We start from the raw sequence: 72,089 nt of genomic DNA, 5'->3' as shown, positions 1-72,089 counted from the left end.
AGAGTTTCTAAAAGACCTTTCGGTAAATAAATTCTCATAAGTTACCTTAGCAAACACATTAATAGTCAAGCTTATGAATGTCAGCCAAAGGGAAAAGGAGTCTATAAGGGATTACATGACTAGCATCCAAATTCTCTACCAGAGAATCTCCTTGATCAAAAGACCAAGCCCAAAGATTATAACAATAGTCTTCATCAATGTGATAAAAAGTGAAAATATTTACTTATTTCCCAGACAAGAACAATCTACATGGAGTATTCAAAGAAGTGATCAAATAGATGACTTGCTAAGGAGAGAAAAAAAGAAAGAACACAAACAATAGGGATCACCACCTTGAGAGAAACAACATTGAGAGAAATGACAAGGGAAGAGAAGGTAAAAGAATTGGAGTTGAGATTATTAAGAGAGATAGCAAACCTTATGAACGTAATAGAAGGATTCAAGGCAAGACTAAATAGAAGCAATATCTATTGCATCCACTATGGCAAAAATCACCTACCATCAAGATAATTGAGCTAGGAAATACTCCTATTGTGAGAGATATAGTCACAAGACACTTATGTCTCAAGCTCCTAGACAACCCCCATCTTCTAACCCTTATAATCTAAAGGCTAATTAAATCCTAATGGATTATAGACCAGTTCCACTAATGAACCTTAGGTTATTAGAGGGCAAGGAATGGTACAACATAGGGATAAAATCTCTTATTGGCATTGCAATCAACCCAAATATTGCAGTCCATTGATGAATCTTGGGTTAGTAGAGGGCAAGGACCGGTACAACATAGGGATAAAATCTCTAATTGGCATCACAGTCAACGCAAACATGTAGCATCTAGATTCTAGAGAACTAGGAGCAAAATGAGGATAACAATATATAAACAAGGTGTTGTGATTGTAGAGTTACACACTAACTTCTACATTGCTCTAAATGTAAGGAATACCCTAATAAAGTTGTTGGATCTATAGGTCCAACTTTATTAGGTTCTAGAGATTAACGACACGTGTCAGTTATTAGAATGAAAGCTTTGTGTTGTTTGAATTATCTTCTATGTTTGAACTTCTTTGATCTTGGTTTTTATGAGCATTGTATTTTTGGTAAACAAACTAAATTGTCTCATAGAAGAGGTGGTGGTATTAGAAGATTAAATTGCTCGAATTTGATTCATAGTGGTTTGTATGGGCCTATGCCCATGGCTCATTGGGTGGAGCTTCATACTTTGTCACTTTAATTTAAGATGCTACAAAGAAGGTTTGGACTTACCCTTTTTGTAAAAAGAATGATGTGCAATATGTATTTCAAATGTTCTTGGCATTTTCAAAGAATTAGACAAGCAAAAGCTTAAGTGCTAAAGAACTAATAATGGTGGTGAATACACTTCTCGTGCCTTTATAAACTTTTGTGAAAGCCATGGTATCAAAAGAGAGTTGATAACTCCTCAAAATACCACACAAAATATTGTGGCTAAGAAGATGAATAAGACCATTCAAGAAAGGGTTCATAGTATGCTCTCTAACACTGGTCTCATTAGTTTTTGGCTAAAGCTATAAGGAAATCAATGCATTTGATCAATAAGTCTCCTAACATTACATTGAATAGCAAAATTCCAAAGAAGTTATGTATGGAAAGAGGCCTAGTTATGATCACTTACATATCTTTGGCTATAAGCATTTATGCATGTACATAGGAACATGAGGAGTAAGCTTGATCCTAAGTACAAGAAGTGTATCTTTCTTAGATATGGGGACTCAAGAGAAATGGGATATCACTTATGGGATCCTAAATCTAAGAAAGTAGCATGCATCCATGATATCATTCTTAAGGAGGATAAGATGCATAGGTAACCTGCTAATGGTAGTTGAGATCTGTAGGGTAGTGTTTCAATAGGATGGACAACCATCACATCATGTGCGACCTATTCCCCATTATGTAGAGCTTGGAAAACCACCTAATGTTGAAGTGGGACATCAAAGAAAGATGGAAAACTTCATGTTTTATATATGGTTCGGTGTGGGATATTCACCACAAGTTCCTACTAAACTAGTCTACGAGGATATCTAGACCAATAAATACATACACTCTGTCTCTAGAGACTATGTCATGGTTATGGATTGCGGTGATCCTTCTTGTTATGTTGATGCTAAGATAGAGTTCTTGAAATGTGATGTTTGCTAGAATAGGATTTGTGTTCCTTTCTATCCATACTTTGAAGGCTCTCAATATGAGTTTTATGCTCATTCTATGTAAATAGAACTTTGATAGACAGTGACATATGTGTGAAGGCCAACCATGTGACATTTATGGATCCATGATTTTGGACCTCTTTCATTCTTTATTTTGTAAGTTGTCCACCTTTCTTCATGAGAGGAAATCATAGGAAATATTTCCTCATTTATCTAGTTGGACTCAAATCTCTTAAAGATTTTAGGACCTAATGGGGTCAATTGTTGTATTGTGCTTATCATACCCTGAGCACTCAAGTCCCAACTCAACTTCCTTTTCTTGAAACTACTCTTGGTCTCCCTTGACATAATTATACTTTGTTAATCACTTTGAGTTGATGCTTTAGGTCAAGGTACTCTCCCACTTTTGCACTTTTAGGTTTCTTGATTTTGGGTCCTGTAGTGGCAATTCAAGCTTTAGCGACCACTCTACTAGGTGTTATTGTTATATCCCTTTCTCTTTTGAGAATTGCATTGGTAGTTTGTGTTCTTGAATTTTTATTATGCTTTTGCCTCCGTATTGATGATCCATCAAGAATTAAGGATCTAGGAGTCCAACTTCTTCCTTTTTTGTTTGAGCTACTCTGATCATTACATTTAGTGGAATCAAATTGTAGTTACTATACAAGGACTCAATACTAAATAAGCTCAAAAGTATAGAAGGAACAATCACCTTACTCATTGATGCTTGATGCTTCAAGAAATTAGGAACAAATGTGTGCTATCACATTCAAGGCATCTTGACTTTGGTTTATTATCTTTGCTAAACTCTTGCTTCTATAGGCATTGAGACAATATTGAACGATTGATTACAATACCAATAATAGATTTTTTCTCTCACAACTACATGGTTGCATGGCCTCTTTCATGCCTAAGAATCATCACCTGTAAGAAGCTAGGAAGAATAAGGATTTAGTGTAAAAATAATATTGATGTTATGCCATGTCACACTGACATTGGTATAAAAGGAGAGGACATGTAATTTTTCACATCTTTTGACACATTAATACAATTACTATCCTTCTCTCCCATCTTGCTCACAGCTTCTATGGCTTTTATCTCTTTTTTATCTTTCTCTCTCTAATTCTAGTATTTCTCTCTCCTCATCACTCTCTTTCTCTCTCTTCCTGCAATCTTTCTCTCTCTCTAGTTGTAATATTTCCACGCAATCAAAAGTTAGTTGGTTAGTTCGAAAGTTAGTTAGTCAATTAATAAGTTAGTAAGATTACTAACTAAAGACTAACTAAAGAAAAAAAAACTCACTAACATTAATAAGTAAGGATTTTTATTTAATTAAAATATATATTTAAAATTTTGAGAGTCGTAAATCTGATAATTTTCTTGGATTGACAAGGATGGTAGCCACCCTTCACGTAAGTTACAATGTGAACGAGACTTATGAGCTATATTAATCACTAGTATTAATGTGTATAGTTTGGATGGTCCAAAAATATTAGATTTTGGGCAAAACTAGTATATTTTAGATATTATCCTAAAAAGATATGGAGATTTTTTAGAACTAGATGTCATTTAAAAGAAAAGACAAGTGATATATTAGTTAGTTTTGGAGATTTTATCAAAAGAAAAAAATAAAGAGAGGGATTTGCGAAATCGCACGCGTCGCGATCGTAGTCTACAGACAAAAAACATCACTTCAAACAGAGAAAAGAAGAAGGAGTGAACTAAGAGCTTTCTAAACAAGTGTCTTCTCTTGCACTCTCCTATCTTGAATCTATTCAATCTTCTTAATCTCTTGATTCTACTTGCGGACGATGGCCCCCAAGCGAAGAATGTTATGTGCGGATGATGGCAATCCCATAACCAACAATGAAGCTTTCGATGAAGACATCACCATCAATCCAATTGCGGTTCTGGTCGTAAGTAATGTATTTCCAAATTGATAGATACTTGTTCTGATCCTCATATGAGATATGTTAGGCCCCATATTATGATGATGCACAAGTATAGGTCATTCCATCTCACGTATTCAAAAGAACGAGCTTGCAAAGTACATGTATTAAGAAAAGTTAATTGCACCTAGTTGCATTGGCTTGTTCGTCGATAGAGCAATTGCAAGGAGGAATCGGTCAAGGGTTATGAATGGCATAATCATGACATTAAAAATCATGCATACAAGTGTTAAGTAAATTTTACATAGAATCACTCTTTGATCCCAAGGGGAAGAGCATATATGTGATGGAAAATATTATCGCGACTATTCTTGCATTGTTTGGCAAGAATACAATTGGTTTTTTTTGTTGGTTGATCGAACAACATCCTAAATGCTTTTACATTCAACTGGTTGTTAGTTGTTGTTTGGATGATTATTCTAAGTGCTTGTGATTTATGGTAAATGCATGGCAAGGGTCTGTGATGACAAGTCGACATGGGAATAAAGGAATGTTTTCCTAGAAAATGATAAGAAGCTTGATCCAAAGGCAGAAAAATGTATCTTTATTGGATACTCTTTAGAGCAGAAAGGGTATGACTATTATAACCCTGTCACATGTAAGTTCAGAGTGAGCAGGGATGTCATCTTTGATGAAATGAGCAGTTGGTATGCATCTAGTGGTGATGCATTGGATGATGATCATGATCATGACACTCATGTGCAGGCTGAAAAGTAAGAATCACAGACTCTTAGTGGACCAGAGACATCATCTGGTAGTCCTTGGTCTGGGAGACTAAGGAGTAGCTCTACATCTTTAGGTGCATCTAGTAGCACTATAGGTAAAGACAAAGGAAAGAATAAAGTGTCAGATGGCATTGATGCAATTCTTGATGGAGACTCCAGTGGCTCAGAGAGCTTGGATGATGAGCTTGGTATTGATCCCTGCTGGTTATTATTGACATAGGATGCATTTTGTTGGCCTCCTCTACCAGAACCATAGCCTCTACCACAGCTGCCACGGCCCCGTTGATTGGAATAAAAGACTGCATCCTGGCTTTTTGTACTACTAGAGCCTATACCCAAGCCAAGTTTAACCTCCTCATGGATAAGCAATGCAACCAGCTCGTTGAAATCCGGCATTTCAGCCCACACAAACATAGAAGTATCAAAAGACTTATACTCTGGACCCAAGCCATTCAAAGTCACAGCAACCATATCTTCATCTTCAACCTGAGTACCAACAGATGCCAGCTGATCTGCAATGGTCTTTATCTTTGTCACATAGTCCTGTATGGACTTGCCCTTTCTCTCCATGTTGTTAAATTTCTTCTTTAACTGTATCTTCCTGGGACTTGTAGTGGTACCATAGTACTTGACCAAAATGTCCCACGCATCCTTAGGAGAGCTACAATTCATTATCTGCATTACCATGGCATCTGATATACATAGGGACGACCAATGCAAAACCCTACGTGCTCTCTCCGTCCATGCTCGATGAGCTTACAGTTGATCTTGTGTCGGATGCCTGTCACATGTATGCAGCTTGGGCTCAGCCTCTGCTCCAGTCATTAGCTCCCAGTAGCCTTTCCCTATCAAATGATGTATACTCTTAGTTGAGCATCAACACTTAAGCATTGTGATCATCATAGTAACACAAGCTTCTCGTATTCATGTTAAAAAAAACTTTCAGCAATCTAAAATTGCAAAAAATTGTAGTATTCAGCATAACCTTATTTCACACTTTGTGCTCTTAGTAACCCAAATAGTAAGGCATAATCATATAGTAGCATTCACACATGTATGAGCATCAAGGCATGTTGTAGTGAGCTATTTTTAGTAAAAAAACATGTCTAGACTTCCTTACAGCATATGACAAATAAGAGAGTTGCCACCAATATAAGTTGCCTAGTTATCTAGCTACACTCATGCCTCATGCAACGCCTTCTTTGCAATACCTGAACCCTTTAGCATACTGACTATTCAACCAAGTTGCAGATAGATGACTTTCTCCAGAGTGGCTAAAAGCTCTTCAAGTTCACTTGTAGTGATCTCCATATGAGACTTGGGAAAAACCCAAAGTTTTAATACCCGTTTCTGTCTTAGTTTAGTAGCTTGATTATTAGAATCACTGTCACTACTTGATGATGAGGAGTTGGATGTCAAGCTGTCTTTCAGCACCAACTGTAAAAACTGAACTGGAACCAACGGCTTCAACTTATGATGCAGACTTCCAGAAAGTGAACAAACTGGAGAGTGCCTGCAAGCACTTTTTAACCATACAAAAGAATCACAGGTCATGCAAAAAACTCTATTGGTCTTGTACCATCGAAAAGAATTTCTTTTTATCGTCTCCTGAAACAATCTCTTCCAGCTGCCTGATTTGTCCAAGGGTGACTTTCCTAGTATTGCACCATTTCTTCCTTTATGACGCTCAATTGCCTTTCCAATTTTCTCAAAGCCTGGGTTTTGATTTCCCAAAATGATATAGGTATTAGGCATGCCAAAGAGATTCATCTGATGTTGCTACATTCCATGACCTGTAAACCAAAGCAGCTCTGCCCAAGGAGCGAGCATCTAAAAACTAAAAGGTATGAACCAAAATGTCCCTTGAAGCATCAAAAAGAGCTACCTCAAATCCTCTACAATTGCTTTGTCTACGCTGCTGTACAACTGCATCATGCTTAAACTCACTTAAAAACAAGGCTTTTTTCTATCTAGGCAATACACTTTCTATAGTCTGCACCAATGCATTCATAGCAGACAGTCTCCAGCTCAAGCACGAAATGATTCTCTTCAAAAGACCTCAATATGCAATCAAGAATTATCACAATTCAATTGTTGCTGTCCACATTGGAAAACAGGCACCATCTCTGCATTCAAACCATGCTATGATTCAAACCACTCACTATATGCAGTCCACGCTGATGTCTCTCTACTCCAAACTAGTCACGCTGTAGTCCACGCTAATCCACGCTATTGTCCACGCTGGTTAGGAATGCCAAAAGTACACGTGTTTGCTCTGGTCTACTCAACACTCAACATTGTGGGCTCCCTTGAATACCTCACAGGCACTGATGAGAAGATATCTCAGCCACATACCACTTACTTGAGATTGCCATTGAATGCAGTCCATAAGCTCTCGGTTATGCTTGCTCTCTACCAGAACCATGCTCTGATACCATGATGAAAGTGTGAGCATAGTTTTTTGTTATCAATCGGCTTCAAGAGAAGAAAGCATTACTACAATAGGAGGTTTCTCAACTGAGGAATGCAATGGCTTTCTAAGTTTCTCAGTGTTTTGAAGTCATTAATGCTCTTGAGGAAGTTGTTTTACAAAAGGACAATGAAATTGCTTATTTGCATACACAATTGGTATTTTCTCATGCTTCAAGTCAAGATGTTATTCTTGAGGATTTCTATGCATTGAATGATCAAGTTGTTGATGTTTCGATTCAAACTGATATTTCTAAAGTATTTGAGGACTATAATGAGTCTATCATTGAAGTTGGAGCATTTGGAAGTATGCAAGTACCTACAATGGATATCTATACAATTCATGTTGCAACACGAATGGTTGATGTTATTCATGTTGATTGGTTTTTTACCATGAAAGTGCTAATGTTGTATGAAGTGGATGCTTGTAGCAAAATTTTGTTATAGTTTTCTTTATCAAGAAAGCTTTAAAATGATCTACAATAATCTAAATTTTAGCAATTCCTACTGTCGGACTCTGAATTCCTACAACAGTATCTTGACTTTCTGCACAGCAACAACCAAACTTCCTACAACAGTAGTTTGAATATTTCATGTACCTACAACGACAGCCAGCATTTCTATTATTCCTACAGTAGCAACCAATATTCCTCCTATTCTTTACAATAGCAATCTATTTTCTTGTAACTCTTACAAGAGCAAGAAGTGCTACAACAAGCTAAAAATAGCAATCACAAAAGAAGTTTTAAGATCAATAGTCTCAAGAGTCTAACAACTATCAGCAAATACATATTATATTAGACATTGTTAAACTTGCAACTAATGGATTTAGGCTCTGAATACTAATTCAAGTAGATTATGATGAGCCACATAAGGATTCACAGATTCAACAATTAGTTGGAATCAATTTTATGCAAGTCACTATTGTAGTATGCCTAAAGCAGTAGTAGTGATAATAGTGAGTCCCATGATGCTCATGAGATGTTTTGGTAGCCCACTTAGATTTTGTATCTCCATCATATTATGCAACTACGGCAGAGGGCTATAAGTATCCTACTAGAGAGGCTCTACTTATCGTTTCTTTTGTGGCTTCATGGTGCAAGGCTATGAATAAGGCCTAATTTTTCTCATTTGGTATGTCACTCTTGGATAAGGCATTTGACACTATGATATAACATGTGAGGGTTCAGCTCTGTACTAGCTATCCACCAAGCTATGCCACATATTAGCCATTGGCCTGACACACTATGTTTGCCCTTAGCATAGTTTAGAACCTTAGTCATAGTAGTTCTATGTGTAAAGCAGTCTTAAAATGCCTCGTGAAGTTGTATGCCTCATGAAGTGCAGTTTGTAGGTAGCTCAAAAATGTGATGATCTAAAGAGTTATTGTGTGTATTTCTCACATATGGATCATCATTCTTGATCACCACCAATTGTATGCTAGAGTTTCTTGCTTAGCAATACAATATGACAGTTAGTGCCATGATTCATAACTCTGTTTTTGTCTTATTTCCAGCATATACTCTAATTTCTATCTCTCTGATTTGCCATTATGAGTATTGTAAAATGTAATTTTATGTTCCTATGTGATTATTTGTTAGTTTCCTACTAGTTGCTTGATGAGGCATTAGGTATTTTTTGTATTGCTGCCTAATGCAGTTATTATGCATTCGGCATAGGTTTGGAACTAAAATGAGAATAATTCAAACAAGTTTGCAAATGTCTCAATTTTGCTTGGAGTCTTGATGAAAGGAAGGCTTGCCATATAGCAAGCATTCAAAAATTACATGGATAAAATTGATCTTGTGCTATCAATGTAAAACCCAAAATCAAACCTCTCAACTATACCAACTCTAGGGGCCTTAAGGATTAACACTTTTTGGAAATGAGTAAAATGTCACACCATTCTCCTAGCGGAAGCCCTCCAAGACTCTATCAAAAATGGAATCATCTATATGGGAGCTAGAATTACCAAATTAATTAAGATATATTCTATTAAAGTAAAAAAAATTGTCAATTTTATTGTTATGAAAGAGGTGATTTATGATTTGTTGCTTGGACATCATTGGATATGCAAGAACCACATCATTGAGGACTAGGGCAATGGCCTAGCCTTCTAAGGAACAGGAAGGATGCACTACAAAAGAAAATGGAGACTTTGAAAATCTCTCCTATCAAACTTGATGCAATTTTCAATATGATGTATAGAGATACTTATTACCCTCCTACCCAACAACCTCTTTCAAGGCACATCCCATGCCCTAAGGACAAGTAAGATCAGATGCACACACTCCCCACTCTTGAATTTCCATTCATGGAGAAACCAAACCATCAAGAAGCACAAAAATTCATAATCCAACATGGAGCATGAAAACCCATTGTTCAAACAACCAACCCTCAATTACTCAATTAGATTATGTCTCAATACCTCTCTTTATGGATGGCCCCTAATGCTACGAACAAGCTTGACTTGCACAAACTACTAAGCCAATGGTAGTCATGTTTCTGTGGAAAAACCAAAGCTAACCTCTTAATCTTTGAGGAATTGCTAAATAGCCCCAATCAGTAATGAATGGCTCTCCATCAAGACATATTTGATTAACGCGATGACCTCATTGTCTCCTTGATGTGAGAACAAGGTGTAGAATTTGAGGAGGAAAGTGAACTCAAGGAGGATGAACTTACAAATGATGAAAGAAGAGATGACACTGACATCAACTCTATTAACTAAGATATCGATGACCAAATGGCAAAGAAAATCTTAAAGCCCTCTCAAATGCAAGGTTTGCTTATCAATGTGGGCATAGTCAACCTTAAATTGGAGTGGGCATGGTTGGGTCACCTAAAGTGGATTGCGAGTGAAGAGGATATCATCTATTGATTTGATTTCCACTTTCGAAATACTAAATGGATGGGAGTGATGAATCAAATCCTAAAATTCCATCACCTACCAAGTCTCACAAGGCTAAGATAAAATTGTTATCTCAAGTACAAGTATCTCAAAAACATTGCACTGGATAACGAATTAAAATCCATGAGTCAAAAAACCACAAGATCTCCCCAAAAAGTTTACAAAGTATAAGAAAGGAGATTGAGTCATTGTTTTTCTTGGTGCAAAGAGGGATGACCAATCTAGTGAATCTAATAAGGGCTCGGCAAAGATAAAGGAGACAAACCTTGCTAAACTAGGGGAGCCTCCCTAAACTAGTTTACATCACTTAGACCTCAACAAGAGGATGAAAAATATCTTATTGATCTGCTAAAAAAATGCTGGAATGTATTTTCCTAGACTTACTCAAACATCAAGGGCATATCGCCAAGTGCTAACACATACAATCCCTTTGAAACGTGACACTAATCGCACACCCTATCCCATAAATTCTCACTATGTGCATCGCGTTTTAGAAGAGCTAGAAAAGTTGCAAAATGCAACATTCATTCATGAGATTGAGCATGCAATCTAGATATCACCCATTGTCATGGTACTCAAGAAAAATGATAAGATTTGAGTATACATTAACTACAAAAAGCTCAGCATTACAATGAAATGTACCATTACATATGCTATTGTATATAGATCACATGATCGAGCAAGTGGCAAACAATGATGCTTATAGCTTTTCAGATAGGTCTTTTGGCTATAATTAGGTGCAACTTCATCCTAGTGATCAACTGCCTTTGCTATCAAATGGAGAGTGTTCACCAAAATTGTCACCGCGAGCCTTGCCACCTCTAGCCTTCTACAAAAGGCTATGAATATTGTTATATGTGGTCTTGCTCCTTCTGTAATGCTCCTCTACTTTATCTTGTTGATGTGTTGCTTGGAAATGAGAGAAATGAGATATGCATCCCTTATTATAAACAAAAGATTTCCAACTTAGCAAGTCCTTTGACCCCTAAGGATCAATAGCAATAAGAAGAAGAAGAAGAAGAAGAAGCAGGGATTAGCTATGAATGCGCCATTTCCATTTTCATTAGGGGGCATAGCTGCACTACCAGCAACAACAACAGATGTAGCAACAACAAATAGCTCCATGATATGAAACATTGAAAAAGTAGAAGAAGATAATAGTCGTATCTTCTCATTTTGATTTGGGAATTCTTTCTTTTGATTGAGATATAACACATGCATAAGGACCACCCCAAGTGATCTAGTGGGCAAGAGCCTGGACTTGCACAAATAGACTATGTGATATCCAACCAAGTGATGCGTTGGACCCATAATTTGGACATTACCTTTGGAAATGTGAGGAAGTGTTTGTCAAATGATAAGGCAAGCATGGTGTTCCTTCACAGGTCCGAAAAAATTTGGATACCTACACAAGCAAGTAGTCCAACATAACATCACTGATCCCAACATATGTAAGGTCTTCCTTTACAGCTCCAGGAAATTTGAATACATACACAACAGAACAGTCAGGTTGGAATTCCCCCTCCATCCCAATATGCATTCCTCATTACTGGAATGCTGAAATGCTTCAAGACCCATCATGCTCTTTCTTTGGACAACACAATGGCATGGTCAACATGCCGGTGATCCTCCAATGAAGAGAAGGTGCACGGGGAAAGAAAGCCATCAAGAGGCCGCTATCAAGCGAAATTTCTTGTAGACAAGATTAAGCAATGAGAATTGTAGGCTGTGGGAGCTTTCGCTCAACCGCCAAGACCCACGGACTGCTTATTGCTTCAAGCATTCCAAGCGAGCTCTAATGGCTACCTCTCACATAGCCGACGCGCCATCGATCCTACGAGTGTAGTGAGCTTACCTTGATGCCGATATGAGTTGCCTTCTCTCTTCCGCACTCCGGTAGCTCCATGATCCTAGATGCTAGCTCAAGCATGCTCAAGCCCCCTCCATCTCCAAGCTCCAACCACCATAGCTGTGCGCGCAAGAGAAGGAAAGAGAAGAGAAGAGGAGAGGAGATGGTGAAGAGCTTCACCCTCTTGATCCCTCACTCCCACTCACTCACTCCCTCACACTCACAATCACCCCCTCTCTCAAGAGCACACACAAGCAATGAGAGGAGAAGAAGAGAAGAAGAGAAGAGCTCTTGTTGGGCACACACCAAAGAATGAGCTTCCATTCACTTTTTGAACTTTATATATACAAACCCTCCCCATGGGCACCCATCCTTTTTTACATGACCGGCCATTGTGGCAAGGTCCCTTTTTCTAATTCCCTCTTTTTGCTTCATGCCCTAGGCCTATATTTGACTATTCTTTTACAGGTGGCACAGGAGGGAGCCTGGTGCTCTTTTACAAGAGTTTTTGGAGTTTTTAAGGCATCTTTTATTTAAAACTACACTTTTGGCCCCGGCTTAGCTTTGGAGACCGCATGCGTGTCCTTGCTCCTTTTCCATCTTCTTTTTGCTTTTTCATTCATCCTTCCGCCTTCTTGGATTGGGGTTAACATTACCCCCCTCCGAGACAGTGCCAGTCCCATGGCACTCTTGTCGACTGTTGGTGTTTAAGAGGCAGTTGGGGAAGTAGTCATGTGAGGGCAGGGCAACGTGTAGACTCCGGTGCTCGTGGAAGCGTGGTAGTAAGGTTGGTTGGAGAAGTCAAAAGGATAGCGAGTGGTTGACAAGGGCCCCCAAAGTCGGTGATTGGGCGCATTGGTGATGCTTAGAAGGATAGGGTGTGGTGCTCCACCTAAGGAGGGGGCTTCTATCGGATTGTGTAGTGCATTGTGCTCATGCTGGTGGAATGGGGAGTTGGGTCTAACCATAGGGTAGCATGGGTGATATCCCACACTTGGGGGCCCCATTCGTGACAGAAGTGCAGTGCGAGTAGCTTAGGGTGACAAGTCTAACCATAGGTGAGTGGCCTCCCTAGATATGTCCTATCCTTGATGGGCCCTAAGCGTGAAGTGGGGGAGCAAAAAGGGCTAGGGGGTTAGGAGCAGAGCCGGCCGACCGAAGCCACTGGGCACACCTAACTTAAGGACTCCTAGGTGCGGTGATTGTGCTTTATGTGGTGTTGAGTGCTTGTATAAGTGAGTTGTTTTGGTTATTCCATGCGTAATGATCTGCTTGCACTTTGCTTCTCTCTCTCTCTCTCTCTCTCTCTCTCTCTCTCTCTCTCTCTCTCTCTCTCTCTCTCTCTCTCTCTCTCTCTCTCTCTCTCTCTCTCTCTCTCTCTCTCTCTCTCTCTCTCTCTCTCTCTCTCTCTCTCTTTTTGTATTACACTAGTAGAATGATAGGCTGTACCTAATCTTTCTTGTTTGATTGAGGCGGAGAAGGGGGTCGGATGGACTTGCTCAAAAATTGATGCCTTTGCATGTACCCTTTGAGGTTCATGCGGACGTGGAGGGAGGTGGTGGAGAGGAAGGGATGGTTGCACCTAGTAAACTGGCTGTCGTTCATATCCTCTAGGAGAGCTAGATAAAAGGAGGGAAGAAGGCTAGCTCTCATCATTAGGTGCGCCATGGCACAACTGTCAATGGTGTTGGGATTAAAAAAGAGGGGAGGCAAGCCACACTCTTATGGGGTCGAGTCCTGCTTGAGTAATAGCTTAAGTAGCCTACGATAATTACAGGTAGTTATAAAGGCTGGATCAGGGCAGGAAGAGAAGTCTGCGAGAAAGCACGTCATGGAATCATTTAGGCTTCCTAAGTCAAAAAGGAGGGCATGCTCGAAGGAGGCGACATTGGAGTTGTAGATGATGGGGAAATCATGCCGCCCATGGAGGGTGGCAATAAAATCCACACCTACCCTACGAGGATACACCATGAATGTGGGGTCATTCCTCTCATAGGGTAGGGTATTGCAAAACGCCATCCAGGCAAGCATGCTAATATCGCACACTCGCCTCCTCCAAAGAGGTTGGCAATTGTAGCCCTGTACAGTATGTGGTATTTCGAACACCTTGTCTTGCCAAAACTCTACTTCCTCCATGCCCCACAGAGTGGGGGTCTTCTCTCTTTCTTCCAGCCATTTTTGGCCCAGTCGGTCGCTAGTCGCAATCACCTCCTCCATTACCTTAATTGGTAGGATCCTCCGCAGGTTGTTAGGCATAAGGAAGCTAAAGATAAAAGGGTCCTTTTCGTTTTCTTGTCGTTCCCAAATCACCAGCTACGCACGGAATCCAGCAGGGAGGTCATTGGGGCACGATGGGAGGGGTGCGAACGGCCGCACGACTGGTTTGGCTCTTAGCTGCCTCCTGGTTTCTTCAACTAATTTTCTCCGTCTCTCCCTGAGCGCGGTTTGTTTTTCCTAGGGCGGATCAATTTGTTGATGTTCTTGATCATGCGGCGAGGGGGGTTGTGGGATTATCTCTTTGCTGGTTCTCCTCATGACGAATTTAAGGTCAGCCTCCTCCCCCTTCCGGTCTTCTAGTTGTGCTCCTTCCTCAAAGCCCAGTGCATCCAACTCCTGGGGGGTTAGGCCGACCAATAGTAGGTACTTCCGTTGTTCTTCTAAGCTCAGCCTAACCTCCGCAGGTTGGGGTGGCATCTGTAGCCCCGCATGCAGGGCCCTGCGTGCGATGCTCAGTTTTTTCTGCACCACCTCCAACGACTCCTTTCCCTCTGGCCTGGTCGTGTCTAGTAATGTGTTGAGGAAGGCCTGTTGTTGGGCACTGAAGGCTATCTAGGTGGTGTCTGCTTTACTTTTTGCAAGGATTTTTTCTTTTTCCACCAAAGCGAGGCACCGTGCCAGTGTCTTCACCCGTTTCTTGTTCTGCGTGGCCCATTCCTCTGCCCTTTTGTTCATTCCTTCCATGCTCCCCCCTTGCTTCTGTGCTAGGGTTACGAGCTTCTGCTCCTAGGCTTTGAGTTCTCTGCTCATATTCTCGTGCTCTTTCCTTGCCACGTGCAGTTGATCGGTCATAGACTCGATCTCCTTTTGTTGTTGCTCCCTCTCTTGTCTTCTCTCCTCCTCTTTGGCATTTAGTTCCTCCATCATTTGCTCAATGTTGGTGGTTTTTGCCTCCAATTCCCCATGTTGCATCAAGAGGAGCTTGTATTCCCGCTGCATCTGCACCAGTTCTTGATTTTTCTCCTCGAGCCGCTGTTTGTAGCTTTCTTCCATGTCTTCCTTGGCCTTTAACTCTTGCTTGAGGTCAAAGATTTTTCATTATTGCATAGCTATTGTGCGGGTTTTCTCAAGCTGGAAGGCAGCTACTGACTCCTTTTCCGCCACCAACTCAGCCCCACAGCCATTCTCTTTTCCTTCTTCGCCCTCTCCAATTGGGTAATCATCGTAACTGGCTGGTGGTGTCATTGTTGTGTGGGTTGGGGTGGTCGAGGCCTCCACTCTTGGACGCTTCTAGTCCTGTCTCGACTCAACATCTGCGGCGGCTGGCCTCTTTTGCCCCATGGCTGTGGTTTTTGTGCTCTTTCCTTGGGCCATTTCTTTACTGATAAAATATTGCATCCAGGCCACGAAGTTGGAAACCTCCATGCTGGTGGGGATGCTAGGGGTGAGGATGGTTGGTTCGGTGGAGGGTGCCATGAGGGTGGGGATAGGATAGAGGAGGGCCTTGCCTTTGCCTTCCAAGACAGCGGGCGGCGCGACTTCTGGTACCTGCGTGCTAGAGCTAGGCCCTTCTTCCCTCAGCTAGCTCCAGGCTCTTGGATCATCATCCCTGCAAGCATTGTTGCTCAATGGACCGGCATGTGGCTTCGGCCAAGTCCTCCTCCTCCTTCCTTCTTAGTTCCTCTTCTTCCTCCACAGCTCTTCTTTGCCTTTCTTTTTCGGCCTTCCTGTACTCTTCCTCCAGTTTCTCCTTTTCTTCCTACTCTTCTCTTTTTCTCTTCTTAGCCTCCTGTTTTGACACCTTTTTAGCCCTCTTGACTTGTTCTGTTGTTTCTTCCTCTTCCTGTTTCCTCTTCTTCTCCCTCACCTTGGCCTCCTTGAGGGATTGTCTTTTTACTTTTTCCAAATCCTCTTTCTCCTTCCTACGGCCTTCCTCCGACTTCTTTTTCTTCTGCACTGTCTTCTTCTTGGGTTCCTTGACTTGCTTTTTGCTTGATTGCTCTTTTTGCCCCTGCCCTTCCTTATCAATCTCGGTCCTGTCTCACTGGACCTCTCTTGGTCCTAATGAGGGGGTGACATGTTGGGCGTTTCTCCTTCCCCTTCTTCTACATCCTGCGCCTCTTTCACTGCCTCTTGGATGAGCACAGTTAAAATGCTTCCATGGGCAATGAACGAGGCCTTGGACGAGGCCTTGGACAAGGCCTTCTTTCTTTCCGTGGCCCTAGAAGCTGGAGACTCTCCTCCTATGGGTGTGCTTCCTAAAGCCAGTGCTTTAGTCGCCTAGTCGATAGTTTTGCGCACATAGCCATTCCAGTCGACTTCATGCAGAGTATGAGCCGCTACGTTCTCCAGCATAGGCACACTAATTCGGTGCATCAAGGCATTGTAGCGCTGGCTGGAGAAGAGCGCGTGTACTAGTTTTGCCTGCAATATGGTTTCCGCATCATGGATGTCCTGGATGCTGATGCCATCATTTGTCAACACGTCCTCCTTTCTCATCTTCAGCATGGCGTAGACATCCCTCTTCTGCTTCTTTTCTATTTTTGGCTCCAATCCCAATGCCTTCTCCATCAAGGCAGGGGTTAAGCGAACCTACACCGGTTTGGCATTTTGTCCCCTTCCTATTATGACGGTGCCGCACTCATTGTCGGGGTCATAAGACCTGAGAAACTCCACACACTTTGTGTGGTCAGGTTCTTGCGCAAATTTTTTCAAGTACTTAGTGAAGTTGCATTTTTCAACGACTCTCCTGGTCGCCTCCTCCTTGGCCACCAAGCCTTTTATGTTGTGAATGGTTTGAAACTTTAGGTGGTTGTAGGCGCAACTCTCCAGAGTGATACTGTACTGCGCTCTTTCCTCTTCTGTGAATGGAAGTCGGTGGGCACGGTCTTGTTGCGACATCTTTTGTTCCTGCCATAAACCCCTGTTTCCATTAGTGCTTCCAAATTAACAATTCACAAAAAAAAATCATAGACTAAAAAGGAAAGACTCTATGTGTTTATTGAGTAAAAGCCTTAAAATCCTATCCAATGTGGAGCCTTCCCTTTTAGCTTTAACTTTTTTCCTTTTATTTTAAAGTTCTCTTGACATTTTCCTACCTCACTCGTTGCCTACATACTTATGCGTTTTGCTTGATTTTCACGGGTTTTATCATCTTACTCCCCCTCCCTTCCCAGCTGGAGAACAATCCTTACTAGGATTGAAGGTGTGGGAGGTTGAGGACCTTCGGCAATGGGTCTTAGGAGTCACTGGTATAGGAACCAAGTGTAAAATTCGGGGTTGTACTCTAACTGAGTTGTGCGATCAAGATTAAAAGGGCAAGTGCCAACATGTGTTATGTAAGTGAGAACATCTGTTAGGAAGTCACCGGAGGCACCGCAGCTAGCAATATGTAGCTCTTCCTTAGTCAGTAGGTGATCGAGGTAAGGGTGTCCCTTGATGTGCTCTTCCAGGGGGCGGTTGTGAAGAGTGGTTAACACTCTATACGAGGTTGGCACGATATAAGTGGAGTCGTACTCCGCTGTTTTGATTGCGCGGCGCTGCTCCGCATTGGTCATAACTCGGCATCCCTCTACTTCCCATTGTAACCTAAGAGTATACCAGTGCCACAAGAATGGGGATTCAGTCCCAGCAAGTTGGGATAATTCTGCAATTTCTTGGTCGGTGATGGCAGAAGTGGTTCGCTGATCATATGACGTTATGAGGCGCTATTTGAGGTCTTGCTCTTTAGAGACCTCGCTCTCAAGCAATACAGTAGCGAAGTTTTGCTGCCTTTGCGAAGGCAAGTTCAAACATCTCCCAAGAACAAGGCATCGTGTGAATTTCGATTGCAAAAGGCTCGGGCAACAAGCCTAAGTCCAAGCGGTCATAGCTCAGAGCTAGCTCTCTGAAGGTGGCATCGAGCCACCTAATGCAATCAACCACGTCATCCCCTGTATCTTCGGCTAGATCTGAGGCTAGTGTCAAAAATGACTTCCGCTCGTAGGAGGGTTTAAGACGTGCTGGTGGTTGGGGTTTGATAGCACTAGAGCCTTTAACAGTGGATAGTTGTGGTTGCGAGTGTGCCTTAGGTTGTGGTTGGGCTTCATGGCTTAGGACTGGGGAAGCAGCAACTACTTCTGATGGACTGTTGCCTTCAGAGTGGATCATTATAGTTGGATGGACTCTAATGGGTGATGGGTCATGCAACAATATCTGTTGTTTGGGCCAATAGGCTTGTTCAAGTCTCTCGGGCATATGTATAGATGGGCTTGATGGATGTGAGCTTGGAGAGCACAGTGGCTTATGGTTTTGAGGTTTGACGGGGCTGGGGGTGATCAAGCTTGGGGGTAGCATATGAGTGGCAGTCTTAGATGTGTGGGCTTTAGGGATATATAACCAGGCCTTCCCCTCATAGTAGCCTTGCACGTGCAGCAGGGCTTTGGAGACCCACCTCCGTCGAATCATGCCCTGATTTCTGTAACTGCGCCTTGGTGTCCTAGGTTTAGAGCTTTGGGTCTTATGAGGTCTTGTGCAACGACTCCTAGGCAGCGATTGCGGCTGTTTAGGCCTCCATTGGAAACTAGGCTGTTGAGCCTTAGCTTTTGTTACCAAGAGTAGTGGTTCTTGAGAGGTGGTGGATGGTGGCCGAGCACTACCCTTCTCCTTAGATTTAGATGCTAATAGTTCTATCGGTGGTCGTGCAGACTGTTCCATTGCGCAATCCTTGATGAAAGGTGTATCAATGCAGATGTTGCCTATGGCGAGGTGAATGCGCTGTGACTCATAATCGATGTGGCAACGAGTTTGCTTCTTGAAGGTTCGCCCTAGCAGCATCTCCGTGCCTACATCCTTGGTGTTTGGCAGCACGTAGAAGATCATTGGTATAGTTTCAATCTCAATAGAAACGGCAGCCCTGCACTTGCCGACGAGTGCATAGGAGCAGCCCCCATATGGATTTAACCCGGCATTAGTGGGTTGTAGTGGTGGTTTTCCAAGTTGGATATAATGATCGTGAGTCAAGACATTGACTCACGATCATTGAAGTCCGCTCCCTCGTCAATTAAGGCATTAAAGATGCATGTTCGCTTGGCAGTGACCATGATGTGCAGGTATGCAGGTTCCACGATTTCCTCATCCTCATCATCGATTTCATTGATAGTGGCTACCCGGACGTTGACTGGTGGTTCTAACATTGGTGGTTCATGCAAGGGATGCATGGGAGGATAGTATTTCTTGACACGGCTGCCATTGAAGAAGCCTATTCCTTTGCCGGCTAGAGTCTCGAGCTCGACGTTGCCCGTTCAGTTGATCGCACGGACCTTGGAAGGTCCAAGACCCCGAAACTTTATTTTTTGCTTGTGCCCCTTGACTGAGTATAGGAGCACTAGGTCGCCTTGTTCGAAGTCGCATTGCTTGACATGCTTGTCAAACCAGCTCTTGTGTCGTGCCTTCTTGCATATGAGTGCATGAGTGGCTAGAAGACAAGTCTCTCAGAGGCGTTAGAGCTCTACTAGGCATTGCATCCATGCCTCCTTTCCTTCCCATCACTCCTGAAGCGCAATTCGTAGGCTAGGCACGAAGAATTCTACGGGGAGAATTTCTTCGATTCTGTAGGTTAGCCTAAAGGGGATCTATCCGACGGCCGTTTTGTAAGCTGTGCAGTAAGCCCACAAGGCTGCCACCATCAGCTTGTTATCCCAGTCGCTGCGTGAGGCCGAGACTACCTTGGTTAGGACATTGACAAGAATCTTATTTGTGGATTCTACCTGGCCATTTGCTTGAGGGTAATATGGAGAGGATTTTTGATGGATAATTAGGAAGGTGGATAGGAGATGAGTTATCACTTCATTGATGAAGTGTGTCCCCTGGTCACTGACTAGTTTGATGGGGCATCCAAATCGTGAGATCACCTACTCCCACAAGAACTTGGTAGTCATTCGAGCATCGTTCTTTCGGGTTGCTCTTGTCTCTATTCACTTCGTTAGATAGTCTGTGGCCACAATGATGTATTTGGCCTAAGAATACTGTGCAGCGGGGTTGATGGGTCCCATGAAGTCGATCCCCCATTTTTCGAAGGGTTGTCGTGCAATGATTGGGGTCAACTCCATCTGATCCTTGCAAATCGGGACCTTTGTCTGCTGACATTTGTCACAATGCTTAACAAATCATGTGGCATCACGAAACAGCGTTGGCCACCATAGTTGAGACTGCAACACCTTGCGGGCCGTTGTGTCTCCGCAAAAGTGTCCACCAGCAATCCCACTGTGTGCCTCCGAGAGCATGTCTTGCATCTCATGTTCGCACATGCATCTACGCAACAATCCATCTTGCCCTAAGCGATATAGTTGGCCTGCTATCAACTGGTAGGGTTGGATTTTGAGAATAAGTCGCCTCTGTCTTGCCTTCTCTATTGGTCGTTCAGGCAGCCCATGTTCAAGCAGTTGGACTATGTCATTTGCCCAATATGGTGTTAGATCGACCTTGAATAAATCCCTCCCACTGGAGAGGTTAAAGAGATGGGCGTCTAGCAATTCATTGATAATGCCCTCTCTAGCGGATTCCCTTGTGGGGATGCGTGACATATGATCAGCCATGTAGTGTTATTTTCCCTTCCGTACAACCACGGAGAAGTCAAACTCCAAAAGCAGAAGGAGCCACCGAGCTATGCGTCCTGTAGCACAAGGTTTATTCACTAGGTATAACAAGGCTTGATGGTCTACAAAGAAGGTAAAGGGTGTAGCCAATAGATAATGCCGGAACTTCTTCACAGCAAACACCATGGCCAAGCCCTCTCTTTCCGTCATCGAGTAATTCATTTCCATCTCCGTGAGTTGTCTACTAGCAAAGCTCACTGGATAATCTAGGTTGTGCTCTCCAGGTTGGCACAACACTGCCCCCACAACAATTTTAGAAGCATCAATATGCATGTGGAAGGTTATGGTCTAATCCGAGGCTCGTAGAATTGGTGCTGTGGTTAGAGCCCTCTTCAACTCTTCATATGTGCGTTGGCATGCTTCAGTCCATTCGAAGACAATCAACAACTTATATAAAGGTCTAGCTATCAATGCGTAATTCAACACAAACTGTCAATAGTATCACGTATGGCCTAAGAAGCATTGAACTCCCTTGTAGTTGGTTGGGGCTGGAAGGTCCTGGCCTTCAAGAAGTCAGTGGCAATGCCATTCTTTGACACCACATGGCCGAGGATGCATCCATGCTTCATCCAAAACTAGCATTTCAAGGGGTTCAAGGAGAGACGATATAGGCGACACCGGTCAAAGACTGCTTGGAGTTTGTTCAAGTGTTCCATCCAGGTCGAGTAAACGTAGAGGTCATCGACAAAGACTTTTAACTCCTTACGAAGCATGTCTTTAAATATGGTGCACATGAGACGTTGGAAGGTGGCAGGGGCATTAGTCAACCCGAAAGGCATGACTATGTATGCAAAGATGCCCCACTCGGTAGCGAAGGCAGTCTTATGCCTGTCGGCAGGATGCACTTGCACCTGGTTGTATCCTGAGAAGCCGTCTAGAAAACTGTAGGCCTCCTTGCCTGCCACTCTTTCAAGCATGTGCTCGGTGTATGGCAATGGATAATTTTCCCTTTTAATAGCAACGATCACCTTTTTATAATTGACGCACACTCTAATTTTTCTGTTTTTCTTCATCACAATGACTTTGGGTGATACCCAGTCCATGTGCTCAATTTCGTAAATGGATCTTGCTTTCATCAGCTTATCAATTTCTTCCTTGACAGCATGAGCGTGCTTAGGATTCATTGGGTACGGTTGTTGCTTCACCGGCGTTGCGTCTGGTGTCATGGGTATGTTATGAGTCACTACACTCAGATCTACCCCTTTAAGCTCTTCCAAGGACCATGCAAACACGTCCACATACTCTCGCAAGAGAGCGATCAGACTCGCTTCGTCTTTCTCAGCTAAGTCATAGACAATGAAGAATGGTTGGGGTGTCTCCCCTTCCCGAGGCTAAGTTCACCTCTTTGGCCCTAGCTGGTCCCTCGATCGGTTCGCTTGTTTGTCCTTGCCGTTTGGCACCCATCAAGATCACTACCCTATCTCCTTTCTTGAATTTCATAAATCGTTTTGGAAGGTCTCATGGTTTTCATTGCTCGTCTGTTGGGTTGGTTCGCCCTTCATTGCTTCAATCGTCTATGCCTCAGGTGGACAGGTAAGTCCCCGGTTGTGCGTCGGGTCTTGGGCGGCCTAGGTATTTCTGGGTTGCTATCCGAGCTCACCACCACTGACTCAGAGTCAAACTCGTCATCTTCGCTAGAAGAGGGGGTCTCCCTTGGTGGTCACAGCTCAGATGGTGATTCTGCTATAAGCACCGGTGTCGCTCCTGGTTGATCTAGGCCTGCTTGCTCAAGGTCTATGGCTCCTACGTGTTCAAACCAGGCACGGTCACAATTTATGTGCATGAGTCCTCGCTCTGTCTTGTAGGCACTTCTTTTTTACGGCTTGGAATCCGCTCGTATTTGTTCTATTTCATGTCCCTCCGTGTCGTATTCTACCGAATCCACCTCACCCTCACTTCCATCACTGAAGGGTTGGCAGTCTTCGTACTCGTCGCCAGAGTCCTCTGCGCCAGCCTGTTCATTGTTCCGTAGGGCTTGGTACATCTCTTGTCGCCGATCCGGGACTAAGGCCCAGTTGTACGTAAGGTTCAAGTCATGCACCCTGGTCCATTGCCACTCGGATTCGCCTAAGAGATCCTGGAGTGGTGTGAGGTTTGCTGTTGAATTGTCAGCCAGCTTATTTGTTAAGTATTCCAGGGCCTCCTGGAGTTCTCTCTTGTTTCCTGGCACTTGGAAGGTAATGGGCTTAGGTCTCCCAAGATGGGTTCCTTCCATCATACACACTAGTATAGAGGGTGTGCCATCAGTCGTGCCCATCACCTTGATGACTTGCTCATACGCCTCTTGGTCCGAGAACAACAGGTCTATTGTAGCAAGGACATGCATCCAATCCCGCTCATCTTCTGGACATGGGATATACTTGGTCAAGGGCCCATAAGACTTCTTGACCTAACTGTCATCCTTGAGCATCGAGGAGATGGCATCCAAGTTGACTAGTGAGGTTTTCCAAGTGTCCATCTCTACCCTCACAGCTTATGTCCTATTGCCTAAGAATATCAAGCCGTTACCCCAATCTTCAATAACTCTGGCATTGCACATCCAAGGTCAGCCTAATAGGACATCGTAGTCCACCCCCTTCATGACTATAAAGTCGACAGAGAACTGGACACCTGTGATTTTCACTGGACAATTTTTAAGTACCTTGAATGGCCTCACCCTCATGCCGTTTGCTAATGTGACATTAAACCGAGCAGTCTCAACAGGTGGGTTTCCCTAGGTCTGCAGTATTGCATGGCTTAGCACACTAACCCAGCTCCCGTGTCTACGATCCCCTTTCTTGTTGTCTCCTAAGGCTAGGACTAGTAACACTGCATGCATCTCGGTGCCTTCCCAAAAAGCATTAATATGCAAGGATTTTGGCAAAGAGTGTAGTGTTAGACTCAGTATTTGTGTTTCTGCGTCCTGATCCTACAGATTCGATGCCTATTCTTGTGATTCCTCGACCCACTGCTTGAGGTTTTGCCATAGGTTGGGGTGCTGCTTAAGCAGGTCTCCTAGGCTTAACGTCATTGGGTGGTCATTAGCATGGTGAGGAGGCTACGTCGGATTGTCCTGGCCAATGGCCGTGACTGATTTGTGGGCCTGCAGTATCAAGGCTTGCCTAAGGGGTACTGTATGCGGTGCGGTTGCATCTCCTGACTTTGGTCAAGGGGGTGAGACTTCCATGCTCATGCTGATGAGATCCTCGCTCTCGTCCTCTAGGATGGGCTCAGTGTCTCTTAAGTGCTCTTGGGGCTCTTTTACCCAGTCCTTCACTTTCTCTATGGCCTCAAGTTAGCGCTTCGGATGCGGGTACTCCCCTACCTTCGCACTTCCCTTTTCGACCGTCTTGGGGGACTAAAGTTTCCGTCTCTGCGTCCTCGACTTTCTTTCCAATAGGTAGAGTTGTAGCACTCTCAACTTTCAGTGCAATCTTAGCCTCCAGCCTCCTCTTCCTTCGCCTGCAGCTATTTTTTCTTGTCGAGGTTGGTAGGCCCTGGTAGTGATATGCCAGCCTGCTTTGTCTGGGCACGGGTCATGACCCGCAATAGGATGGGTGTGGCCTCCCCATCAAGGTTCTCGACGCCAAACAGTCCCAATGGGACAGATGGTACTTCGGTTGAATTTGCAGAAGGTTTTCGCTTTGGGCAATCGACGAAGAGATGGGTGATTCCACACTCAACACACCTTAGGTTAGCTTTGTCTCTGTTCTACTGCTCCCTCTCGGGGCAATGTGATGAGACATGACCTGGGTGACCACAGGTCCAACAGATGGATCCTGCATCTACCCTTTTAGGCCTCTACCTCGTCCTCTCCCTAACACCATCACTAGTACTGGTCGATAGTCCATAAGGACGGCATTGCCCTCTTCGTCGTGAGAGACATAAGAGTATAAGTAAGTCTCTTCCTCATTTGGCTCTTCCACGTAGTGGACTGGAGCGTCACTTGGTGGATGGGTCACATAGGGACCGGGTGGCCTAGGTATACCTGTAGGGTTTATATCCATCCTGGGGATAGTCGACTTAATGTCATTAGGCGCAGGAAGGGCCAATGGGGCTCCCCTTCCAAAAAGTGGCTTTGGTCTATTTTCTAGGTAAGGCTAACCATATGACTAGGAGTACGGAAGTCTCCTGGGCAATCTACAGTACATAACATCGTGACCGAACCTGCCGCAGTTAGCACAAGGTCTCAACCAAGGGTCTTGACACTCGGTTGGCAAATGATTTCCGCCACAGTACACACATTGGATGTGTGGCCGCGTTGGTCATCTCCACATGTCTTATAGCTTGACTATCTCCATCTTGATATCAGCCAAGTCATGGTTCGAGTCTCGGTGGCCTTCCCCTTATCTTGGGATTATGGGGCTGGTCACTCACTAGAAGTTGGTCCTCTTTCCAAACCTCACGAAATGGTTTCTTTTGAGTTGAAGCTCCTGGAGCTCCTCTCTTTCAGTTGATCATCAACTCTGATAGCTTCCTCAAAAACCCTAGCTAGCGTGTCTCCCTGCAAGCTCGAGTTGGCTGCCAAAGCCTTATACAGTTCCTCGTTTCAAATTCCGCTGATGAACACAGTTGAAACTACTCTTTCAGTCGGTCGTTCACTTGTACGGATTCTCTTGAAGAGGCTCCTTACGTGGGTTACGTAATCGCGAATGTTCTCCTTCTCTTTCTGCTTGACATTCATCAGTCGTACTAGCAGATTATCGGAGTATCCAGGCTCGTAAAATCTCTTAATGAAGAGATTCTTGAGTCTATTGAAGTTTGCCCGCTCTGCAGTGTCTAAGCTTGTATACCAGGTCTTGCCCTTGTCACCTAAGCAGAGCCTGAATGCTTGAGAACGCTGAGTCAAGTCGCTGAGGCCATTGGCTTTGCAGGCTTGCTCGAACTACTCTACAAAGCTGTATGGGTCGCCATGGGGTTGGTACTTGTCGAGCTGCTTTGCAACTATCGAGATTTTAGACTGGCTCTTAGAGCCTTGGGTTGCTCATAATCCCGCCAGCAGTGAGGTTGCCAATGCTCCAGCACTGTGCTCTACTGCGGTGTTGTCTAATAATCGCTTCATATGAAGTTCGCTCAGTGTTAAGTTTCCTTCTAGGGCTCTCTTGTGATCCGTTCGATTTTTGCTGGCTAAGTTCAGCACTCGCTGTACCTCACGCAACTCCGTGCTTTGCTTTTGACTCATGGCCTACTTGGTCTCTATTGTACGCGGCTATGCCTTGCAATACCTTATGGGCTAGCTTCCTCTCTTCTTCTAAGTCTGTGATGATAGTATGTGCTGTCTGACCGCGGTGCTCATACCGGGCGTGCGCATCGTAGCTGCTGACCAGTTGCTGAATAGCCTCTGGAAAGACACCCAAGTCAAGTTCCTTGTTAGACCTGCGGTCTGAGCTTTCCTCCACCATAGTCGAGTTCTTGTGCTTTGCCAAGCTATCGATCAGATTGAGTGGGTTTGTCAAATCCCCTTTGTTTGCGCCGCTTGCTTGGTCCTACTTTGCGTATTGATGGTTTGTCTTCGTCCGTGGGTTCTCTCCTATTCGTGGGTTCCTTGAGTGGCTTATCTGAGTGAGTTCCTTGACTTATTAAATACATTACTCAAGTTATCTCCACTCCATGCGTGTGTTCTTTCTTGTGCACGTGTGTTCAATCAAGCTTTCAGTTTTTCTTAAGTGCACTTCAAGTGCAAAAATTCAAGGTGAGTGCGGCAAATAGCCTCTAAGCGTCTCGTGCACCCTCGGGCCTGATAGGCTTCGTAGATCAATTCTCAGGCCATCTAGATGGGATTTAGGGCCTTTTTGGTTACGTTGCCTTGCCGTTTTTTAGGCTTGATCAGGGTTTTATGGCTCGGCGGGTTACCTCTAGGTCTCTGGGTTTCTAGGTATCGCAACAGCCCACTCAAACTATTAAGCGGCCATGCCTTACGATTTTGTCTACTTGGTGCGCTAGAATCAGGCTCTAAATGTTAGGAGGGCTTACGACAGGTTGCGCTGCTGAGCTCCAGTTGAGTCAAGTCAAATCTTTGAGACTGAGTTAGACAGACGCTCGGCCCAACTGGTCCGAATTGCAGGGGCCGAGCGAGTGACTTGGACGGGTCGAATCGCGCCTGTCCGAGTGCAAAAAGTTTTCGTAGGCCGAGGACTGAGTGGAGTAACTCGGACGGGCCGAGCCAGATGTTGGGCCGAGGGCCAAGTTGGGTCCTGGGCCGAGTGGACCTTGAGCCGAGTGGACTTCGGGCCGAGTATTGGTTTGGTCAAAGGGCTGAGTGGAGTAACTCGGACGAGCCGAGTCGAGTGTTGGGCCAAGGGCCGATTAGGGTTTTCGGGTTGAGGTCTGAATGGGTGGGTCCAAGGGCCGAGTCTGGGACTCAGCCTAACAAGGGCCATTTGGACGAGCCGAACGCGGCGTGACGAATGCTGTACAATGACGGTTTTGATCGAATCTCCCTAGTCAGGCAATCATCCCAAACACAAACTTCCAGATCCTGGCTAAGGCACCAAGGGAAGTGATTGGTATACTTGGGGTGAGAGGTAGGCTCTCTGATGACGCGATCAAATCGAATCTTTATGGGGGCTCTCTCTCTCTCTCCCTCTCTCTCTCTCTCTCACAATTGCAAATGAGCTCTCCCTTGGCCTCCTGACTCTTAAACCCCTTCCCGGGAAGGGCTTTGACACTCTCAATCACTCACTTGCCGACATTAAGCATCCCAAGCCAGCCTTTTGCCATTTTTTGCATGTTTTATGCCCTGTTTTGCCATGTTTGTTTGCAACAGTAAACCCTACCCTTTCCCGATTCGATTTCCTAATCCTATCCTATACTAAATGCAACAAGAATTGAAAGCAATAAACTGAAATGATTTCTCTCTATTTTCCAATCATCAAACTAACTAACTAACCCAAAATACTTACTTGTTTCGAAGATCAAAACACCCAACCTTCCTACCTACCTCAAGCTCCGTTTTGAGGGGGAATCCCTTACTTCGATGCTCGATATGGGGCGCACAAGCGCTCAAGCTTGAATTCGTTGTTGGTCCTGGAAACATAACCAAAATGTGGGAGCTTTCGCTCAACCGCCAAGACCCACGGACCGCTTATTGCTTCAAGCGTTCCAAGGAGCTCTAATGGCTACCTCTCACATAGCCGACGCGCCATCGATCCTACAAGTGTAGTGAGCTTACCTTGATGCCGATATGAGTTGCCTTCTCTCTTGCGCACTTCGGTAGCTCCACAATCCTAGAGGCTAGCTCAAGCATGCTCAAGCCCCCTCCATCTCCAAGCTCCAACCGCCATAGCCGCGCGCACAAGAGAAGGAAAGAGAAGAGAAGAGAAGAGGAGATGGTGAAGAGCTTCACCCTCTTGATCCCTCACTCCCACTCACTCACTCCCTCACACTCACAATCACTCCCTCTCTCAAGAGCACACACAAGCAATGAGAGGAGAAGAAGAGAAGAGCTCTTGATGGGCACACACCAAAGAATGAGCTTCCATTCACTTTTTGAACTTTATATATACAAACCCTAAAACCCCATGGGCACCCATCCTTTTTTACATGACCGGCCATTATGGCAAGGTCCCTTTTTCTAATTCCCTCTTTTTGCCTCATGCCCTAGGCCTATATTTGACTATTCTTTTACAGGTGGCACAGGAGGGAGTTTGGCGCTCTTTTACAAGAGTTTTTGGAGTTTTTGAGGGGCCTTTTATTTAAAACTACGCTTTTGGCCCTGCCTTAGCTTTGGAGACCACCTACGTGTCCTTGCTCCTTTTCCCATCTTCTTTCTGCTTTTTCATTCATCCTTCTACCTTCTTGGCTTGGGGTTAACATAGGCTAATGGGTTTTGGGTTATACTAGCTCCTATGTAGCACAAACCACATCCTTATGGTGCAAAAGTCTGTCATTATGGGCTCACTGTGTGTCTATATCTAATTGCAAGGCACATGATTTATCCCATGTGCAAATTTGTGCATTGCTAGCTTCATTGCTTGAATAATTCAAGACTATGTGTCATGTGAGTAAAATTCTGATGTTGCTTAAGCATCTTCTTTACAAGCTAGATTGTTTCTCAATCGGGCAAAACGCTCATGGCATTTTTTCCCTCCCTTACAAGACTCGATAGTCAATATTTGGGAGTTTTTTTTGCATTGATACAAACCTTAGAAGCCTATGAAAAAATGGGCAGATTGCTCAAAAACACATAGAATATGCCTATTGTGAAAACCTAGGTGCTTGCTTAACATTGTTTGAATGTCACATTTGGATAAGGAAAATTTTTGTACCTCTAGGTAAATAAACTATCTTGGGTCTTTCTTTCTCATGCTCAACACATTGTTGCATGAACTTTTGCATTAAGAATCATGATATCCCTCAAGGAACCAACACGCAAGCCTAGGAACCTTGTTCTCCATATTCTAGAGGTGTTGGTTCCATGCAATAATCAATAGTCTCTCCCTTTATAATACAAGGCTTGTGAACTTGTATTTTCCCCCTTGGTAGGTTGTTTTTTGACTTTTTGGTCGTCTGCTACACTTACTACTTCTTGAAGATCATCCTTTTTTTAAGTCAAAGACATATATTTGATATATGTCCAATAAGAAAAAATGTATAGACTAGGTATGACTCTCCAATGTGGTTGCAACGCACTAAGTCGAAAAAAAAAGGGCATGTCAAATCATAATTTGAGTTCTAAACTATAGGTTGTTCCCTTATAGTTGAGGGTGTTGCCATAGATGAGGAGGAGTGGTTGCTTCATTCAAAGTCTCCCAACACTTTTCATCCTGCTATAAATATTCTAGATGTGGTAGTATACCCAAGGTTGTTTGTTCAATCACATTGCCTTTTGTATTATATGGTTAGAAGCTGTCGATTTCTTCATTAATGCCTCTGATTCACATGATGGAAGACATGTCAAAGGATGATCTTGTCCAAATTTTTAAAGCATACAACAAGCATAAGGTGAATCCAGACCTATCATTATGTTTTGTGACTTTAATGTGGTTCATGTGACTGATAATAGTTTATTTTCATTGTGCTAGATCCATGTCATTCCATATGGCGGACCAATCTCTATTGAAGGACAAATTTTAACTCCACAAGGTAGTGTAAGCATTGATATGGGGTTAATGAAGGTAAGGGAATGTCTATATACTACTCTATTCAGGTGTTTGGCACATACGAATTTGCTTCTTCTATGTAGATATATGCTACTCCTTTTAGGACTTTGGCCTTATGTTTACTTGCATATCTTTTGCAGAAAATTATGAGTCTCCATGTTGAAGACATGGATGTAGTTGTGGAACTTGGAATTAGCTAGATGGAACTCAATGATTATCTAAAGACCTATGGATTGTTCTTCCCTTTAGATCTAGGTTTGGAAATGGACCTTTATAGTCTTACATTCTTTTGGCAAAAGCTACTAGTTTGACTTAATGGACCAACATGCCTTCGACTGGCTCCTTCATTGCAAACTCTACTCATGTACTGCTCTCATCTTTGGTTATATTGATGATGGGCATCTGCAATGTACATTCCACCTCTACCACCAGATGCAAGAAGACCAACCTAACAACCATACATTAGTTGCCCTCCTCAAAGCCTATGCCAAGGCCAAGTCGTTGGTTGCCCTGACAAAGGTGAATTCACCATTTTGGCTTCCTCCCTTTCTTCAGTCTTGTTCTCTCCTCCTCCATCCTTGCAACAGTCTCTCTATGTTCTTCTTTACCTCTCCCATTTCTCTCTTCTGATTTAGCTTTGGCTAACCACACAAAGATGTGCTTCTTGCACTTACCAAAGAAGGCATTGTTGTCTTATGCTCTAGTGCACAAGTTTTCTGAGGCTCTCTCTTGTGACTATTGAGATTGTCTAAAGTTTTGGCTCATGTCTTTGGAGCTACTGGTCCATACTCGTCACAAGCTTGGAGGTGGAAAATACGAAAGCTCACAATCTTCAAGACAATTGCAACAAGTGCAAAATGAAGAGTCCTCTTAAGCGTGAAACCCTTGTGAGGGTCTTCGCAAGTAGAGCTTGCATTTACAATGTTAATAATGTGCTGCTCAAGCATCACCCTCTCTTTTTGTTTCTCCTTTTTCTTTGAGCAGAAGAGAGATACCCTTTATTAGAAGCCATGAGAGCATAGCCCTCTTAACAGCTAGAGCTTTCTAATAGGCAATTGAAGATGTAATTTTGTCATAGAAGATTGAAGGCGAGCACAACTTAGTGCTGCTAAAAGGACAATTGATGCCTATGGTTTCATGTCTATAGTTTCCTGTGTAGCAGAACACGGGCTTGGTGAGGAAGCACTCAACCATTTATAATAGATACAGTTGGATAAGGTGTCTCCTGGAGCAGTTACATATGCTTGCAACTTGAAAGCCTATGCCAACTTGGGAGCAATAGAAAAAGGCTGGGTGTTCTCTGTAGATATACTCAAAATAGGGATGGAGAAAGAAATTCTTGTTGGTAACATATTGTAGTCATGTATTTTAAATGTTACTCACTTATAAAAGAACATGCTTCTTTTATAACGATGCAACAGGAGGGAACATTGACTTGTCATTACTTTGGGAAAGTAGGACATATTTGGCTGTAGTGCCATAAAATGCACTAATACAAGCATAAGAAAAAGGACAAGGGTAAAGTACTAGACAAAAATGATGATTACAACATTATCGCTAACAAGGCCAATGCTAAGATTGAAAATATCAATGTTGTGTAAACTAATTCTGATGATGATTCCATACTTACATATTCTTCTGTTGATACTTCATAGCTAATTGATGCTTTGTCGGTGTATACCCAATGTTGCTTGATAGATTTAGGGACTTCCTTTCATGTGACCCCTCATAGAGAGTAGTTTCACTCCTATCGCAGTTTGACTGGATCTGTTCACTTCGATAATGATCTAGCACTTGAGATAGTTGGTATTGGTGATGTCTAGTTGCAATTTATTTTAGGTTGCATGATTACTCTTCATGATGTACACCATGTACCAAAGCCTTATCTCTAATGACACTTTGAATGATGCAGGGTATGTAGTTTCTTTTGGAGATTCCTCATGGAAGACTACACGTGGGAAACTTGTAATTGCAAATGGTGCTAAGTCTAGTACTCTCTACCCCTTGCTTGTATCTAGGTCAATTGACCATATTTTGGTAGTGGATGCAATTCCACATGTATCTCTGTGGCATCATTGCCTTGGGCACATGTCCTTGAAAGGAATGAAAATGCTTACACATTTGCAATATCTTCGACCACTTGACTACAAATGTTTTGAGTCTTGTAATCATTGTTTATATGGTGGCAGACACGCAATATGCATAAAATGTCTGGTATGACATGCATGGGTGAGCCTTTGCCTCTTGTTCATTCAAATATATGTGGTCCCATGCCTTGCAAATCTTTAGGTGGTGCAAAGTATTTCCTTACTTTCATTGATGACTATACACATAAGGTCTAGGCATTTCCTAATAAGTAGAAATTGGAGGTCTTGACTACATTTCAGCATTGGCTTGCTTTGGTTGAGAACCAGTCTGGGTATAGGCTGAAATACCTAAGGTCAAATAATGAGGATGAGTATGTCACTAAATCCTTTGAACTATTTTGTGACAAGAGGGGTATTAAGCATCAATTGACCGCCCCATATGCCCCACCCTAGATTGGTATGGTTGAGCCCATAAATATGACAATTTAGGAGCGACTTCGCAGTATGCTTAACCAAGTAGGCTTATCACACTATTTTTGGGTTGAGACAATTACTACTACTGTACACTTGATAAATTGGTCTCCCCATGTACTACTCTTGACTATCAGGTTGCAGAGGAGGTATGGTCTGGAAAACCTCCCTCATATGCTCATTTGCATGTCTTTGGTTGTAAGGCTTTCTGCGATGTATCCAAGGACAAGCACAATAAGCTAGATCCTAAGTCTAGGAAATGCATCTTTCTTATTTATGGGGATGTAGGTGAGATGGACTATTGCCTAAGGGACCTACAAGCTCGGAAGGTTATCCATAGTCATGATGTTGTTTTCCATGAGGAGAAAATGCATAAGCAACTTGATCATGCCATTGAGATATGTAGGGTGATATTTCAAGAGGAGTTGTTTGCTACTATACAACTAGCTAAACAACCTACAGCAGTAGTTGATGCCCCCACGGCCTAGGTCCCTCATGCTTCACAATATGTACATGCCCCACAGCTCAATCTACTAGAGATAGATGATAGCCTACATGATTTGAGTCCTCTATGGATTATGCTATGGTGACAGATGCTAGTGAGTCTCTTACTTATGATGAGGCCATGCACAGAGGTGATAACCACATTTAGAAGAGTGCCATCAGTCAGGGTATGATTCATTGCAAAAATATCATATGTGGGATTTTGTTCTAAGTTTGCCTAGTTGTAAGCCTACTTTGCCATGAAAATGGGTATATAAGTTGAAAAGTACCCCTGGATACCCCAAGTCGAGATACAATACCAGATTGGTTGCTAGGGCTTCAAGTAGGAACATGGTGTGGACTTTGATGAGATCTTTTCTCTTGTTGTGAAGATGACTACCCTATGCCTGGTACTGGCGTTTGTTTCTCAACTTGACTTAGATCCTTTTCAAATGGATGTCAATGTGGCTTTTCTTCATGGCGACTTGCATGATGAGATTTACATGGAGTAACCAAAGGGTTTTGCAAAACCTGGCAAGGACTACCTAATGTGCAGATTGAGAAAGAGCCTTTATAGCCTTAAGTAGGCACCTAGGGAATGCAAAGCCTAGTGGTTGTCCTTTACCTGCTCACATGAAGGTTAGTTAGGCCAATTTTATGCAATCTAATGAGACTAAGATGGCCAAGATCCCTTGTGCATCCACAATAGGCAGTTTGATATATGCCATGATAGCCACTTGCCCTAAAAACATAGCTTTTGAAATGGGAGTTGTGGCACAGTAGATGGCTACACCTGGCAGACAGCATTGGGATGCCCTCAAGGGTATCATAAGGTACCTAAAGGGCATAAACCTATGTGCATCTATTATGGTGGCCAAGATACATAAGTCGCGGAATATATTGACTTTGATTATGCAAGACATGCATACACAGTAGGAAGTCCACATCTGGCTATGTCTTCACCTTTGTTGGAGGTGCTATTTCTTAGATGTCCAGGGTACAAAATGCACGGCCCTCTCTACTATAGAGGCATATTATGTTGCAACCATTGAGGCTTGCAACACGGAGGCTCTTTGGTTAGGCTATCTGGTGGCAAACCTTCACATTACTTATCTGGTCCCTACACTACATTTGGATTCTATGACTACTATTAAGTTGGTCAGTCTTCCATACAAAGACAAAAAACATCAAGGTGTGTTACCACTTTATTTGAGAGGTGATTTTGAGGACGTCCATTGAGCTTGTCAAGATATCAACTGACCAAAATCATGTAGATCTACTTACTAATAGTCTCTCAATAGAACACTTTGCCTTATTTAGGAAGTTAATCGGTGTTGGATGAGATGACGTCTTTCCTCATCCTATTGCACTTATATACATTTATATTTTCTTTCTTTCTTCTTGTCTCCTCACTAGGAGCACATTCACTAAGTGGGAGGTTGTTGGGGGTAAAGGTGCCTGTGCTGCCTAGCTGCCCATGTATCAGTTATACTAAGAGTACCCACATACTCACACACCTGTACATTGTAGGTGGCGAGTGCCTATCTCACTATTGCTTCATTCTTTATTCTTTCAATGACATTTGAATAAAGGGAAGGCCACTCACACATTGTAACTGTTGGAGTTTTCACATTGTGTGTGTCTCTCTCTCTCTCTTGCTCTTGCTCTTGCTCCTTTCACCATAGCTTTTGCTTCCACTCTATGCTTTCACTTCAGGACTCACTCCCTGCACCATTAAATGTAATGATGTCCACAGAACATCATAGAGCATGAAGATATTTAATGGTGAAGGGCTCACTCCCTTCACCATTAAATATAATGACATCCATAGAACATCATAGAGAATGAAGATACAGAACCATGGTTGAATAAGTAGATCACTACTCCAATGTCAAAGAGTAGTTGTATTGATCGAGAAATATGTCGATGACACTCTAGGATTTGCATCATAAGAGATATATGGCAATGTACCACACAACTTGAATCTTGAACAAGAAATAGCATCACTAAAGAAATACGATAGATAATCCAAGAAAACCTATAAAAGAAGACAATATAGAATTGCATCTATATATGCATCATAATCTTCCACAACTTCAATCTGCATCCTATCATCTACAAAGTATTTCTTGATATCAATTCAAACTCATAGAACCTATATCTGGTAACTTTCATGTCTATTTTTAGGTTTGTGACACTTCTGATCTTCTATTTGCCATTGTAATTGTTGTTTTTTATGTTATTGTACCACTTCTTTACATATCTTGCATTTTAAAATACTGCAACACTTCAAATTGCTATTGTAATTGCTATTTTTGAGGTTGTTATACCATTTCTTGCTGCATATCTTGCATTTTAAAATGCTACAACACTTTCCATTCCTGTGGCAAGAACTCGCATTGTTGTTTTAACAATTCATGTTGCAGGAATTTAGGTTTATGCAATCCATCCTATAAATTTGGCACTACCAACAAACCTAAACACTATAAATTGCTAAAATCAAATGGAGACTTGACACCTCATGTCCCATGATATCATCGAAAAGAGAATCCATGAATGATATTGAAAACATATTAGAAATCATTTCTACATTTAGTTTTCACTTTTGTATAATCAAATTGGCATGCTTTTTCGAGTTAGTTCTATGTTGATAGACCATGGGATCAAAGCCTTTCATGTCAGTATAATTTCATGCCATAAGGGCAATGATCACAAGAGTCAAAATTTTTGTAATCAAGGGGTGAAAGATATTACAAATGAGTAAGCATTTTCATTCCTTTTAAGGACCAAAGCGATGACACCATAAAGATACATATAGTATATCAGTCACATCCAAAACATGGTCAAGAGACCGAGATACAAATAAATGATAGAGGCTACCGGCTTTGGCACCTTGAGCAAAGAAAATATTACCACAAGTAATCTTCCATGTGAAATCACCAAAAGATCCATAATATCTTGCATCATCAAATTGTCCAAAAAATAGAAGTCTTTTGGTCAAAGTCAACATATGACATACCTTATGTAAAGTGAAAGACCCGCATGAGGGAAACCACAACATTACATCCCCAATTCCAATAATATCCAAAGCCAAGTCATTTTCCAATTGCACAAAACCTATCATGCTGCGATACGATTGAAACCAATCCCTATGCAGGGTAACATGAAAGGAAGCCCCTGAATCAAGCAACTTACGCTAAGAATATGTGGATGAAGCATTAATCATCTAAGAATCATCAAGAGACAAAGTTGCTAAGATGTAATCATCATCTAACTCTAAGTGCACTACATTCATCTCTTCAATCTTTACACTGGACTTACTAAGGACATGTTGCGATCATCAAACTTTTCCTACACTTTGCCCTTCTCTTTCTCTTTGTGCTTATCATCATGCATCTTATAACATTGTAGTAGAATATGTCCCTACCATAGTAATGATATGTCAGAGAGCACTTACGACTATGGGACTTACTACAAGACTGGCCACAAGACTAAGACCTTTAGTAGTCTCTACCATAGCGATCATTATCGTTCTTACCATCATGTCTACCCCTTACAATCAATGCATGAGAAGTGTGAGAGGTATCTATATTCTTTTTGTCTATCTCCTTTATGAGTAAAGCACCCTCAACATCCTAGAGTTTCAAGCCATCTTTAGGATTATTGGCACACATAACTATATGGAAAGTATCCCATAACTCAAAAAGTATAGCAAGCAAGGATAAGGGAGGCATGTTATCTTTGAACTCAATGCCCTATGAAGTCAACTGGCTGAAAATCAAATGAAACTCATTCAAGTGAGCAAACACAAAAGCTCCTTCCTTCATGTGAAGATCCATAAGCTATTTCAAGCAATACATCTATGATATAGAATGTTGCTTGTTATAAAGATTGCATATCTTTTACCATAACAACTAGGCATTATCTTCAAGTACCACAACATTAAAATAAACCTGTTTAAACAATGAGAATGCAAGGGTGGATTTACATAACTCATCCAACTCATCCCAATTATCGTAATCTATGCCTTTGGACTTGACACTCTTGGTTTTCAATGGCTTAATTTGATGCTTTTGCATCAATACATGCCACATTTGCATCTCCTAGTAGGCAATATTTGTGTGATTAAGTTTGTCGATATTGAAGACAACACTATCGTTTAAAGAACTAACTATAATGACAATATATCATTGTAAAATTTGAGAATGGATGTTGTAAATAATTATAAATCAACTCCAAACTCAGCCAAAACAAGGGTAAAGTATAAGAGAATACCAAAGTATATAGCTATCCACCAACCGCAAGCAATAGACTACCAAGTAAAATGTCTACTCTCCAAGGCAATGCTGAAAAATTGTAATTACAATGCTATTGTATGATCAAGACCACTGTTGGCAAATAATTAGGAAATACCAAGCTCCCATTGCCATGAATATCTGGGTAACCATCTAGATTCTAAAAGCAACTAGTAGTGAATAGGCATACAACCCATACGAAAGTTTGTCATAAACTTAAGAGAGTTAGTAACCAACACATCCCATAGACATAGACATCATGTGTGTAAGAGATCTCAAGATCAAGTGTAGGGATCTATCAAATACACAATTGATTGAGCAGAGAGTAATAAAGCTCAATACATAACCAAGAAGCATATATACATCATTGACATCTTGCTAGTAGAGGTAAGTGCCAATGTCCAAAGCACGTAAAATCAAATCAGCCCACTAGTAAGTGTAATTACATCCGAGAGCATGTATATAACCCGAGAATCCCATTGCCTCAATAAACCAAGCTCAGTAGCATAGAGTATCCAAAACACATCCGTTGAAGCGTATCTGGAGTGTCAAGTGAGCAAGCTAGGTCCAAGTGCATCAATAAAACATTCTAGAGCAATGTAATCTAATATGTCTTCAATACTCATAATAAGTGAGCAACCTCAAAGCAACTAACTTAAGCCAAAGTACATCAAACATAGCGCTCATCCAAGTGCTACAGCATTTCATAAGCATAAACGGGTCTAGACATCAATGCTAATCATCAATACATTCAAGTAATACACCCATAGAGCATGTAGACTTCAAATCCATAAAGCTTACTATTAATAACGTGGTACTCACTGTGTATATTAAAAAAAACCTTGCTTAAATTTGAGCTAATCAAGCTTAATCCAATCCAAAGAGCATCTCAAGACATGTACCAAGCATCCCAACACACATCGGTAACTGAGGTCAATGCAAACCTTGGGGAGAAGAAACCATGGCTGCTATTGAAACTTAAGTTGAAGCTTTGTCACGGGTTGAAGTAGATGATGAAGAAGCTCCTTGAGTTGAAAGGTGTCGAGCCTAAGTGGAAGCACAAGCAAGAGAGATGCAAGCTATAGTAGAGAGAGAGAGAGAGAGAGAGAGAGAGAGAGAGAGAGAGATACACACAAGATGTGAGAACTCCAACATTCACAATGTGTGACTAACCTTCCCTTATTCAATAATCATTGAAAGAATAAATAATAAAGTGATAGTGATGGGCACCCACCACCCACAGTGTACATGTGTGTAGTCATGGTGTGTGTAGTAAATACACGGTGGCAAAGGCACAAGTCCCTTTACCCCCGACAACTATCTCACAAATGAAAGGCTATCACTTGTTGATTACCAATTACCAAGCTAGCTAAATGATGCTCATGTTTAGCATATCTATACCCTCAAGAAAGGAGAAAATAATGGATGCACCCTGCATAAGAAACCCACCTAATCTTTAGCCCATGTCCTACCTTCAAATCCATGTATACACAATACACATAATCTCTACCCTTTTCCTAAAGAATAAAGCAATCGATAAATCAAGGATAATGTGATAGAAACACTTAATGTTAAGAAGAATCCACATTGCAACTTGTAGCACTCTCCCTAACTACAGACCAAGTAACTTGCACAACATACCTTTCCAACAACCCACAAATTAAGAACACCCACACCAAAAGAAAGGAATGGAATGGTCCTCTTGGCCGAATCAAATATAACCAAAAAGCACAACCAGACCAAGGGATCACCCCCACTTAGGCCCCTATATGTTTGGAAAAATCTTTGTGATCTTTATGAAAAGCAAAGTGTTGTATCTTAGGTTTCTTGGTTGGAAAAGCTCATTGATCTTCATATGGAAAAGTAGGCATTTATATTAAACTTGTTAAATGAATTTAACACTTATTTCGACCAAATGTTAAGTCCAAAGATGGCTTTTGGGGACTCTATAGCATTTTTCTTAGTAAAGAGGCCGATAGAAAGAAAAATGCAAGTACAAAAGATTCCAATGCACTTATATAAGAGACATCTTTGATGCAAATAGAAAATATTATGTAAAAGGAAGCTCTAGAAGTAAGTCTTGCACAAGGACATGTAATATGTTTCTAGAAGGGTCATATCAAGAAAGATTACTTTAAATGGAAGGGAAAATCTAAAGGCAAGCAAAGGAGTGATGATTAGTAGGTTTATGGAAAACCTTGGCAAGAAGCATTAGAAAGCAATTGAAGAGTATCATGAGATACTTGAATTGCACAATTGCTATGTGCATTTGGTTTAGAAAGAAGGATGCATCTATCCTTGGTTATGTAGATGCAAATTTTGTTGGGAATGTTGCTTTCATAAAGCCTACGACAAAATTTTGTTTTCACATTCACAAGAGGTGCGATTTCATTGGTCTCTTGATTGTAGCTATGTATGGCCTTGTCTACCACTAAGGTTAAATATAAGGCATGCAAGGAAGCCTTTGGCTTACTCATTGAATGGGAGATCTGGCATTTGTAGGGGAGGTGTCTATTTTGCATAATGATAGAGTGAGTGCCATCCAACTCTAGCCCAAAATCCTATCTTTCATGCGAAGGCAAAGCACATTGAGGTGAAGTATCACTTCATCAAGGAGGTGCTTAAGGACAAGCAGCCTGAGCTTGTCAAGATTCACACGGATGACAACCCTATAGCTTTTCTTATGAAGAGTCTAACTTTCAAGTGCTTTACACATTGTTCAGTGTTGATGGTGGACATTAGATAGTATCTTTACTCTTTATTCTACCTTAAAGGTACATTGACCTTTAGCTGAAAGATTGTTAGAGAAAAGGCCAATGGTTTAAGACTGTGCATGCACCCCTTGTATATACACATTTTACGTTTGTATATAAGTGAAGATAATGAAGAATAAGGATAGTTGAGTACCCATTAATACTTCTTGTTGTGCTCTCTCTCTCTCTCTCTCTCTCTCTCTCTCTCTCTCTCTCTCTCTCTCTCTCTCTCTCTCTCTCTCTCTCTCTCTCTCTCTCTCTCTCTCTCATGAATGTGCATCCCCCATCACTTCCTCTCAAGAAGTATTATTGTAGTTTTATATTGGGCCAAATGGGTACCATCAACAAGCTTAAAATCAAGAGATAGCCTGAATACAACAAAGGAAAGAAGCTTGAGTGGGAAGGACACTGCCAGTTACATAGGAGGATTCTTAATGAGGACTAGATAATCAATGTTACATTACAAGTATCAGGGGTAGTATTTTAATTACTATCCAATCACCCTCATAAGACAAGTTTACATTGCTTATGTCCATTAGGCTACTTAGTCAAGGTGTCACTTCTTGTGTGAAAATCATGCATGTGCATTTGTGCACGCATGTGTGTGTATGCACCTACGTGAGATAATTAAAACATGTCATTGTATCATTGTCATCGTTTGCACAACCTTGAATTTCAAGGAGTCACTAAGCTTGCAAAAATTTTCAAACATCTCTTGCACACAAATAGTTATATCAATATTAAGCTTATCAAAGTATGACAATTCCTATTTTGGGGCAATATGAACATTCATCATGACTTATCCCTCTTGATATATGTCTTCTTCCTACTACAAGTTCAACCATTCTTTTCCTACAAATAACACATGAATAATGCACTCATCTTCTAGTATGTGCATGGTTCTTGTGGAAGTCCATTGCATGATGCACATGTTGCATGATATGGGCATAAGTTTGTTTTACTAGTTGAAATTTAACAATACCATAAACTATATTGGAAATGCCATGACAAAATGGCATTACTAAGACAAATAGAGTATCTATAAAGAAATAGACTTTTGAGCTACCATTCAAGCTCCACTACTTTAGCTTTTTCACCATTTTCACTTTTTGTTGTAGGTAATAAAATATGTTGGAATATTCCTCCATTACTCATTTCTTGAAAACTACTTTGAAGTGATATTTATGCACTAGAAGTCCTCTTTATGAACCTTTTGTGTAACTTGTTTGTGATAGTGGTAGTGGTTCAAAAGCTAAATAATATGCCCAAAGTGTCCATTAGATTAAAGGCTAGCCCACCCACCTCTTCCAAGTGACACTCTTTACATGTATGCAATACTTAAGTGGCAAAACATTTATTAATTGCAAAGTAGCTTCTTGATTGCGCCAAAAGTATTTGAATTGAAAAATAGCACATTTACTTCATGAGTCATGCATAACAAGTCCCCCAACAATAACAGTTATTGAGCCTGTAAAGTTTAGATAGACTTTAATACTACAAGTTTACTAATGTCATACAAGTAATTGTACAAGCACTTCTCATTAATTGTTGTATGCATGTACTCCTTCAATTAGGCTTTCTTTCGTTGTACTTGAACTTCATTCTTAAGTTGCGATGGACTTAGACTAATGCAAGAAATCATCCCGATTACTTTTTTGGTTTGTAATAGCTCAAATTTTTTGTTTGCACCACTCTTCTCTATTTGCAAGGGTGTTGTGAATGCAAACTCACCTTATGCATGTGAAACCTATGCTAAAAACACCATCGAACACTAAGAACATCTCATATAAAGTGATCCAAATCCATTGTGTACATGTGTTTTTGTAAGATATGTGGCCATTTAGGATGCATACTCCAATGAGAATGCATGTGCCCCACAAAGTTGTGTTATTTTTCTCACCTTTATGCATGCTCCACTAGACCAATTTGGTGATATTTTAACCTCCTACAACTCATGAACCCAGAATGCATCTACCATATAGTTAACCATGACTTTGCTATAGGCCCTTATGGATCCAAAATAAAGCAACCACATATTTAACCATGACTTTGGTATTGGCCATTATGGATGTCTAAATCTTATCATAGTTCTATATTTTTATGAAGAGAGTTGGCTTGTATAGAATGATCACAAAAATGATGAAAATGAAAAACATAAGCTAATTGTTTTTTTATAGATCTATACCCAAGGAAAAAAAACTACCTTAAGAGTAACCTAGTGTCTTTTAAGACAACCTACTTTTTGTAAGCAATGAAGTAATAAGATCTTGTTTTCTAAGCTTTCCTCCCATGCCTACATAATTGAGGTCAAATGCTTTCTTAATCAATAAGATAAAAAGAAAATGTAATTTGAAGCCATAATCTAAGGGATATTAGCATGCCTATAATAGCTTATTTAACATTAAACCTTGTCAATTGCAAAAACAAGTTGGTTGAAGAAGTTTCAAAAGCTTGACTTGCAAAAGAATGACCCAAAAGCTCCCCAAAAGCAATATGATTGTAACTCTCTAAGAGGCAATAAATATGAAAACTAAATAGCTATATTGAGGAAATAGAGCTCATAGCAAATAATTGTGAAATAGATGTTATAGACATAGTTTGTTTGCATCTTTCTACTAGTAGTGTCTTGATCTCGTGAAAGGTTAATATAATTGCACCAAAACAAGGTTCTTATAGCTTTTCTATACATTGGACTCTACAAAACAAAGTATTTATGACATAACAATCAATCATTTTATCTATGCAAATGTGAGATTACAAATAACCATCACACAAGTTGTAAGATACATATAGAATTTTTTGCTTTTTTGTAATCTTGAATTTTCACATCGAATAGAAAGCTTTCTAATCATGTTGCCTCCTAGCGCAAACCAATCATAATGTTTCAATTTTGCTATAAAGAGAGGAGATTATCTCATGGCAAGATTTGGATCCTTTGTAAAATGATTTCTAATGTTGGAGCCAAAATAATGGCTAAAGTAAAATAACCCACCTTAAAAATAAGTAAAATAAAAAGAGAAAGTCCATTGCCAATGTAGAAAGTACACATTTTTGGGTGCCTACATGTGTATGCATTTGTGTTTTTGTCTTTCTTATGTGTATATAGTTGAGAATGGTTAGGTCAAATTATCCCCTAGTTATATTGTAAGTAGATACACATTGTAGGGCAACTTATTAGTTGGTGAGACCTCTCAAATAAGCACAAATGGCCACACAATATGTAGTAAACAAGTTCACAAGGATTTGATGTCATACATGCCAATCCCCATATTTACTTGTGTGAAAGAGTTTATGGGGGCACCATCATTGAAAGAGATTTGGGAAATATGAAGAAATAAATAAGAAAGCCTTGGAATACATAGCTATAAGCTTAGAAGCAATGTAACTTTTTTGGGTGAAAATTTGCAACTTCCAACATGGGTGCAAAACATCACATTCATTTCCAAAATACAAGGGAACAATGAGTGTCATATCCCAAAGAATGCAATATACCAGCATAAGAAATCCCTCTTCAAACCATGGACACAATTCAAAAGTCCTATCATAAAATGAACATGTGAGATGATAGATTTTCTTCAAAATGAAAGAGAGTGTTTGAAGGCAAAGAATGATGAAATTACCATCTCCTTATATGCCTCCATACTCATATCTCTATACGATAATATTGCACATAATAGAAACATTTGCAAACGAACAAACTAGAAATCACATCACCCCACAACATCTATCATCCATGATTTAAACAAGGGTATTGTCATGATGGTTCTACAAACTATAGGGATGCACCTAACTTTTGTGCACAAGTGATCCTCTAGGGAACAAGCTCCTTTTGCAACTAATGACATATAAAATGCATGGAACTTGAGGCATCTCGAATCTGTTGAAGACATAGAGGATGAAGAAGGTCAAGTTGTAAAGTCAAAGTGGAGAGTGTGATACAAATATCTTTGGAATGGTAATTGATAAAAGGCAATTGTAACTGATGGTGATGCAACGTAAACAATCTAAGGTCAATCTAGAGAGTTTGCAATTATCTTTGTATGCAAAGTTAACCATATGACATTACCATTAGCCATAGGCACATAACAATCACGAAAGCATCTATAACCACCCCAATATATGCTTTCGTAATTATTATGTGCCCATTGCTTAAATCCAAAAGCTATATCTTCAATTAGGATGAGAGAAAAATGATATTTTTTGACCATTAACATTTTTCTATTTCATGCCTTAAAAGACGAGCATATTACATGTGCATAGGTACACATAAATGTTATGTTGATTCCTTTTTTTGTTAGCCTCCCCTTTGCCAGATGAATAATAGCATGAATATAAAGCCCTTACAAATTGCACAATTGACCCCAATGAAGATGAAAAAGATATGCATGGGTAGCCACATGGTAGATTGAGAGAAACTTGCTACATGCAAATTTATGTTTGTCTTGTTGTGGTGGCCCATGGATAAAACCACATCCTCCCACTTAAACCAAGAAATGCCTTTAGTGGAAGTACAATAAATTAGTTTCATCCTAAATCTATTATGTGTGACCATCAAAAATATAATTGTCTAGTTTCTAAAGTAGTTAGCATGTTTAGTGCACGGAATCTAATAGATTATTCCCTAGAATAGGCCAATTTGATCTAATCACAATATGCAATGCCTAAGAATGAAGCATGAGAGAGAGAGAGAGAGAGAGAGAGAGAGAGAGAGAGAGAGAGAGAGAGAGAGAGAGAGAGAGAGAGAGAGAGAGAGAGAGAGAGAGAGAGAGAGAGAGAGAGAGAGAGAGAGAGAGAGAGAGAGAGAGAGAGGGTTCTACTATTAGAGGTAACTTTTGATATTTTGGATTGGCCTTTTATGGCCCAACTCATGTGGAAGATGGGTTTTGGAATGTGAATCTCAATTTTGTTCTACAGTATTAGTCAAAGCTCTTTTACTTGAGTGATGCTCAATCGAGGTGCTATGAAGCCATTTTGACTTTCCATTTCTTGCCCAAGCAAATTCTTGATTTTTTGTGCAAACAAATTTATTGGAAATCATAAGCATGGCCTCTCCATGTGAACCTTAAAATTTCCTAGATGATTATGTTCCCCGCACTCTCATAATGCCACTCTTGCCTTAGTCAAAGGCCAATTTGTGGGAAGTCACACAATCCATCCACTTCATGTTGTGGAAAAAAGACTCCATGCATTATAGCATTACTTGGATTTCCTAAGATCATATGTACACCTAAACCATCGGAGAGTAGTGCAAGTTTGGATGCAAAGACATAGATGAGAAACCCTTCGATGGCAAATATGCAATCTATGTTGGGGAGTAGCCTAGGGTTGCTATTGTTGAGTTTTTTTTTGAAAGACATCAATATTTTGCATGGCAAGTTTAGAAGTTTTAGCCTCATGGTGGCATGTGCTTAATGTTGATAAGCCCACATGATTGAAATCCTCCCCACTATCAACTCATCTTGTTTGCTCTTGTCACATTGTCCTTAAATTTTTTTATTGGCATTCCCTTGAAATTATTTGTCAGCCTAAAATTTTGGCTACTTCTAGAATTGTTTCTAGGGATGCAAACAACAAGTTTGGCCCTAGTCAAATAGATGGCTAAACTTGGGTAGTCTCTAATGTTGTTGAGCATGACATTTATTTATTATTTACATCCCTCTCTCTCATAGTCCAAGCAATCTATGTGGTAAGCTTGCAACCAATCTTGAGAATATTTCTACCATGTCAAAAAGAGAACATTGGATTGGCATAAGAAAAACTTTGGTTAAAACTTACAATTCTTTCAAGACGATTCAGATGGTTGTACCATTCCATGTAGATTCAAAGTGGATGGATACTCTATAATGATGAATACGTATTCCGTTCTAGTGGGCCAAAAATATGCCTCTTTGGAACAAGCAACCACTACTCTGCTATGTTTTGTGGTTTGTTTGAATGCAAAAACTCTATATTTGCTATATAATTCCACGTTAGATTACAACAACATCACGGGTTTTTGCATGGGAGGGATTGCATACCTAGCTAGATGTGGTTGGGGATAGGAGGCTACTAGCCTAGCCCCCTCAACCGCACATACACCAAGCCGACCACCCCATGCTCCAATTGCACCTAGCTAGATATGTGGTGTGTCTTGAGCAAAAAGCTCATGGGGTTGAACACAATAAGGAAACCTCAGGCGAGCAACCCTTTGCCCCTAACCGCACCTACCCAGATATGTGGTCCATCCCTTCCAGAAGCTCATGTTTTTAAACACCATAAGGAAAATAAAAAATGGCCCAAAGTAATAATAAAATGACTAGTTACCATAAAACTATTGCATATTATACCTTACAAGTTACAGAATGGTAAAAAGGTGAAAGTTACGAAAATCAATGAAAAGAATCGTTGTTTTGGGGCACGATTAATCTATTTGTTCACCAAATAAGGTGCAAATTTGTAGATCATCTCCACTAAAAGGTACCAAGCATTTAGTATCGAGTGTCAATGTCAAAAACTTATTGTGCTACTGATCAAGGGGATGCATGGTCATGTGAATTCACTCTAATAGGGATTCTCCTTGTGATATTCATATTTGAATAAATAAATAAATAAGCACTCTCATTCTGATCTTCATTGATAATAAATAAATAAGGATAAGCACTCTCATTCTGATCTTCATTTATAATAAATAAATAAATGTAATTTTCAAATTTGAATTTTAGAATTTGGAGGATTGGCTGCTGCGTATATACAGTATATAGGGCACGGCTGATGCGATCGCTTTTCTTCTTCCCGTCACGTAGGCTGGACACAGACACAAGCTTTGCGGGAAGGATACACAGGAGCTCGCTGCGGGACCTGTCTCTTTACCCTGAGAGGGCGCCAATGGAGAACGGCCTGTTCGCAGTGGAGGACGCGGACGGCTTCTCCGCCTCCAAGCTCTTCCATCAGGGCGTGTCCTACACCTACGACGACGTCATCTTCCACCCCGGCCTCATCGACTTCCCCACTGACTCCGTCGACCTCCGCACCTGCCTCACCAGAAACATCCAGCTCAGAACACCATGCGTCTCCTCCCCCATGGACACCGTCACAGAAGCCTCCATGGCCGCCGCCATGGCCGCTGTCGGAGGCATCGGCATCATCCACTACAACATGCCCGCCCCTGATCAAGCCTCCTTTGTCCGTCACGCTAAGAGCCTTAGAGTAGGGTTTGTCCAGAAACCTGCCTCCCTTGCCCCGCATCATGCCGTCAAAGACGTCGATGCGCTGAAGAAGAGCAGAGGCTTCTCGTCCGTTCTTGTCACGGAGGACGGAACCCTGGCATCCCGGCTTGTTGGCATCGTTACGAGCAGAGATATTGACTTTGTTGTCAACAGGCATACGGAGCTTCGAGAAGTCATGACGACTGATCTTGTGACTGCACCGGCAGGATCTAGCCTCGAAGAGGCATCTCAAGCATTGGTACAAAGTAAAAAAAGCATGTTGCCCATTGTTTCGGATAATGGCCATGTTGTGGAGCTGTTGTGCAGAACGGATTTGCTGCAGAAGCGTGATTGCCCACCTTTGGGCACTCCTTCGACAGGCAAAGATGGAAAGTTCCTTGTTGGGGCTGCAATTGGCACTAGAGACAGTGACAAGGAAAGGTTGCAGCTGCTTGCTGAGGCTGGAGTTAATGTGGTGATTTTAGACAGCTCTCAAGGGGATTCCATTTATCAGAAGGAAATGCTGGCTTTTTCGAAAAGGCTCTATCCAGAGTTGGATGTGATTGCTGGCAATGTTGTGACTAGCTATCAGGCTCGCCATTTGATAGAAGCAGGGGCAGATGCACTGCGTGTAGGCATGGGATCCGGTTCTATATGCACCACGCAGGAGGTGTGTGCAGTGGGAAGAGGCCAGGTGAATATATCAGCTTGATCTATTGTGTGAAGTGGTTATACACTTGTTGATATTATGCCTTTCTGATATTCTTCTACAGGACATTGTAGGACAGTCTGTGAAAGTCTTCACCACTTTTAGGCACTGTTTTGTTGCATATCACAGTTTTCCTCTGCATCTTATCTTCTATGAACGTTTTCTGAAACAGGCAACAGCAGTGTACAAAACAGCATCTGTAGCAAACCCTTTGGGCGTGCCTGTGATTGCTGATGGTGGCATTGCAAACTCTGGACACATTGTCAAGGCCCTTGTGTCAGGTGCCTCCACTGTTATGATGGGGAGTTTTCTTGCTGGTACAGCAGAGGCTCCAGGTGATTACTTTTATGAGGTAATCTGGATCGACTTGTTTCAGTTTATAGATATGCTCTTGAAATGAATACTTATCTCATTCAAGAGCAAGCTTATTGAAGAATCTCTCGGGGTTGCTGTCATAGAGCAGACCAGAATTGGATAAATCTATGTTCGTAATGCTCTAGATGGTTCACTTTCTCTCTTGGCTCTTATGTGGCATTTACAGATTTGATGTGTTATGTTAAAGTTGTTTTGGGATTTCAGATTGCTAGATCCCTCTCTCTTGGAGGATGTAGTATGCATGTATGAGTAAAAATGACTTAGAGGAGAGGTGGCCTATATATAGGCAATTAATAAAGAAAAATAATAATTAGGTTGGCCAAACATTAGTATCAACATAAAATGTTGATTGGTTGGGCTAAAAATGTGCCGCCCATTGAAAAAGAAATGCACCCAAATAAAGTGCCTATACAGGCTATATACTACACTAACACCCTCTCTGAGATCACGAGTGAATTGAGATAGGACCATGGATGACCAAGTAGTGGGTGATCAAGCCACTACCAAGGTGCCTTGGAAAGACATTGATGTCGATGTTAATCATATCAATCCTTGAGAAAGTAGAAAGAGCTAAATCTTGATGCTTGTCAGGAATTAGGCGCTTGCAAATCTGATCATTCCTATCTCATCATCTCTTATGCCCAACTTGACAGCCAAATTTGGAGAAATAAAGTTGGCACGAGCACCTATATCAAAGAAAACACATAGCATACCTCTAAAGCATTTGTATTTGGTTGCTCACTCGATACCAATGCAGTTGTAGTTTTATGTTTTTTGCCTTTCTAATCCTTGTTGTCATCTGCATGGTTTTCGGACTTATGTTTTGGACACTCACATGCTATATGCCCCTCTTGTTCATAGACACAATAGACTTTTGCATCATATAATACCTTCCTTTCAACAACTTTCTTAGCATTGGCAAACAACCTTTTGGCTTGTTAGCCTTTTGAAAGAATAACTTAGACAGATTTTCAGCTTGTTGACCCCTTTTAAAAAAATCTTGCTGCTCAAAAATTCAGTCTTGTTGTCCTTATTTTCAGCATTGCCTTTTGAAGCATCTTTGCTACCCTTGAATTCTATGATATGGCCTTTCATCAAAGCATAACTTGTGTTTGCATTTTTAGGCAATCGTGCCATGCTGGTCACTTCCGTCTTGGTGCAATAGTCACAGATTTCTTTGGGTAGACCACAATAGTAGATCTCTATATGCTTAGCCATTGTCACCTCATGAAAAGAGCTAGTTAACAACAAAGTTGCCCAAAATTGGCATGTATACTCTTCCAAATTAGCCCAAATTGCATCCAATTTGTGCCAAGTTGTTTTCATATCTAGTTCAAAAATGTTTGTGAGCCATTGGGAAGAGACAACTTGTTAAAATGCACCCAAGTAATTCGTGCCTTGCATCAAAAGGGTTGTCCACTATTGAAGTGCATTCTCTTTTTTTATGAAAGTGGTTGGCTTGTGCACTTTCAAATGGTCTAAAAAATTGCCCCTAGGATAGGCTGAATCAAATTGTTGAAAGATGATGAGATTTTTCTAAGCTGAGAGTGAATGTGACTGATAACACACACGGAGAGAGTAGAGAGCAGTAGAGAGGAGAGTGAGCGCGACACTTGATGTTCGGTACAAAGACTAGTGTACCACTTTTTAGGTTTTGATAATATATATAAAGTACAAGAAGTGAAAGGGTGCATTCACACCCAAACATGGTAAAAGGCACAACGAGCCTTTATTCCCAACAAAGGAAGGCGAAAGTCTTCAATCTGTCTTGCACACCTTTGAAGGTTTGGAATTTGATTGCTATCCCACTTTCTTTGTAGTTTGAATCATATTGTTGAAAGAAGGCGAAAGCCTTCAATCTATCTTGCACACCTTCGATCTAAAAAATTGCCCCTAGGATAGGCTGAATAGAATTGTTGAAAGAAGGCGAAAGCCTTCAATCTATCTTGCACACCTTTGAAGGTTTCGAATTTGATTGCTATCCCACTTTCTTTGTAGTCTTTAATTTACTTAAAGGTGTCAAGTTATTATCCACTGGTGGCTACAAAAATGGTAGCCCTAGGGATGCCATTATTGCATTTGCATTTAGCATATGCCAAGCAAGGCCTCCCAATTGACCAAATGTTGCGATTTGCATTTTGTTAGCTTGCCTAATTTAGTCGTGTCAGTCTATCATCTCTTGGTTGTGAGTTCGTGTCAGAGTTTGACAAGACATAGGAGCTCTAGCATTATTTAGTGTGCATTTATTTTTTGCCATTTGTAGCTCGGCCCATATTTGGGGGTGCTTGATGCCAGTCGGCCAATTTGGCTATCACTCGATCAGTTTTGGAGGTGGGGGGCTATATATAGCAGCCATCTCTCACATATTTTGTCTTGCAGGCTTTACACTCTTCGACTTGGTGCTGCCATCTCCATCAGCCTGATTTGGTGCCTTCACTGGCGCTCTGGGCTGCGTGTAAGGACTGATCAATCCTTCTCTTTGTATTTAGCTTTTCTATTTAGTTAGTGGAGTATTTCTTCCTTCATCTCTTGCTCTGTGTGTATGTGTGTGTGTTCGTGTTCCTCTTTTGTTGCGCTCTCTCACATGGTATCATTGCCTAAGTGAAGAACACAGATTTGAGATCTTTTTCAGCGCATACCACCCAACGCAGCCAACAATGCGTGTGCTTCTTTGCATCAACACCCTTCCTATGCAGACGCAACCCTCCTTGGAAGTTGGGCGACATCGTCCACACCTTGGCGACTTCATCTTAAGGTTGGGCGGCAACATGTGGTAACAGTTATCACCATCGAGGGATTTGTTGGCATCTACATCACTTGTGACTGTCTCTCCTACCTAGCGTTTGCTCCTCTCCACTAGTCATCATCTTCTGTGGACCAATCATCAACACTTTGGACACTCCCATTTGCAAATGCAAGGTTGCTTCACAAAGGCAAATGCGTTTTTGCTATTTGGCGGAACATCTACATTGACTGTAGCTGACATCTTGTTCCGTAACTGTTGTCACATCAAATGCAGATTTCTTGGGTGTGTGTAGGATGTCTTCTTTGAACTAGTTCAAAGGCTTTGATGACTCAGATGAGGAGATATGGTCTCATCACTCGTCTGAGTAGAGATGCAACTATTGTCGCTCGGAGTCACCTTGTTCTCCCCCCTGATCTCCTCCCCGTGTCTAGTGCACCTGTCTCAAAGGTGAAAGAAAGGAACTCGTGCCATTTTGATTCACAAAATAGATCGAACCGTCGTCAGGAGTTTGGGCTACTAGGTGCGTCATACTCGTCATATTGGTATCAGAGCCGAAGAGTTGATGAAGAGTCGACGGGTCTTATCCTCACGAAGAGCTGCGGGTCCTGTCTTTATCGGGTTACGTCAAGTAGCCGTTTCACGAGATTGGCAACCGGGACATGTCAGTCGTCATTTTTTGTGATAACGATGGCGACCTTGACGAACGGGTGCAAAACAGATTACACTTATCGTCAACATTCCTGCAGGCGATTATGGTGGGACTAAGTTCCGCTTTAATCTTTAATCTTTTTGGTTCACAGCCTGTGTTCCCACGTGACCTGACAGGGGGTGATTAATTACACCCATACTCAGCGCTCCTGCCGACAGGCTGTGTTTCCAGCTGCCTCGTTCTTCCCGCCATCTCTGCTTTACAGAGATCATTGACTTCTGTTTTATTGTAATCAGGGAAGTATCCCAACTTTGTACGCAAATTTCTTATATTTGCTTTCCAATTCCAGTGTATTAATGGAGGGGAAAGGGAGAGAGGGGGTAATCGAAGGCTCTAGTTCCGGGGACCACCCTATGGTAGATCCCCATGAAATAGAAATACAAGAAGAACAATGGGAAGAATTTTTTGCCACACGAGAACAATTTGATGATCTAACTGCTCGTGTGCAAGCACAAGGGGTTCAAATGGAATTTCTAACTCAAACACTCACCGAAATAAAATCTCAATTAACCTTATTACTAGAAAGGGATAAAAATAAGCTAGAAACTTGGGATATTCCATCTTCATCGAAAGATTTAGATGTGACTATGCGAGATTCTAGGAATCCCCACCAAAAGCTGAGGGATAACCCATTGTTAAATGATATGAAACCCCCTCAGTTTCACGGGGAGGAAAAAGACAGAAAGACACTATCTTTAATTTTCTCCAAAAATGGGAGGATTTGCACAAACTTAAAAATACTCCACCACATCTCCAAGCACCGGAGGTCGATTTAACTTTGGAGCCAAAGGCATATTTGGTGGCGAACTTTAAAGGAGGCAAATAAAACACCTAAAACTTGGGCTCAATTTGAATCGGTATTTTTGAAAGAATTTCTTCCTGAAAATGAAATGGAAAGAAATTGGGAAGATTGGGATTATGCCAGACAAAAGGGAAGACCTCTACTGACATATCTGGAGGAATATCGTGAGATAATCCTCAAATTGGAAGGAACAGATGAATTTCAAAAGACAAGAGGATTCATTAGGGGACTAGATAAGACTTGTAAAAAGGAAGTGAAAAGGAGTTCACCTAAGGCGCTTGAAGAGGCAATTAAATTTACATTAATCAATGAAGATAGTACGCGTCTAGGTACACTCACTAGTCTCACTGATACGGAGCCTAAGTCTAAGGAATTGGAAACCTCAAAATTTGTAGGCAAATTTAAAAGGAAAATGCCATTTCTTAAGGGCAAGAAACAACCCTTTGAAAAGAAACAATATGTAAGGCCAAAGTTAAGTCAAGATGACTTTGATAAGCCCAAAAAAGAAAGGCCGCGTTTCAATTGCCTATCCCCTAACCATGCTGCCTGGAATTGCCCTCAAAGGAAAAAGGGGGAATATAAAGGAAAGGATAAGGACAAGGGCAAGGGAAAAGAAAAACAAATCCATGTAGTGCAGACTCTGGAATTAAAGGGGCATGAAAAGTATAAATTTTGTAGAGGTCTTGCACAAGGATGTACAACACAGGTGTTGTATGTCAACTTCTATGTGACAGCCTACCTTTGGGCCACATGATTTAGTTAGAGTGCATGGATTGATAGCTGGAAAGAGGGTTAGAGTCATGATTGATGACTCTGCTACCCACAATTTCATAAATTATGCACTTGTCAAAAAATTGAAACTTCCCCAACAAAAGAGTGGGTATCAATATGTTGTTCGTATGATGCAAGGTCAGGATAATAAAATATGGGATACAATGGTATCCAATTTGGAAATTGAGATCCAAGGATATAAAGATAAACTTGATTTCCAAATTATGAATATGGAAAGAGCCGATATTGCTTTAGGGAGGGAGTGGCTATGGGGATTGGAACCATCCTTAAAACGTAGTTATCATCATAATACACAGGAATTTGAAAGGGATGGTAAGACTTTTGTGATTCAAGGTGAACATGAAGTATTTGATAGCCCTTTGTTGTGTTCCACTGAAGTTCAGAAGCTGATAAAGAAGGAAGCTTGTGAGGTATATATGCTATGGTCTCTTCCTATACAAATCACTTTTACTTTTTGTAATATAAAGCAACAATTTTCTTATGTTTGTGAGTTGAATGTAAGTAATGAATTAAGTGGTTTGTCGGATGAATTTAAAGATGTGTTTCTTTCTGATTTACCAAGTGGCCTTCCACCAGATAGGGGTGATATAAATCACCAATTGACACAGATAGGGATACACACTCTATTTCTAAACCACCTTATAAGTTAAGTGAAACACAGCACCAAGAAGTTGAAAGACAAATTAAGGATTACCTTGATAAAGGGTGTATACAACCAACAATTCACCTTGGGCTTTGCCAATTTTATTGGTAAAGAAAAAAGACGGTTCTATGCGACTTTGTATTGATTATAGAGGACTTAATAAGATAACGGTGAAGAATAAATTTCCTATGTCCAGAATGGAAGATCTTTTTGATCAATTACAAGGGGCAAAATTCTTCATAAAAATAGAGTTAAGACATGGCTATCACCAAGTAAGAATTAAGGGATAAGATGTTCCTAAGACAGCATTTCGTATTAGATATGGGCATTATGATTTTTTGGTAATGCCTTTTGGCCTCACTAATGCACCAGCTACCTTTATGAAGCTGATGAATAGTGTGTTACGGCCCTATCTAGGACATTTTGTAGTAGTCTTCTTGGATGATATCTTGATCTTTAGTGGATCAAAAGAAGAACATTTGGAACACTTACGATTAGTATTCCAATTGTTAAGAACACATTCCCTATATGCGAAGAAAACTAAATGTGAATTCTTCGCACAAGGGGTCAAATATTTGGGGCATATTATCTCAAAAGAGGGAATCAAGATGGTTCCAGAAAAAGTAAGGGCAATTATTGAATGGCCATCTCCAAGGAACCTGGAAGAGCTGCAGATCTTCCTAGGATTATGTGGATTTTATCGTAGATTCATTCGAGATTATGCCAAAATAGTTGTTCTAATGACAGACTAACTTAAAGGGAAATGGAAGAGCTTTAATTGGGGAATAGACCAAAATGAAAGTTTTTAAAAACTTAAGGTAGCTATTGCTATAGCTCCAGTACTATTAATTGTGGATCCCAATAAACCATTTGTGGTTGAAGCCGATGCCAGTGATAAGGCGATAGGCGCGGTCTTATTACAAGAAGGTCGACCAGTTGCTTTTGAAAGCAAGAAATTAGACTGTGCAAAACGGAATTATTCTGTTTATGAGAGGGAGCTGTATGCAATAGTACATGCAATGAAGAAATGGAGGCACTATCTGTACGGTGCCAAACTTTTGATCTTGTCGGATCATGAAAGCATTAAGTGGCTTAATGACCAACCGGATCTACAAGGGCGTAAAGCCAGATGGGCAGAACTCCTTCAAGAGTTCGACTACGAAATAAGGTATAGAAAGGGGAAGTACAATATAGTGGCTGATGCACTCAGTAGAATGCCCATCATAAATGAATTGAGTTTTACTCAGTTCACTTCCGATTTACTTGAATCTTTGAAAGGGAAATGTCAGGTTGATCCGGCATATTCCAACATATGGGAAGCAATAAATAATGGGGATCCAAATGGAAGAGCCTCCACAGAGGGAGGAATATCTGAGGATGTTCATCAAGGAAATGGAGCATCAGGGGTTGCTCAAATGAGATTCAAGTGGAAGAATTTTACCATTGATAATGGTTATTTACTCTACAAGGGTAGGGTATGTGTCCCGAAAGACGAAGAAATAAGGCGCCAGATACTCTTTGAGTGTCATGATACCCTAGCGCAGGACATCCAGGAGTTAATAAGACTTATAATCTTATTAAAAGGCAGTTCTATTGGCCTGGAATGAATAAGGACGTCCTTGACTATGTGGTCAAATGTAATAAATGCCAGGTTAATAAAGCTGAAAGATTAAAAATGAGAGGACTTCTCCACCCATTAGAGATTCCTTCGGGAAAATGGGAGAGTATCTCCATGGACTTTATTGTTGCATTACCCAGAACACAGAGGGGGCACGACTCTGTGTGGGTGATTGTGGATAGGTTAACCAAAATGGCTAGGTTTATTCCAACTTCAATTGATGTTAAAACACAAGAATTGGCTAGATTGTTCGTAGAGAATATATACCGATTGTATGGCCCTCTGGCAAATATAGTTTCTGATCGAGATAGAAAATTTGATAGTCAATTTTGGCGTGCTGTATTTAGAAAGTTGGATACTAAACTTAGCATGAGTACGGCAGACCATCCGCAAACTGATGGGCAAACTGAAAGGGTTAACCAAATCCTTGAAGATATGCTCAGGGCATATGTAAGTAAAAGGCAAACTAATTGGGAAGAGTATCTACCGATAGTAGAGTTTGCATATAATAGTGCCAAGCACTCTTCCACTGGATATAGTCCATTTATGTTAATGTATGGGTTTCAGCCCAGAGCTCCTCATGCAGTAGGATTGCATAAGGAAAAGGTGCAGGCAGCCAAGGACTTTTTGGAGGATATAAATAGTATGTTAAAATTTGCTCAAGAAAATATTAAGAAAGCTCGAAATCGAGCTAGAGCTTATGCAGATCCTCACCGAAGAGACATCTCCTTTGAAGAAGGAGAATTGGTCTATCTTAAGGTGCGTGAACAAACTAAAACCATGAAAACGGGACGATGACCAAAGCTTTCACCCAGGTATTGTGGTCCTTTCACAATACTTAAAAGGGTGGGAGGACATGCTTACAAGCTTCAACTACTTGTTGGTAGTATAACGCATCCGGTTTTTCATGTAAGTAAGCTAAGCTGGGTGATTTGGATAATCTAATCTTAAAAGATAACATTGAGGAGCTATTAGATGACCAATCTAATCCACATGAACTAGAAAGAATATTAAATGTTCGTAACAGACGAACAAGAAATACTATTTATCAAGAATATTTGGTCAAATGGAAAGATTGTTCAGAAGAAAGCTCAACATGGGAGCGAGTAAGTATCCTAAGGAAAAGGTTTCCCAATTTACAGTTGGACCTTCCAAGTATCGTTTTCGAGGACGAAACCGATTCTTAAGGAGAAGGAAATATTACATTAATAAGGTAATTTATGGGAGACAGGCGCGAGGGATGATCGTCCGGGGGCCTTGGGCACCCGAACGGGGTCAAGGGGAGCCTAGAGAGTAAGAGAGTCTAAGAATAGTAGGACTCACCTGAAGCGGACGGCTGGCAAAGGAAACGGGGAGAGAGGAGCCAGCACTCATCTAGGCGAGGTTGGGAGGTGAAAGAAAGGAACTCGTGCCATTTTGATTCACAAAATAGATTGAACCGTCGTCAAGAGTTTGGGCTACTAGCTGCGTCATATTCGTCATATAGGCGGTCGTCATCCTCCAAAGTTCTTTATGTACAAGATTTTGGATTTAACTAGTTGTCTTTGTCTATGGTCTTACACAGTTAGGTACATGTGTGGTTTTCACACGAGATATAGTGACTGTGGAGGATGTCTATAGGAGCAACTCTTTGGATAGGTACATAGGAGGTGGGCTTTATATGCTCATAGCCTTAGTTGTGAGGACTTTCCCCACGAGCTTGGGTTGCTACGGCATGCTCGTTATGGGCATCTCAACATTGACGCGATTCGATGGGCTGCATTGGAGCTAAGGACATTCCCTCCACTTCCACATTTGAGATTGGCGAGCCCTCTCACAGTCATGATGAGCCTCTCCTAAACTCTCCCATCATCTATACAGCCAACCTCCCAGTGAGACCCTCGATCCCCATAGGCAGAAGCTTCCCCACTCTCCTTAGGAGCCCCAATGGCACTTATTTGGGCCCCATAGTGGATATTATGGTATTAATGGCCTGCATGGCAGCTTTCAAGGTTCGCAGTGTTTGAGTCGATCACGATGGAGAGTTTACTTCTCATCTCTTCTCTCAATTTTGCAAGGATCAAGGTATCTGGATGGAGTATTTCCATTTGAACACACCATTGGAGAATGGTGTGATGGAGCGTGTGTATTGGACCATGCTGGAGATGGCCTGATCGATGGAGCATTGGGGATTACCTCATTTCCTTTGGGGTGAGGTGGTGGCGATTGCGGTTCACATCCGTAATCCATCCCCTACTTCGGCTTTGCAAGACATGACTCCCTACGAGGCTTTCTTTGGTTAGAAGCCTTCCGTGTCTCACTTTCACATCTTTGGGTGTGATGTCTTTGTTCATGTGGACAAGAAGAAGAGGCAGACCAAGCTGGACTCTAAGTTGATAAAGCTCATCTTTGTGGAGTATAGCATCACCATGAAGGGCTATCGGCTCTACGACCCAATGACACGGAAGATCGAGGTGAGCAAGGATGCGATCTTTGATGAAGCCTCAGCCTCTGAGGATCCGATTGATGGTTCTATTGTAGGTGATTCTTCTTTAGCGACGGATCCGTTTCCTCCTTCAATTGCACTTCTTTCTACGAGGTTTCCTCTCAGCATTCCTTCTTTGTCATTGATTTCTTCCCCTCTTTCTTCTCCCTTCTTAGCTTTCCCACTACCTTTGATGGCTTCTTCTTTCGACTCACTCCCTCGACAGTTGGTGATTATCTTGCACATCTCCAACAGCATCAAAGGGTTACAACTCGCTCCCTCGACAACTATTTTTCACCTTCAAGTGATTGCTTTGATAGCCCACTACCTAGAGGACCGCGTTTCGCTCCCTTCACTATGCGAATTCCCACAAGTGTTTCCGCACGATTCAAACATAACAATGTAGTTATCTTTTGAGCTTCAACTCTGTTGTATCAACTTTTCTTCTCGTAGCATGATTTAGTGCATCATCACTGTGTTTTTGTGTTTTTGAGCTTCTCTTCTCTTTGAGTGTTTGTCGTACACACTCTGTGTTTCTCACCGGAAACCCTACTATCTCTCTGCACCATTGCACATTTTGACATGGTATGAAAGCATGCTTGTTATATTGACAACCCCTTCTTTAGCTACTTTCTAGTACATGTCACAATTCTCTAGTACAAGAGGGAGTGTGAGAGGGTGGTGAGGTGGGGTAGATGAGCCTCATCTATACATGTATACAAGTGTAAAGAATCCAAACAGAAACTTTCCTTCCGCATCAACTAAATTCTAGCAATTTTGAAATTCTAGACAGGTTCATGATGGGCTATTAATTGACAAAGAGCATAATTGGCTCCACACTTACATGCGGGGACACTTTTGTGGTCTAGGCAAAGGCAAGGAATCCACGGTCACGTATACTCAGAGGGATTAGTGATAGGATGGCCCTGTATGCTATTGCAAGACATTGTTTGATAAACACAAATAGTTGCTATAATTCTTCTCTATTTTCAAGTTCTCGTACGCTCAACGTCGACATCAAGTTACCTTCGAGGCAGTTGGTAGTGGCTTGATCACCTACTGTTTCATTCATGGTCTTATTCTAGTGGTCTTTGTTGTATGGACTATGATGAGTCATTATTATTGTATCATTCTATTATATCAAATCACCCACGATCTAAGAGAGGGTGTTAGTAGTTTTATCAACTCATGAGTGAGTCTAGGCATGTGATTTAGTTGACTAGGCACATTAGATATTTAAGGCATTTTTTATTTGAGATTATTATGGTGACTTTGGCATTTTTGACCAGCCAACGAGCATTTATGTCTAGCCGACGTGATGCATTGATGGTGTCAGTTTTGACCTTGGGATAGTAATTTGGCCAATAAGTGTTGGTGGTGACACTAGGGACTAGCATTAATTAATTAATTAATACTAGTCTAAGGATCAACAAAGGTTGGGGATTACTCCAGGTTGCAAATGGCTTAGCCAATTTAATTATGGATAGGCACATTTAATTTTGGGTAGGATCAGAAGGGTTGAAATTAATTTTCAGGATTATTTAATTTTGAAATTAATTAAATAGCTGGATAATATTGAAAAATGGGTTAAGAAGACTGTTACTTGGCAAAAATGCCTATGCAAACAAAGAAAACGTTTTTGGGGTTGGGTCTTAGCCATTCAATTAGTTTTACAACTTTTGGAGAAAGAGAGAGAGAGAGAGAGAGAGAGAGAGAGAGAGAGAGAGAGAGGTGCCGGTCCATTTTTTGATCAGAGAACAACAATTTGCTGTAGAAGATAGCCTTTTGGGGGTCTTAGCAAGCAAGGGATAGCAAGGAGTCACTCTCCAGGGGATGGCAATAGCATTGTTGATCAGGTGATAGCATTTCAGATGTGTTTGGAAGTAAGTGGTTGCATTAAATGTAGGCTAGAGCACCTTTAAGGGGTTGTCAATAGCATTGCTGATCAAGTGACAGCATTTTGGGGGTGTTTAGCAGTAGGTTATTGCATTGAATGTAGGTTGGAGCAGGCAGCAGGCAGAATTTAGGGTTTTCTCGCAAAGAAAATCAGATTTCTCCATCATCTTGGCTTTCTCTCACCTTCTCCAACTCATTATCAAGAGATCTCAGCATTTCTCAGCCATTTTAAGTAGATCTCACCCGAATTTGGTGGGCAGCAGAGAGATCTTTAATGTAAACCCTAAAATTTTGCAGAAATTAGGGTTTGACAGCTATCTCATGACCCGTGCCAATTGGTGAGGGCATTGTACATTGAATTCAACACCTGAAATTTGTGTAATTGTAAGGGAATTCGGATGCCAACCCATTCATTGTAATTTGGGGCAGCATTTGGCTAGTTAGTGGTTTTATTTGGCAAGTCCTGGGTGAAAAATCAAGGGGTAATTGGTTGGAATTGATTGTTGAATGTTGCTACAGCAAAGAGGCTTTTTGGAACAGCAAAGGAGATTGTGAATCTCAGCTTGTACTCATTCCATTAGCAATCAAGTTAGAGAAATACCGAAAGGGGTGTCAATTTTGGTGCCAACAAGGTGTCCAATGTTTGAGATTATTAATGTAAATTTTGCATTTCGATTTATGTTTGTTTGGTGATTACAATAATTAAGTGCTTAATTAGGGAATTACCACCCTCTCCAAGAAGGAAGGCTGGTTTTATGGTTCCATTGCTAGGATATCACTCAATCCCTTGATGTGGTGGGCACGAGGCACCTGATTGCAAGCCAAAGCTTTGTGCTAGTGCTAATTTTTTCTCTCAGCTAAGAAATTATAGCAATATGTCTTCATACAATGAGATGCAATCAATTAGTGATGATGCCTCTCAATATGAATATTCACATGGGAATGACGAAAATGCAATGCTTGATCTTGGACAAAGCTCAGCAGACCATGGATAGCAAATTGAAAATGTTGTTGTTGGGTAAGATGCAAGGCCTTCAAGGCATAATGAGATTGATGACCAGCAAAGTGAAGAGGAATTTGATGACCAGTTTAAGAATCGGATGAGGACAATAGCAAATCTCTTTTTTGAATTGGCAAAGGATACTCAATTTACTCGATTCTTGAATGCTTCAAAGAAGGACAGCAAAGGCAAGAAGAAGAAGACATCTTTTACACCTTCGGGACAACAAGGTGCATTGAAGGTAATGCCAAACCTTTTGATTTGAAGCTTGCAAAGATGCTAATGAAACAAAACAATTGGTACCTACAGGGCAAGGAATGCAAATGCAAGGCCATCTTGGAAGTGCCAATCCAATGGATTTTGGACAGCCGGGCATGCATGCTATGATGGGGTAGCTAGGATACTTTGGTGGAAGCTTGATTTTTCATGCTATGGTTGGATAGGGACCGCATTTGGGAATGTATGGTACAAATCCCTATGGTATGCAGTAGCCAATGCATGGTGTGCAAGGCCCAATGTATTCGGGTATGGTTGGAAATGTGCAAAACCCTATGTATGGCAGCATTGGTTTGATGCCGGGGGCACAAAGTAGCATGTTTGGTAAGGCATGTTGTAGGTTGACAAATAGCAAATGCAGTAGACTCCTGAGTCCCCTTTATAGAATATTTTGAACCAGTTGTCCAATTGAATATTCTGGAGCCTTGTTTTTATTTTGATTTGATGCTTTTCGGGACTGTTTAAGAGCCAGAAAAATGTTAGAAAATATGATTAATTAAGTGGGAGTTTCAGATTAGGTTAAATCTATGACATTGAAGAGCTGCATGTTGTTGACCGTTGAGCCAAAAATGCATTATACCTTGATTAGCTCTTTATTACAGCATCAAAACATGCTTACTACGAGAAGATGCCTTAAAGGACCACTTTCTCATGTGTATCCCATAAGGCAAATTGTAATTTGGGAGGATCCACTCATCTATAAATAGATAGACTGCCCACCACTCAGTCCAATCCTGTTTGCAGATTGTTGCCGCCCTATTCTCTGCTGTCCACATCCCTTGCGACAGACATGTCTTCCTCCAGCTGCTGGTGACAGTTTACAGCCCCTCATCCCTGCATTTGTTGATCAACATCACTCTCCAGCTGCTGGGGACCGATTTCCAGCCTGTGCCCACTGTTAGACACCATTCCTAGGCTACATTTGCTGCTGTCAGATCTGTTCCAGCCTGTGTTTTCAGCTTCCAGCCAGTCACCATTATCATCAGGACATTATAATACTGTATTTACTGTTTCCAGCCCGTCACTTGCTTCCTACTTGTACTTCTTCATCTGATGCCTATTGTTCAAACAGTTCCAGTCATGTTCGGCTTGCCCCAAACACTCCACATTTGTGTTTGCTGCTATTGTACACATTTGGAGGCTGCTTGCTGTCTTTTGGGATCAATACAGAGTATGACACACTCCATCTCGGGCCCTTTACCTTGGTCCTTTAGAGACTTGAGAGTTCAAGGTTCAATATTTACCTAGCATAGTGTGTTTGCTGTATTGAGCATTGTGTTCATTCATTTTTCATTCATTCATCTTCCATGTTCATTGTCTTTGAGTTATCCTAACCCTAGCAAGGTCTTTTATTAGTTTGTGCTTTGTTGTACGATTGTGTTTGTATTCTTTGTTCGAGTATTTCTTTACATTGAGCTGTGATGCACTACACGATTGAAGAAAAGGAACTCTTAACAACATCCATGTGTGTAAACTTTGGGCATCCTTGTTTGCGCCTCTTTTGATTCACCATTATGTATGGCCTGTTATTGTCTGAAATTCTTTGCAAACTGCCCGACTTTGAAGTTGCATGGTGATGTGGGTGGACAATTGGGATCCATCCTAGAGCTTGATTGTAACACACACCACTATAAAGGTGCATCTCACCATGTGCCAATGCTCTTACTAGTATCTTTGAGATTTATGCCTTATCATTTTTGGCAATCTCAATTAACTCCTACCTTACTAGTTGGATGCTCATTTTGGTTGGATTTGGCAGATGGAACTTGTAGCCAATAGACCTGAGCTGGTTTGGGCACTTGTAAGTTCACTATTGAGAGAAAGATAGCACAACAATATTTCATTGATGGTGGATTACTCTTGACCAAGGCAAAGCATGTATGTCGGTTTATAAGGATATCAGTAAGTAAATTTGCTATGTGCATCTTGATACACTTGGCACATTGGCATATGCTAGACCTTTTATTGAATGAATCAACTAGTGACTATGATTCTAAGTTCAATGATCTTTTTTGGCAAATGGACTTCTATAGTTGGACTCCATATCTTTGGGTTCTCCTCTGAACATCTCAAGATAGATGGATTGAATGAAATGACTCACCATATCTCGGAATATAGAGCAAGCACGTCTCTCTCAACATTTGTTGCCAATTTAATTGGTAGACCATTATGTTCCTCAGACCAAATTGGGTTTGGTTATAAGAATATTCAACCCATTCTTGCTAATATATGGTTATAAGCTGAGTCTAGCCTTGGGACTAAGAGGAAGGAGAATGCAATCTGTAGTTTACTTTCTAAATGATATACTGGAATTGTTGATGATCACTAGCCTTTGTAGTAATCATCCTAAGGTCCTTAAAGGCATGTGCATGTACATGAAGTTACCAAAGGATTTTGATTCAATGCGCATTGACGTGTGCTACAAACTATCGTCAAGGTATTGTAGACTAGTTGAAATAACCAAGAAGATTAGTTAAGTATCTTCTTGCTTGGTTTACCTCTAGATAGCCCCAATGATCTAAATTCTCATGTAAGCCATTTGAGAAAAACCGTTGGGGCAAGGTGGACTAATATTTTCATTTGAGGAAGTACTGAATTTCAAGGATATGGCTTGACATTCCACCCGAATCTGCATTGGTTCTTGACCACAAAACTAAGTGATCTTGTTGAATCAGTTATCTCGTTATGCTTGCTTAAGAGTTTCTTTTTACTTGGTTCTTTTGAGTGTATTGCACATCAATCCTTCATTTTTGGGGGAGAGGGCTAGTGTCACATCCTTGGACATTTTGGATGGGTGCTTTACATAGTATCATTGACCACCCACCGCTGGCCATTAGGTCACTAGGCATGATTGCATCCTAAAGGTTTGGATGGTTAAGGGGTCTTGTGGTTTGAATGTGCCCTTTGTCTAGGGTGGTTTAAGGAGTCCTATGATAACAATTTAGGGCTCATTTGTGTGACATCTCTGGGCTCATTTGTGTGACACACCTCTTTCTTTCTCTCTCTCTCTCTCTCTCTCTCTCTCTCTCTCTCTCTCTCTCAATCCAGACTTGGAGTTAAGATCCTACTGGCTCCATCCATACACCAGGATGGTGTGAGATGATGTAATGGGATGTCAGGCTTTGCAATGAAGCTTGCCCTGGTATGCTACTGGTTCTAGGCTTCAGGGAGGGTCCGTTTAGGCTCTATGGCTTATATGCTTCTTGTTATGCTTGTGTGGCATGTGGCATGTCATGTATGCAGGTTGGAGATCTTTGTGGACATTTTGCTAGTCACATTGGATTCTTATTTAGCAGTCCAGGATCTAAACAGACTGAATTCTATAAGAGTTTCCCCCCTAATGAGTACCCTGTTTGAGCCAATATAGGTTCAATATATTTCTCTGTTCTGGGAGATCATTTCCCTGTTTTCTGGCCTCTGTTATACATGGACAAGGGACTGAAAAAGGAGAGAAGTTTTGGGCTGGAGTTTTGATGCTAGAAGCCAATTCCTTAATTGTGCTAAGCAGTTGTTGTGGATGATCAGTAAGCACAGTAACAGACATACACAAAAGACACTTACAAACAGGAAAATCCTACTAGGATGCTTTTTGTTAATGTAATTCTGAGAAGAGAGAACAATGGGCCTGAAGTGATGGATGTTGGATTCTCCTGAGGACTGGCAGTCTTTCTGTAGGCTTTGCTTACGTCTTACTAGCCTGCATCAGGAAATTCTGTCTAAATATGAGCTGTCCATTTTACTCCAGGAAGTTATCATTGTCACTTCTTTATTATTATGCATTTGACACAAATCATTGGCAGATCCAAAAGATCTTTTAATTAGTATCATCAGTATACAATGGTTATCAACATCACCATTATCATCATTGCTGTTGTGATACTTTTGTTGATGGTCATGGTCATCATCATGACCTTGTTGCCTGTCCACAGACTCATTGAGCCTTTCTTTGGTTCAGGATTCCAGATTTGACTCACAGTTTTGAAGGTGATGTTGTTGATTTAACTGGAGATTAGGTTCTTAATTTTGCATGTTGAGGAGACTAGTCATCATAATCTGCAGGAATAAAAGAGTTTTCTGGGCTTAAAACATTATGATTCAAGAAATTGTATTCTTGAGATCAGAGGGCTTGTTTGGGGTTCAGAGTCTAGGTAAATTCTTCCTGCTGTAAGTGTTCAATGAATAAAGTTTGGCTTTGGGTTAAGACTATAGCCATCTTTCCTCCAGTCAGGTCCGAGTTCTGCGTTCTTACTATCCATGGTTTTAGTGTGCAGACATATTTCACATGTACAGCTTTTTTCCTAATAATTGGGGGTTTCTTAACAGAATGGGCTTCGCTTAAAGAAATATCGTGGGATGGGGTCACTTGAAGCTATGGCAAAGGGAAGTGATACTCGATACTTGGGTGACAAGTCCAGGATCAAAATTGCTCAAGGTGTTTCAGGTGCTGTATCTGACAAGGGAACAGTCTTGAAGCTAATACCTTATACTATGCATGCTGTGAAACAAGGATTTCAGGATCTTGGAGTCAAATCCATACAAGAAGCTCACAATTCTCTTTTTGGTGGACAAATCAGACTAGAGGTACCACTTGTATTCTTTGAAGACTTGGATCTTCTCTGAACTTTGCTTGCAAAGTTGAAATTGATTGCGTTTTTTTCTAAAATATGTGGATCCAAGAGCTTGTCCAAGTATATATATATATATATATATATATATATATATATATATATATATATATAGAGAGAGAGAGAGAGAGAGAGAGAGAGAGAGAGAGAGAGAGAGAGAGAGAGAGAGAGAATGTTTTCCCATTACGAAAAAAAAAAAAGAGAATGTTTTCATAATCATTATCATTGTTCTAGTCTCAATGAACTCATTCACCATATGGAGACATGGGAAGCATAACAAAAACAAATTATTTTCAAAGAATGATAAGAAGGGACCAGCTAATGAAGAGGAGTATTCAGCTCCCCCAAAGAAGGTTAAAAAGAACTGCCAAAGTAGCCATCTGCCTTCCAACAGCATTCTTCATTGCTAGAGTGGTTTCTCCATCCACTTCATTTGTCTCCTCAGAGTGCTGTTGTCTGCCTGCGTGTTCTTGCTTTGCTCCCATTGTTACCAATTGGTGCCTTTCAGATCATCCACAAGTTATACTGTAAGGACTCCCCTTAATATCAGCAACAATGCTCTGCTCTCAAGCTTATTATGGGTGTGTGGCCTTGCCTAATGGATGTGATGCCATGGATAACAATGATCCCAAATATGGACTTTGTTGGATTTTGAGTTCTAACTTCTACTTGTGTTTGGCTCTAGTTTTGAGCATCCAGCCCTTGTGAAACTGCCTTTGATAAAAGCAGGTTCAGAATGCTGTTAGAAGAGCAAGGATATGTTTAGGTTCTTGGAGCTCAGTTCCTTTTCTTTCATTTAACCTATTTTGACTATGAGGATGTGACAGCAACCTGTTTTTTACTTTGAAATTTTCTAGACTTGTAAATCTTATTCCATCCAAATGAAAAAAAATCAATTGGTGGATACTCTGGACACGCAAAACCCATTTATAGTCACAAATCCAGGTGGAAGCCTATTCTTGCAGTCAAAATTGAGGGAATGTCTGTACTTCAAACAGCTCAGAACAAAAATGATTCATTGTGGCCAATATGGTTGAGGCACTGTAGGCTTATTTGCATCAAACACTAAATTTCAGGCATTGAAATTTCTGTGCCTGCAAACAGATTCTAGACTAGTATAACTAAGAACTAGCCAAACATACTCCCAGATTTAGTATTATGTAAGCACAATTGTCTGGGGCTTACTCTAGGTGTCGCTTAATGAACTTTCTTCTCTATCACCTCGTCAGACTGAGGGCCTTCAGTGGATTTACAACTTGTGCTATCATTGCTGCATAATTAGTAACTTCTGATGATACACTTTGATAAACTGAGATATGCAGAGCTAAATTAATTTTCTTCTGAAGAATGGTTGGTATTGATTTGTGCATTGTTTTTATTCCTCTAACAATTGGGTAACTTCCCTGCAGGTGCGCACTGGTGCAGCCCAGGCAGAAGGAGGAGTTCATCATTTGGTTTCGTATGAAAAGAAATGGTTCTAAGACTCAAAAATTGTGCAGCAAATTAACTGCTGTGTTGTCTACCTCTTTCAGATATATGCCTGAGTACATGGTCTAGAGTGACTTCAATAAATGGGCCATTGTCATCTCCATCAGGAAAATGCTTTGCTTGTCAAAGTTGAGTTCATTCTGTTATTGTTGGTTTTGCCAAATTGTTGTAGGATGCCTTGGTGAGGCTCAACAAATGCATACAAGCTTGTGACATGAGAAAGCTATGCTGCTATTGTGTAGGATGCCTTGGTGAGGCTCATCAAATGCATACAAGCTTGTGACATGAGGAAGCTATGCTACTATTGTGAGGTGTTTTTGATGCCTTTTGTGCAGTCCTTTTTTTTTGGGGGGGCGGGGGAGTTGGGTGACCGATGGTAAGGGATATATCAAGTGTTCACACAGTGTGGTGGTTTGTCATGAGTCCAGGGAATACATTCGCACTTTTATTTGAGGCTTTCCTGCCTAAGTGATGTAAAACTACTATGCATTTTCAACTTTGGGACGGCTGCTTAGTTTGCAGGAGATGACTGACAGGATACAGAAGATATGGAATTTTCAAGCCGTATTTTGGTTTGCCATGAGTGGAGGGAATGCATTTACTTATTTTGTCATTCAGCATTCTTATTTGAGGCTTTCTGCCTTAGTGATGTAAAAGTATTATGTATTATTGACTTGGAGATGGTTTGCTTAGTTTGCAGTAGACAACTGACAGAATATGGAAGTAAGCAGTGTTCAAACTGTGTTGTGGTTTGTCATTAGACGAGGGAATGTAGTTACTTAATTTGTCATTTGAGCATTCTATACGAGGCTTCATGCCTTAGTGATGTTAAACTATTATGGATTTTCAACTTGGAGATATTTTCTTAGTGGGGAAGCTAGTCTTCCCATTGAAGGTTCCATTTCGTTGCTCAGGCAAGTACTGTACTCATATGGCTTCTATCTATAATAAAGGAAAATGCTGCACAGGCGCCAGCTGCAATTTTTGCAACAATGGGCTGCCAAATTACTGAAGCTTTTCAATGCTTTTGTTATTATCAAGCTGGTCTTTTGAGCTCCCTCAAAAGGTATTGGAATTTGTATTGTTCTCTTTCCTCCAATTCTCCCCCTCATTTTTTTAAAAAGGTGTACCTATTCTTGAGATTGAAGGCTAATGTGACCTAGCATCAATGAGCTACAAGTGAATGTAGTTATCAACATAATTGTCATTACAGGTTGGAGAGAGATTTGAATGGGCATTGCAGTAGTATTTCTGTTTCAACCTGTTCTTTGTTTAGTAAAATGTAGAAGAGAATATGAGTTCTTTTTGTTGCCATAGTCAATATTAGCTAGCAATTTCTTGACAAGAGAAGGGTTTGCCTACATGGGGATTCAGTTTAGCACCATTTGGTTGTAGCTAAGGTTGATTGAGTAATCTCTAGAAACAATTTGGAAATTGTTTAAGATCAACTCCCTTGTCAATGAGTACATTGGGTAGTGGAATTTTGAGGTTGTCCTCTAATCCCAAGCTGTAATAGTCACTACTCCTATGTTAAAGTTGGTAGGTGTGGGAGGAAGGTTGGATGTGTCATTGAGCTTGTTGCTCTATTTGCTCCTATCAAATTTCTTTAGACACCATGATGGATTTGAGATTCTTTTAAGGGTGGATCATGTAAATAATGCCCTCAAGAACAATATCGTTTAATATGATTGTCATTAAAGTGTCTAAACATTGCTCTTCCAAGGTTTCTAACTTTGTCACTTATCTTGTTGATTATACAAATAGGGTAGGGTTTGGGGCCTCAAAGTTTGAGCTTTTGTTTATGGCCTTTGATCAATTATAAAAGCTCTAGGTTATCTGTCTTGAAGTTTGTTGTTTGATGTGCTTATGAAACCAAAACTTTTGTTAGGCTTTTCTAGTGAGCAAGGCATAACTTACGGAAATTTATGTTTCTATGATGTGTTCAAGTACTTTGAGGTGATCGGCCCAAGCCTTAGTGCTTTCCTAGTATTCTTGCATGGTGATATGATGATTAGGGATGAGGAACTTGACTAATATGATAGTGTCGATTTTATGAGTTAGCATAAAGGGGGTTTTTGCCTTGTGGTTGTCTTGTAAGCTCTTACATAAGCTCATAGTGTTGCCATAGGCTTGTGCTCCCAGTCTTATCTTTGAGGCCAAGGTAAGTCTTGGTTAAGATACTAACAAATATCTTATTTGAGGATTTTGCTTGGCCATTTGCTTGAAGATAGTATGGGTTAGACTTTTGCTATAGGACCATGAATATGGATGAGGGATGCTTGATGACTTCATTCAGAAAATGGGTTCCTTGTTCATGGACTATGTCGTTGGGGTAGCTAAATTGTGAGATGACTTGCTTGAATGAAATTTTTGCCATGGTGTGGGCATTATTCTTACAAGTAGCCCTAGTCTTTGCCTACTTAGTTATGTAGTCAGTGTGGCCACAATGTGGCAAGCTTGGAAATATTTGATTAGTAGGACTAATGGGCTCGACAAAGTCTATGCTTTGGTTCTTGAAGGGTTGGTAGATGATTACAAGGAGTGTTATATTTTGTATTTTCCAAATAGCAGATTGGTTCTTTGGCACTTGTCATAATTATAAGTTTATTAACAAAACAAGGTGTGTCCAAGAATAGGGTTGGACACTACAAATAGAAGTGTAAATTCGTCCTAGATGTGGTGTTTGTATTAAAATGACCACTTGCAGTTCCCTTTGTGAGCTTTATATAACATATTCTCAATATAATGATCACACACTAATCTTCAAAGAAATCCATAGTGACCTAGTTGGTATGATCATTTGGTAGGGTTAGGTCTTGATTAATAGGCACGTAAGTTGTACATTCTCAATAGATCAATGTGACAATCATTCTCTAATATGTAAATAATATCATCTTTTTAGGGGGATGCGAGGTTTGTTGTTAATAGTGGGACTTGTTGTATTTTTAACAAATGGGAGAGGCATTGGAGTTGGTGGAAGCATTCTTAGCCATGCGATTTTGTAAGCTTGGGATGGTAATCCTCCTTATGAAGCTGCACCATTCAATGTAACATTGGCCAATGGCACTAAAGTGAGATGATTGGCCAATCTTGGAGACTAGCCAGCCATAATTACAAGTTTGTAGTTCTCAATGAACTTAAAAGTGATTTAAGGGTGTGGACTATGACATCTTGCTAGAGGTAAACCTTAGGTGAGGAGTGCTCAAACAATTGAAAACTAGGTGAATAGATTCATGTTTTTTAAGAATCAAATGGAGTTAGACTATGTAGAGATGGATACGTAGAAGACCTTAGCTATCAATCTTGATGTTATCTTTGGAGTGTGTTGAAAGGAGCTTTGCACAACAAGAATCAAAGCTACGACTCCTAGGTGAAACTCTCTCATATAGCAAAGGATGTAACTTGAACTCTAAATCCTACATAAGCTCTAATAGTGACTTTAACATCCCTTGACACTTTAAAAATACTTGATGCACTAATAAGGGGATCTTTCAATCCACCTAAGGTAGAAGAAGTTGAAGAAGAACAAGAAGAAAAATCTAGGGACTTAAAATTTAAGAGAAAAGAAATCTCAGGATATCTCTAAGCAATTTATAAAGTCCAAAGATGGAGATCAAATTGTGGTATTGCTAGTGTTGGCTTGATATTTCTTGCACAACATACGGAGTGGTATTCGCTAGTAGTTATCAAGAAAAAGAGAATAATCAAATTGTAGTGTAGATTTTAAGAAGCTCAATAAATACACGGTCAAAAATTACTATTTGTTGTGCTATTTATTGATTAGATTTTGGATCAGTTGGTGGATAGAGATATCTACTCATTCATGGATTGCTTTACTGGATATAACCAAATGGCTATTGCAGAGGAAGATAAGTTGAAAATGACATTTATAATTGTATTTGGTACCTTTGCATGTCATGTTATGGCATTTGGGTTATGCAATGCATCAAGTTTTTGGCAATGTATAGTTGTGATGATAAGACTTTTGGTGATATTTTTCCAAAGGAGTTGAAAATCTTTATTGATGATTTGGAGGCAGCCACCACAAAAGGAGAGATATTAGGTTATTCTAAGAAAATACTTTGAGCATTGTAGGCAATTTTGCATTGCTCTTAATCCAAGAAAGTGTATTTGGAGTGCCCTATGGATTGCTATTGGGTCATATGGTTAGCTTGGTTGGTATTGCGACAGATCCTGAAAAGATAGAGGTTATTGTCTCTATGAGTTTGCCATGTACTCCTAAAGAAGTACATAACTTTCTGTCTCATCTGTGGGATACTATTAAAGATTTATCAATGCACTAGCAGAGAGGAAGTTACCATTGATGAATCTACTATCTTTTAACTGTCAATTTGTTTGGAGTTACCCATGACAAGTATCCTTTGAGGATGTAAAGCAGAAACTAGTGAAAGCATCAGTATTGAGTCACAAAACATAACATCAGCTCTGTTGTTTAGCCCATAGTTGGGAGGAGAAGTATCATCCAATTGAATTTGCTAGCCGTAAATTGGGGATATCCAAGATAAATTACACCTACATGGAAAAGTGCCTTAGGATGGTATTTGCAACAAAGAAGTTTAGGCATTACATTCTTTATGAAAAGGGGGTATTTTATATGAAGACGGAGGGATTGAGACTATTGATGAATAAGTTGC

General features: G+C 41.0%; 1 protein-coding gene across 2 annotated transcripts; it reads left to right on the top strand.

Moving 5' to 3' along the window:
• Window positions 1-46,861: 46,861 nt before the first annotated feature.
• LOC148019357 (inosine-5'-monophosphate dehydrogenase-like) lies at window positions 46,862-68,150 on the top strand. Of its 2 annotated transcripts, XM_087661004.1 has the most exons (4): window positions 46,862-47,985; window positions 48,173-48,352; window positions 65,645-65,902; window positions 67,356-68,150. In XM_087661004.1, the coding sequence occupies exons 1-4, from the start codon at window positions 46,972-46,974 to the stop codon at window positions 67,425-67,427; spliced, it is 1,524 nt and encodes a 507-aa protein (XP_087517130.1). In that variant the 5' UTR covers window positions 46,862-46,971; the 3' UTR covers window positions 67,428-68,150. The 2 variants fall into 2 exon arrangements, with proteins under 2 accessions (XP_087517130.1, XP_087517132.1); XM_087661006.1 differs by lacking the exon at window positions 65,645-65,902.
• The last annotated feature ends 3,939 nt before the right edge of the window (window positions 68,151-72,089 follow it).

Source organism: Lygodium microphyllum, chromosome 20, assembly GCF_053477565.2.
Source record: "Lygodium microphyllum isolate KBCC chromosome 20, Lygodium_microphyllum_v1.1.10, whole genome shotgun sequence".
Taxonomy (NCBI): Eukaryota; Viridiplantae; Streptophyta; class Polypodiopsida; order Schizaeales; family Lygodiaceae; genus Lygodium; species Lygodium microphyllum.
The sequence above is the reverse complement of the archived record's forward strand: the minus strand, read 5'-3'. Positions and strand labels throughout refer to the sequence as shown.

Bases quoted from the DNA above. Each gene is read 5' to 3' on its own strand.
- LOC148019357 (XM_087661004.1), top strand. From the start codon at position 46,972: ATGGAGAACGGCCTGTTCGCAGTGGAGGACGCGGACGGCTTCTCCGCC. The intron at 48,353-65,644 runs GTAATCTGGATC...GTTTCTTAACAG, and splicing joins CAGGTGATTACTTTTATGAG to AATGGGCTTCGCTTAAAGAA. The intron at 65,903-67,355 runs GTACCACTTGTA...ACTTCCCTGCAG, and splicing joins GTGGACAAATCAGACTAGAG to GTGCGCACTGGTGCAGCCCA.